The sequence below is a fragment of the Parasteatoda tepidariorum genome, chromosome 7 (genome assembly GCF_982258835.1).
Source record: "Parasteatoda tepidariorum strain Cologne lab strain chromosome 7, Ptep-v5.0, whole genome shotgun sequence".
NCBI classification, from domain to species: Eukaryota; Metazoa; Arthropoda; class Arachnida; order Araneae; family Theridiidae; genus Parasteatoda; species Parasteatoda tepidariorum.
The window spans coordinates 60,084,238-60,156,326 of NC_141761.1; the positions used below are offsets into that span (position 1 = coordinate 60,084,238).

Sequence of the window (72,089 nt, forward strand, 5' to 3'; positions counted from 1 at the left end):
ATATTCAACATGTATCAACATGCATCCAGATGTATCAACATATAGTTTTCCGTGTGATATTTTGTGTTCAAACATTATATGCGCAGAATATAGTTTTTTCTAGTAAACGCGAAATTTGAAAGAAATTTCAAGCGTAAAAAATTATTGCTGAAAATAGTCTCAAAACATTCATGGCATTTTGGATATTTTAAAACTAAGTTCTTTTTTGAAAAAAAAGAAAGGAAAAATCAAAAACGTTAAATCTAGTTACGTCATTTTCAACGTTGAATTATGATCGATGATATATCGGGCAGTAAATTACTTACGCATTTCAAGATATGTTAACGATATGATCTAAAAATCGTAGTTGATGATAACATAAATTGATTATGTAGCAATAAAATGTATGTTACATAACTGATGAAAATCAGGTTTATCAGTAATGAAACAAATGACGTTATTTGATAAGTATTGCTGCTTTTGGAGAAATCGAAATTTGAGCTACCAAATTCCTCAAAGGAATATGAACTCTCACAAGGACCATGTCATAATTTGCTGTTCAACTTAAGTAGGAATTAACTAATGTAAACTAGATGATAAAATTAGAACTAAGGAAATGGAAAGATTTACATTTACATTTTTACATTGTAACTTACATTTACTTACAGCGCAACAGAAAGTTTAGCAAAATTTTATTGGTGTTGCCTATGCATTTTTTTCGCATGTAATTAATTTTAGCAAGCGATTTCATAAATTAATATAAAATTAAAAATAGCTTTTCCGCTTGCAAAATAATTCTTTTCCCCAATTTAATATTATGTATAACGAAAATTCTTTGTATACGAGGAAATGTTCGCTTTTTTTTTATTCTCTTGATTGCGTTATTATTTCATTAGAAGTCGATTGTGTAAATGAATAACGAAAATTTGTAAGTTATACCTAATGTATAATTTTCAATGAAACACCTAATTATTACACATTTTTAATAAGAAATAAGGATATATAAATGTTTTCTCCTAAATATTGGAATGCATTAGATTTAATGGGTAACTTTTACAGGCAGCAGATGTTCATTTATTTAAATTTATTTTAAGAGAAATATAATGAAACTTAAGGAATTTAGGATGTCATTTTACTAGAAATATTAAAAAATTAAATTAATTACATAAATTTTTTTTTTATCATTTTGGCCTTTTTTTTTTGGAGTTATATTTTTAAACAGTATTTAATTAATAAATTTATATCAGTTATACAATATTTGCATACGATGAAATAATACATATAAAATGATTACGCTATAACGAGGATAATGAAATAATCAGAAAGTATAAATAATGAGTCTATTCACTGATATTATATGCAAATTTTATGACAAAAGTTTACAGTATTTCATCAAACACTTATGTTATCCCGTATCTTTACTATTCTGTCCAATAAAAGAGAATGTTTTAGTTAAACTGATTGTTCCATTTATAATTCGAAAGCATATATATTTTCTGTCACGTTTCAATTTAAATTTCAGAAATAAAGTCATCAAATACCTTCATAACTTATTGAAACCCGTTGAAACAGACATAATTTTTTTTCATCTCCAAGTTAATTACAAAACTGAAATGAAAACAACGGATGCTCTAATTTCCACAGCTATTACGGATACAGCTATAACTTTTATAAACAATTCAGACATGTTACAAAAAAGTGAGCTTTTCCTTATATAGATTTACGTTAGAAAACAGAGAAAACGATGTTGAAGTCAGATACTTCCCTGTTTTAATCAATTCTAAGGGTGCCTCGAAGAAATATTTCTTTCGTTTTAATTTCTTCCTCCATGGCTTACCAGACGGTAAGTATTTCCCTTAAAACAAAAAATATAATTAGGGTGTCTTCTCTAATTATTTTTTAGCATATAAGATATCATTTAATGATTCGAAGTATGTGTTTCGAACTACAAATTGCGAATAATCATTGGAATAAAGTGATCTTACGTTGACCTTTCAATGGAGAAGTTTGTGTGATTGACTACAGCAGAAAACAGAGATTTTTTACGCCTCGTTAACTTTTTCTTCGAGCGAGATATTGATCTTAATTTTGTGTTTGTTATACAATAATAGAAAATGATATACAAAGTGACCCACATACACAATTTTTTTATTGTTTATTTACTTTTTAAATGTATTTATTCTATGAAGGCAATTTTTATAGGTAGTTTTCGAATAGGAGATGGTTGTTGTAATTTGAACAAATTTTCACTTCTTACTTTTTCTTTTCATGTAGAAAGCAGTAACTTGGAAATTTTGAGGGAAACATATATAATTTTATTTATAGTGTCTACATAATTTTTGTGAATGAATACTTGTAAGGAAAATAAGTAAGAAACATTAGTCAAAGGTACATTGCGCGAAATAAAAAACGGAACACTCTGTTTCTAATGATCGGATCTTCACGTTCTACGACTCCATCGCAAGGGTTCAAGGAGGGAACCTCAAATACGCTAATTAATTGGTGAAGACGATATTTTAAGTTACGAAATCAAACACAAAAACGTACTCTCTCTGAATCAATATATTTTGTTTCAACGGATTTGCATTTCTAATCCTTAAAATATAAGAGGCAATCGCAATCTAGGAAATATAGTCCCAATAGTTTGTTCAGAAGAGCGGTCCAAAGATTGTACCCTCAATGTTATTTTACGCTAATTAATTTTACTTTTTGCGTATTTCACCATATCCCGAGAGCTTCTTAAGTGAATAGAAAGCTTTTTGCACACAGCTATAAAATTTGTTTGTCCAAGGATAATTCAATGCACAATATAACTTTTAGTAAACATTTATTATAATTTTTTTAATAATAGTCAAAAAATTTTTTTGAATTGTTAGGCATACAATTTCTTACATTATTTTAAAAAAATGCAATTTTAAATAGAAAACTACAAAATTTCAGCTGAATTGGTCAAATAGTTCCTCAAAAATAGTATTTTAAAGAAGTCACATTTTTACACTCTCATTCACGCTGCATTACAGAGTTGTTTAGCACAAAAAAATCTAGTATTTCTCATCTCTCACAATAGATGGCACGACTAGATACACTAATGAAGCCTCATTTGACAAAACATAACTCAACCGCATCCTAACTCCAAAGTCAATTTACGAACGAAGCAAAAAAGTAAAAATCACTAAGAATTAAAAAAAAAATAATTAGAAATTAGAAAAATTAATAACAGAAAAGTATAAACTCGTGACCAGTTCCCACGATTAAATTTGTATAAATAGTGCCTTTTAATTTTGCACTAAATTATTGCCAAAGCAAAAAATATCAATACAATAGCACCATTGTTGCCGATATAATCGTGTGCGTAGGCAACGAGATTATATCTTTTTGTTGTTGGTTTTATCTAAGTTGTCTAAATTCTCATTATTATTTTTTTAAAAATTATTATACATTTTTTCTTCTTTCTTGATTAAAAATCCCTTTTTTTTTCTTCCTTTTTTTACGCTTCTATTCTTCTTTTCTTAGCGATTTTATCTTATACTAGGAGGCTTCGCCCCCTGCTCGCTGGCGCTCGCCAACCCCCGGAACTGGCTGTTCACTTCGGATTGCTTCGCAATCCTATGCTCGCTTTTCTCGCTCATTGGATACGTTCTTAACGTCTAGCTTTTGTATACTTTTTTGAACACTGAAGTTCCGAAAACTTTTCACTGTAGAAAATTCTAAACCTGTACATTTCAATATTAATTTGAAATTGAAAACAGTTCGCATATTTTTCTTAATCACACTATTCTAAATTTCAGTTGTTGAGAAAAGTAACTGTTGTAAGTTTTGTTTTAAAGTCTTTCCCACCAGAGGGCTAAAACCATGTGTTGTAAAACAATATGAAATAGTACTGAACGCCGGATGTAAAGCATCGGCTTCGATAAAGATAATTTTGTGAGAATGCTTTTGATAATTCGGTGAGAATTCACCCGATTAGATAGATGATACTCACTACGTGCTCTTGCGCGCCGAAGCCTATCAATTAAAACGTATTAGTGTTTTATATAACATAGATTAGCCATATGATGCTCACTACTTGCTCTTGCGCGCCGAATCTCAATAAAAAATGAAAACTGTTGCCATCGCGAGAAAAGAAATATCATCGGTTTTATTGATACATACGTACGTATTAGCGTTTTATATAATACTAGGAGGCTCCGCCCCCTGCTCGCTAACGCTCGCCAACCCCCGAGAATTGCTACGCAATCCTATGTGGTTCACGCCGTGAACCATGGCTCGCTGCGCTCGCTCGCCAATGAACACAATGTTCTAGCGCAAAGACATAATATATTATCATCAAAGACATAGTATTTTATCATCAAAGACATAGTATTGTACTTATGTAGAAGAATTCTACCAATGTTCTTATTGGCTTTTAAAAAAGTATATTAGCTATTTAGATTGCACATGGTGAAAAAATCAAAACATTAGCTAAATAAGAAACATATTAGCAAAATAAATTATTAAATATTGCTTCACTAATATTCTGCATTTTAAAGCGTGAAAATTCAATGCATAAATAAACGCGAAATATAAAAAAATTCAATGCATTCAATACAAACACTTAAAACGTTTTTTAGACGTTTAGGTAGCTCCCAGTAGAAAAATATCAATTCAACAGCGGCCTTTTAAAGCATTCTCACTTCAATTAATTAGTTAATTCCTAATTGAGTTTAAATTAAATATTGTCATGTTTTTAGTGCATGAATCTGAATTGAACAACTGATAATGCTCACTCTGGTTATTGTTATCTGGTTGCTCACTACGAGCTCTTGCGCGCCGAATCCAATCCATTAAAAATGAAAACTGTTGTCAGCGCGAGAAAAGAAATATCATCGGTTTTATTGATACATACATACATACTTACGTACGTATTAGCGTTTTATATAATAACTAGGAGGCTCCGCCCCTGCTCGCTAACGCTCGCCAACCCCCGAGAATTGCTACGCAATCCTATGTGGTTCACGCCGTGAACCATGGCTCGCTGCGCTCGCTCGCCAATGAACACAATGTTCTAGCACAAAGACATAATATATTATCATCAAAGACATAGTATTTTATCATCAAAGACACAGTATTGTACTTATGTAGAAGAATTCTACCAATGTTCTTATTGGCTTTTAAAAAAGTATATTAGCTGTTTAGATTGTACATGGTGAAAAAATCAAAACATTAGCTAAATAAGAAACATATTAGCAAAATAAATTATCAAATATTGCTTCACTAATATTCTGCATTTTAAAGCGTGAAAATTCAATGCATAAATAAACGCGAAACATAAAAAAAATTCAATGCATTCAATGCAAACACTTAAACGTTTTTTAGACGTTTAGGTAGCTCCCAGTAGAAAAATATCAATTCAACAGCGGCCTTTTAAAGCATTCTCACTTCAATTAATTAATAAATTCCCAATTGAATTTAAATTAAATATTGTCATGTTTTTAGTGCGTGAATCTGAATTGAACAACCTGATAATGCTCACTCTGGTTATTGTTATCTGGTTGCTCACTACGTGCTCTTGCTCGCTGAATCCAATCCATTAAAAATGAAAACTGTTGCCAGCGCGAGAAAAGAAATATCATCAGTTTTATTGATACATACATACATACGTACGTATTAGCGTTTTATGTAATATAGATATAGATTATGGATTTCATGTACTTACACGCAGCTTACACGCAGTTAATAAAGTAACTTTCCTTCACTCTTTATTGACTCTATGTATATATATGTAATGAAAACGTTTATTAGATATCTTCTTAAATATGCATAGAATTTCCTAAAAAAATGTTTTTGTCATCTAATAAAATAATTTTAAAACTGCATTGCCTTCAAACAATTAATATTTTAGTATCAAAAAAGTTCAATTTATCACTAGATTATTTTACTAAAATAGACTAAATTCATTAAGAATAAATTATTCAATAAAACATTTAGGTGAGAGTGTGTGAAACATTTAAATATTCAACTTATATTTGAATTACGGCCACAGTAATATTGTTTTAATGTATTTTTTTCTTGAGAATTACAGATGGGAAAAGAGGTTAAAGGTAAGTTAGGTACGGAAATTCTCACTTAAATATTTTCCAATTGGAGTTAGCGTGGGAGAAACGTATATTTTCAATGGAAAAAAAGACAGTTTTGTGTTCTTCGAACCTTGTAATTGGCACTATTTGCTATACACTATTTCTTGCAGCAATTTTTTGTGTATTCCTATAAGATATTCTAAATATAAAATGCGTGAAAACTGAAAACATAAAATATATAATCTTCTTCAAAATATTTTTATGTACATTAAAAGTGAATTACTGTGTGCCATTCGGTTGACCATTAACTTTGAGTATTTAATGATTAGACATCTTTTATTTTTCAAGTAATAAAATTCTATCGTGCATCTGGATTCTAAATATATAATGTGAATGCATTATTCCACATAAAAAATATAAATATATTCTAAATATGAAATATAAATGTTTACTAAATAAAAATTACGAGCATGATCTAAATATAATATGTGGTGGTTGCATTTTAAAGATAAAAAATGATTGTATTCTAAATAAGAAACATAAATGTATACTTAATAAAAAATATGAACATATTCTAAATATAAAATATGCTTGTATTTTAAAAGTAAAAAGCGAATGTATTCTAAATATGAAACGTGAATATATTTTACTTACCAAATATAAATATATTTTAATCACAAAACGTGAATGTATTTTTAATATAAAATATGAATATATTTTAAACATAAGAAGTGATTAATTTAACTATAAAATACACTGCAAAAAATTCAGGATTCTATTACGGTAAAAAGTACCGGCATTTAAACGGCTAATAATTTTTACCGGAATATCCATTCCTACTGTAACATGTTACGGAACGAAAAATCTGATATACTGTAATTTTTACACTAATAATTACCGTAAAACCATTGAAGCACTCCAATTAAATAAATGTTATAGTTAGAACTACGGTACAATATTTAATGGTAAAAATGGATTTTACCGATGATGCATCGTAAGTACTGATACTTCATAACGTAATTTGATCCAAATTTTTTTTAAATGTTGTGGTCAAATTCTTAAAGTCAGATCAATAAAAATCAGTTCGATTTTGAACTCAATATTTGAAGAACTCTTTTCGGACATTCAGCCTGTACCATAAAATCTTCATAATAATTACCGTAAAATCACCAGATCAGTATAATTAAATAATAAATACTATTAATATAATAAATATTATTATTAATATAAAAATATTACTATTTAATAAATAAATATACTAAATTACGGTATAATATTTTACGGTAAAAATGCATTTTATGACAAAATAGATTTTATTGAGGATGCATCCAAAGTGCCGGTAATTTAAACCGGCACTAATAATTACATCCTGAATTTTTTTTATAATGTAAAGGTTCGAATTCTTAATATCAAATCAATAAAAATCAGTTGTGTTTTGAGCGCAATATTTGAAGAATATGGATTAAGGAAGTGGGAATAGTGAGTAGCGCTCAGTTGGAAAGTGATTTGTATTTATTATTATTATTTTTTCAATTCTCTCTGATTCAATTAATTTTTATAGAGATAATTTTGACTATAAATACATCGTATTTAATAATTTTGTCTGCTCATACATAGCATATCTATAATCTTGCATATGCATACACTGAAAAAAATTCCGGTTTTATTTCCGGTATAAAGTACCAGCACTTTTTATACATAATTTATTTTTATTGTAAAGTATTATACTGTAATTTTTACAGCAATATTTATTTATTTAGAGTGTTCAGTGATTTTACGGTAATTATTACTGTAAAAATTACGGTATATCAGATTTCTTTGTTCGGTTAAAATGGTAAAAAGTAATCGGTAAAAGTACAATCGGTAAAAAGTACCGACACCTCGAGTGCCTGTACTTTTACGGTTACATACTATACTTTAATTCGGAATTTTTTACAGCCCCCTAGAGTATTTTTTATGCAGTATTTCTAGTATTTTTCACAGTGTGCTCTACCTAATAGATATGGTGAAATTAACTTCATAAGTTTGCTTAATTAATAAATTATTTTGAAATTAATTTAAAACCAAAATTATTGTCTTGGTAGGCATTTCGTTTTTATTGCGTTTACCGGATCAATTAAGGTAAAAAGTATCGGCACTGAGTGAGTCTGTCCTTTGTACTGTAATTTGATCCGGAGTGTTTTACAGTGTACATTATTTGTACGTAATCTTGAGCTTAATGTAAATAGAGTAATTGTACGCTTTAAAATCTATACTCAAAATTTATAAATCTATATAAAACTGTTGATTCACAAACCCATGTGCTTTACCCCTCGAGAGGAACTTTTTATCATTTTTAGAATTTTGAAAACATTTTCTTGAATTTCAACAATAATGACGTATATTCACAAAAAATAAACAAAACGTTCCCTTAAGAGGTATACAATTTCAGTTTAAGAAGAAAAACCGTTAAAAATCAAGAGCTTTTGCTAATATCATTTCCTGATACCAAGCTGTAAGTATTAATAAGTGATTGTATTCATGCCAAAATGAAACCAAAGAGAAAGATGTTACCATAGCCTGAAGAAACAGATCGCGCCATTGTTTCAATGCTCGCATACAAATTCTATTACTTTCTCTCTGTAGTTTAAATGATTATCAGGAAGTCTTCATTGCCACCTAATTATTCTAAATTATAGCCTTCGGTATCTTGAAAAAAAAATTTCTGATGATGTTTCGTGTGAGATGCTTGTATTTTTAAGTGAAAATTTATGACTTTCCTTTTGAAATAAACTATCAGAATGAGGTAGCTATTTGCTTAAAGAATAAAGAAGAAAAAACAATCAGTTGCTGTTTTAAATGTATTTGATAGTTTCTTATAGTTTTTATTACGAGTAAATAAAATATCTTTCTTACATTAATAGAGATGTATAAAAATATAGAATATTCATTTTGTGAAGAAAGTCGTAAACCAAAAATACACTTATTACCGCATCTTAAAAATTCAACTCTGCTCTAATCGGCCGAATATAGAAATATACAATTTTTAAGAAGTCATTATAATTTCTTTATAACAGGCAATAAAACTATACAATGAAAGCAAAGTCTGGTAATGATAATGCAAAGAGAGCACTGGATTTCCCTTAATTTTTTTTCAGTAAAAATAAATAAATTTATTAAAAAAAACAAAGAAAGAAGATAAAAAAAGAAGAACCTGAAAACGTGAAAAAATATAAATAAATTCATTTCGTTACAAAGCCAGTCTAATCTTGAAAATAAATACTTTGAATAATGGCGTTGATCTTTCTTGATTTCAAAAAATTATAATTCCATTAGCAATTAATAGTAATGATTCCATTCGTAATTTATTAAGTTACTAAAATAACATAAAATGGAGATGAACATCTATGTTTATCACCTTTCTATGTTATTACACTGCTAAAATTTTCATTCTAAAATTACGATTAAAATAACCGGCAGCAGCTTCTCCATCTGATTAACTGTAAAGTTTACAGTAAAGAACACTTTTTACCTTTACGATTTTAATCATACAGCTTTTTAACCATTTATAACTAGCATGATTTCAAAATTGTAAAAAAGCTAGGATTTTGCTAAGCTGGATGTTGGTGCTAGGCTTTTCGTTAGATAATGGAAAATGAAGTTAGTTTGTGGTTGAGTTGTATTTTATCAAATGAACTGAATGTATTTTAATTAGTTAATCTGGTAGTTTCACCTATCGTAGTCCTGCAGTGGACTGTTCGTTAAGACACGGTTCCCAGCAAATCACCGAAGTCATGCATCACTGACTGCGGTCAGTGTGCGGGAGGGTGACCACTTGGATTAGTCTGCGCAGGGACCGAGGGTTTGCGGTAGGTATTGGTCCTCGTTAAACTGTTCTACCGTAAAGTGCTCGACTTCGCGTGCAGGTCGTCGGGCTACCGAAGCGGGGGTGCCATCCCCACTGCATAGGATCAAAATTGTGATGGCATGTCTTCGGATCATCCCCAAGGATGTTTCCCAGACCGTCGCCAATAGCCCATTGTGCAGCTCCAGTGCGACGTAAATGAACTACAACAGCAACAACTTCACCTATCGTAAGAGATTGGAAATACTAGACATTTGTGAGTTAAGCAGCTTTATGGTGCTGCCACCTATGTGTGAATAAGAGCATCGTATTATAATAGTTTAGGGTCACAAATCGGGGAGTGCACTGGAAACTCTTCATATGTTGAGGAAGCTTTGCGGTGTCCAAGCTGGGACTCAAACCCTCGTTCTGCCGTTCATGAGATTGGCAAATTAGCCCTTTCGGTTATAATATGTACCAAGCGGGAAGGAACAAAGCGGCTTCATAAGGTGGCTTTAGTTGGTGCGATAAAATTCTGCTTGTTTAACCGTATTAGGTGAAAGCAGCTAATAAATTGTTTTTCTCACAGTTAACAATTTGAATACCACCTTATTTATGGTTATGTGACTGTTTTGTTTGAATATGGTAAAATAACAATTAAATAAATTGTTATTTAACCAGTTATTTAAGTTAAAAATATGTATAACCAATTGTTATTTAAGTTAAAAATATTACATTTAGCATTTTAATAACTTATGATTTTTGAAATGCAGCATGAAACATTGGAATATTTTTTTTTCCAAACAATAATTTTTCAAACTTATTTGCAGTTACATGTAAAAGGAGCAGTAATTCATCCTTGAAATTTCTTTAATTTTCAAAATCAATTATTGAGTATGAATGATTGTTGTTATTGTTGTTCATTACGTCGCACTAGAGCTGCACAATGGGCTATTGGCGACAGTCTGGGAAACATCACTGAGGATGATCCGAAGACATGCCATCACAATTTTGATCTTCTGCAGAGGGGATGGCACCCCCGCGTCTGTAGCCCGACGACCTGCACGCGAAGTCGAGCACATTACGGTAGAACAGTTTAACGAGGACCAATACCGCACACCCTCGGTCCCTACGCAGGCTGATCCAAGTGGTCATCCACCCGCACACTGACCGTAGCCAGTGATGCTTGACTTCGGTGATCTGCTGGGAACCGTGTCTTAACGATCAGTCCACTGCGGGACGAATATGAATGAAATGAATATGAATATGAATGGAATGAATATATATGATTATGAATGAAAAAAATTTAGGCTACTTTTTTTGGATTTTATGTAAATTACAAATATAATTCCAATAATATAGCAGTTTTTTTTAAGTAGCTACTAGACTGTTGTTTATAATTAAAAAATACAAAAAAATATTTCTACTTCTCAGGAAAATATATAAAAGGGATTCCGGTGTCCCATCAGCTTTAAAGGGTTAAGTGATAAAAGAATAAAAAAGCTGCTCGCAAAATCTAACAATCTCTCAAAATAGCAACTACTATTCTTTTGAAGCATAACCTAGTTTTCACGTACATTTAGAATGAAAGATAATATTCTAATTTCAAAATTTTTTTTCTCCAAGACTTAATAAAATGATCTTATGATATGCATGATACCAATTAAATAATATAATGAACCAAAATATTTATTTGATTTAATCAACGATGCTCATCTTTAATAACATTTCTTTATTAAGTATTTCGTAACATAATAGACAACGCTGAAACATAATTGTAACCTTTGAAAAATATTTTTCTTTTATGACATAAATATTAACATATCTACGACTCATGGCTAAAAAAATTAACAGGAAAAAAAAAACATCATTATGACATGAAAAAAATAAACGAATTTGTAAAACATCGCTGATAAAAAACATTTCACGCAAAGGATTGTTTTTGTTCCTTGTTAAGGCACTATTTATAAGCTTTCATCAAGTAAAACAAATCTTTTTTATGATTAGAAATCAAATAAAATTATTTATTCTATTTTTGTTATATCCGATTATATAGCAAGACATAATCTTCTTACTCTTTCGGCTCGAACTAATAAAGTGGATAAAGTTAAATACAATAAACGATAGAAACTGATTATGGTTATTGATATTGAAATTACATATTGTGAATGGGATCAGTTATTGGACGCTTAATTATTTCGATGAAACTAAGACCTATATTTATAGGTTTATTGACAGTGAGTTGAGAAGGGATGAAAAGTGAATTGGTTGCGATTATTAATTTTAGTTGCTGATATATTTGTTATTTTTCTAAAAAGAAGTTCAAATTGATGCTTCTAATCTGGGCTGCGTCTTTCGTTGTATGAAATAAATCTTTTTAGTGAGTAATATGCTATTTTTTTTAATAACTGTCGTGATTTTGTGATCATTAATAATTGCTGATTGCTCATAGGCAGTTAGCAATCTCAACAATATTTGTGAAAATGGGAAAAAATATCAATAGAAAGAAAAACTACAGTTTCTTGATTTGTGATAACAAAATTTTTGAAATTTAAAAAAATTATTTCGAAGTTCACAAAAATTAAGAATTATTCATGGTTTAAATGAAAGTCACTCTATTAGGACAAATCTTACCAAATTGGCGGTTTTTTGTAAAAGTGTAAATATTTAAGCTATTTTCTATTTAAATTTAAAGACAGTTTAGCCTATTCTTTTGAACAACATACCATTGTTAGAATTTGTCGAATATTAGGCGATTCATAAGAGAAACTAATTATTTTTTTTAATATTTGCAAATTTCGCTATAGGCACATGGAACAGTATTTTTTATTGAAATTAAACTCTTAGAAATAACGAAGATACAACAACTTTTAGATTTACTTGCGTATGGATGCAGAAGGTTTGAGTACTATATAAAGACTAGTTTAGAAGGGAACGATTTAGGTTTGAGTTCCTCATTTTATTTTAAAGCATTTTTTTGTATTTTTTACTATAGGCACTCACGGGCAACATTTTATTGAAACTAAATTTACAAAAATGAGTAAGATACAACATCTTTTGGATTAGAGTGCGTATGGATGCTGTAGGTTTTCGTAAATTATATTAAACTTAACGAAATTGAAGACTTGTTTAGAAGAAAATGGTTACATATTAAGGCTGGTGATTAAAGGACTTCGTATATTTAATGTTAAATTTTTATTAAAAAAATGTGAAGAAGTTATTTGCATACATAAAAAATATTTTTTGAGAACATTATTTAATGTTTACGAATGACTATAACACGCAGGCTTGCAACAATGCTGATCTTATATATTATCTTATGTTTACGAATGAGTATAACACGCAGGCTTGCAACAATGCTGATCTTATATATTATCTTATGTTTACGAATGAGTATAACACGCAGGCTTGCAACCATGCTGATCTTATGTATTATCTTATGTTTACGAATGAGTATAACACGCAGGCTTACAACAATGCTGATCTTATATATTATCTTATGTTGACGAATGAGTATAACACGCAGGCTTGCAACAATGATGATCTTATGTATTATCTTATGTTTACGAATGAGTATAACACGCAGGCTTGCAACAATGCTGATCTTATATATTATCTTATGTTTACGAATGAGTATAACACGCAGGCTTGCAACAATGCTGATCTTATATATTATCTTATGTATCATTGTATCGTATTTATGTATCTTATGTATCAATGTAACTTGTGTCTTGCTTCAACTTAGAGGAAAATGTTCTCAAATGAGTGTACTGCGTATTACAAAGTGCTCATAACTAATATTAAGAATATATACAAAAAAGGGCAAAATTTTGGCTGGACTTTTTTTGATGTGAAATTTTTATTTTATTATTGCAGACTCGCCGACTCTTTCTTGTAACTATGCAGTGCTTTTTTTGTAACTATGTCACAACAAAACATAATTTAATGTTTATTATTGATGTTCAGAAAAGTATTTAAACACATCTGATGATGTGATACTGCCGTACTGAATAAAATTTAGAATATAAGTTTCATTTATATGTAATCTGAGGAAAATTCAATAGAAAAAATATAATAAAAAAACATTACAAGTAAAAAATATGAAAGAAATATTATTTTAATTTTAATCAAATTGTGGAGTAATTGAAGAGAAAATATTTATACATTAAACAGAACTTGATATGAAGAAAAGATGATTGTTTTTCGAGAAAAAGATATTTTGAATATACATGAAAAAAATCATACAAATTTTTTAAAAATTTAAAAAAAAAGTGTTAGTTTGAACCCTTTGTGAAATGTGAAGATAATTTCAAATTTTTTTTTATTGAGTTTTTAAATCAATTGGTTCTCCATTACGTCATCCTTTTAGTGATATAAAGAAAAAAAAAATTATTAAATATAGAAAAAAATGTTAGAAATAGAAAATGATACACCACCTGTCATCTCAATACTAATGAAAACGAATCTGGACTTTTATTTCTTTTGTTTTGGTTATAATAGATCCGAATAGGGTCAATAAATCATGACCTTTCGTAACTTTGTTCACTAATAATGGCTTTTGTGTTCAAAAAGTTACAGAATAAGAACAATACGTATGGTGTGAAAGTTTACTTTCTTCTTTTTGTTACTATTGAATCGTATTTTTAGAGGTGTTTTCGAATGCCATCAGCCATGAAAAAGTGTAAAGAAGAACACTTTCTTTTGTTTTTAAACGTTCTTTTCATATTTTTCGAGTTTATCAGTTATGGAATCAAAATGAGATATTACGCCAAATGCTGTGAGCTCAGTTTATACTAGAACAATTGAAACACGCGTTTAGAATAATGAAATAGGGAAAAGTCCGATGAAAATATGAAGAAGCGTTTATTTCTATAGTCTCAAGCTTCTAAAAACTGTACTTTACCTTTAAAGTAATTATGTAAATGCATGGAGAAGAAAAAACACAACATGCTATAAAAATATTATTAGAAAATTTAAATAAAAATAAGTAAATCCATAAAAGCTGATCAATAATGTATATTTAAACTATTGTTATTACTAAAATATAGACAAAAATAATCGCTTTTATAGTGTAGTTTTTGCATTTATGGAACGGTTCGTTGTCTTTGTTCTATAGATGCCAGAATATACAGACTTTTTCAGTTTAACACAAGTTTTACACTTTTGATTTCAGTTACACCCTCACATATTTATTCATTTGATCGGCTTTTTAATCATTTATTCACATATTCATTGACTCCCCTATTCATTTATTTCCTTGCTCATGCATTTATACTTTCAGTCATTCCCCACCTGATATTTTGACTAATTCATTTATTGATCACCCAAGATATTATTTGTTTATTAATTCCATCATCAATTTATTTATGAGTCATTTACATTATTAATGAATTAATATGCTAAATTTGGAGTAATTAATTAACTAATACATTTATAAGAACCATCGCTCATTATTTTATTTACGCATTATGAGATTTATACATTAATTTATTCCTTTGTTCAATCAGTCATTCATTTATTCATGTCCTAACCCAACTTATTCACGCACTCTTTCATTCTTCAACTTTTTATTAACTGACTAATTTTCTAACTTTGACTTCATGTTCTGTTAAACAAATTATGCTTTTAAAATTTAGTAGCATTTTCTCCTCTGTAATATCGTAAATGAAGAAATCATTTTGTAACCAGAAAAGAAAATCTATTATCAAGTAAATGAGATGATAGTTCATAAAACTACGGGCAGACTAGGTATGCACGTTTTTTGTTTGTGCACACTAGGTATGTATGTTATGTATCTATGCTTTTAATAAACGGCGGACCAGTTTACAAAAAACCTATTTTATTCAGAAGAAATTTATTTCTTATTCTACAGAAAAGCATTTCTGCAAAATCCGTCGAATTCATCACTAGTGTCTTGCAAGAAAACGTATATTTTCAGCAAACTTACAACTCAACCACACACGGTGAACAAAATTCTGCTAAAATTATCGTACTATATCGTAAACATATTTCTGATTTAAGAAAAAATAATACAATTCTTGCAATTAAACCACAATACACGGTATTTAATACATTCATATGGTGTTTACTAGGAATTCTGATTTTCTAAATTTTATTCTTATTATCACTCGTCTAAGATGTGATGGTAAAATTATCAAATTTTACCATAGTTACAAAATTTTATCGTATATTATGAAAGAAAATTTTATTGTTAATTTTAACAAAGACATTTCGAAAGTAATTCCGGTAAAATTTTTTAAGCTTTATGGTGTTCCCATAGTGTCACAAGCACGATAAAATTTACCAAATTATGGTAGTTTTCACCATGATTTTTTCTTAGTTCAAGGATATCACTTCTATTACAAGGACTGCAGTTATCAATTTCATTTCTATCTGTTTTCTATAAACAGTAACAAATTTTACAACCCAACAAAAATTCATCTCTATAAAACTGCTTGAATAAATTCCTCCAATGCATTTTTAACATACTACAAGAGTTACTTTTAAAGTCAGCAGGCATCAGCTTTTCATAATGCTCAATTTTATACAATTTAAAAAGAATTAACTAACAGTAATCGATTTTTTTCAATTCTACTGAAACTAATTCCTACAAAAATCAAATATTAATCTTAAAGGAATCGATTACTATGATCTTCTTGAAATCAATTTCTATAATTAGAAGAAAAAAAAAGATTTGTGATTATTTTTGAAATATTAACTTAAATCACTACTTGATTAAAAAAAAACTTCCTTGCCTTCAGAAATATGAGGTTGGGAAAAAAGTCGACAAGCTTCATGCGATCAAAATCGACGCCTATTCTCAAGACTTGCTAGACGTGAATGTCTGCATATTTTTCGAAGTCCGTCTGCATGTTTTTGAATCCCATCAGTATATTTTTTGGAACCAATGAAGTATTTTTAATCAAGTTATATTTCTCCGCTTCAGTTTTTCGGGATTTACATACGTTTCTTTTTTTATGCCTGTTTAGGCAGTTGGGGTGCGATTGTTCCTGTTTTTCAGTGGCGCCATCTATGGCCAGGAATTCGACTTCTGCCACGCCATTCACACAACCACAACCCGTTTATAGGGCGGGTCACATTAACACACAAAGGAGAAAGGACATAGAACATAGAGAGAGAGAAAGAAACATCCCTGCCTTGCCCGGGATTCGAACCCAGGACCTTTCTGATGCAAGGGCAGTTCCCTGTCCCCTACACAGGCCGGTCGGCTTTTCGTATGTTAAGTGTTTTGTTTACCATTTTTTTCATGAAATACTCTTTCAAATAAATACAAATTTATTATGTAGTTTTTCTTTCATTTTTTTTGCAACAAAACTCTCTACAGTAAATTTAGCTTAGCAGTAAATGTTTCAAATTAAGCCGGTTAACAAATGTTGAAAGCAGCAACAAAACTCAACGCTATACAATCTTATGGGAATCAATTACAATACTCATTCAAGAATCAATCTTTAAAACTCCACGAGAATCAATTATTATAATCCTACTAGAATTTATTTTTATATTTCAACAGCAGTGTTTCCCAAACTTATGACTTTTGCGTACCCTTTCTAAATTTTTCGTAACGCTGTGTACCACTAATAAAAAAATTAATGTATTTTTTACTATAAAAAAATTGCACAAAAGTTAAACATCACAACTGGCTGTTGATACCACTAATTATTAATTGTTAACTTTGCAAAAAATAGCCAATAGAAAAATACGTAACAGTAAATTTTCATGACTAGCTTTATTTTTAAATAAAATTTTTTGAAATTTTCGTTTGTTGCAAGATATTTCACATAAGAACGCATACCTCCGCTCAACTGTTTCCGTACCCTTGGGGGTACGCGTACCACACTTTGGGAAACACTGTTCAACAGGAATCAATTACTATAATTCCACAAGAATAAATTTTTATAATATGTAGCAAAGCATTTTTGTTTTATTTCTTAAAAAATTGTTTAAATAATGTTTTATCAACCATTTTTTTCTAGAAGTTATGACGTTAAAACTTTCAAATTGATTCATTCTTTTCCGTTTAATTTGATAAATATTTTTTGTTCTTTCTACAGGCACTTTTTTGAAAGTTTGACTTGACAATCAACATTTTAAATTGAACTATTAGCTTGTTTCACAAGTGTTGAAAATAGCCTGCTGGGTAGACATAATTGTAGTTTACCCAGACGAAAATATATAAATAAACTTCAGACAGGTTTGTAAACGCATATGTAAAAGCAATGTAAGAATTGAACCAGCAAAAAGGTCATAACTTGTTGATTGCTTGCATACTTTAGAAAATTTATTTATTTTTCTTCATCGTGACTCATAAATTTATTAAATCTCTTTCTCTTAGCTTTATTTTTTGTAATTTAATAAACGTGCTTTTGATTTTGCAAAAGTTATGAAGTTATAATAAGCTTAAGTTGCAAGTTATATTAAGCTTAAGTTCAGAACACCTAATTATTTTACAGTTAGTTGCCAAGCTTGTTTTCTGAACATACAATGTAAAAATGAGCTTAACTAAAGGGGTCAATCCTAACTACTTTAATCCTTATGGCTATACGGAAATAATAGGTAATTTTGCTACAGGCAAAACATTCTACAAACTACTTGATTTGTCAGTGTTAAATGTTGCAACTGGTCTGTGGCCAGTTGTAACATTTTATCACTGACCACTTTTATAAAAATTTAAAATTTTGATAGATTTAAAAAACTTTTAGTATTAATGAGACATTTTCTTTAAACCTTTCTCAACATTACAAGATTCAAAGTAATATTAAATATTACAAGGTTCAGAAGAAAAATGTTGAGAGTAAAAGGTAAAATAAAGTAATTTTCTGAATACTATAATTTTTTTTAATTCCATATTTATTTTTAAAGAAAAAATTACACTGTTATTCAAAGTCAACTGGCAAAAAAATAAATAAAAATACTTAAACATCAAATTTAGCATTTAATCGTCCGACACTGTAAAAAATTTAGGATCAAATTACTGTAGAAAGTACCGGCACTTTGGGTGAATCATTCATAAAATTCATTTCTACCGTAAAATATTATACCGTAATTTTTACAGTAATATTTATCAAATTAGAGTGAGACAGTGACTTCGCTGAAATTATTTCTGTAAAAATTATGGTATATCACATTTTTTACCTTAACATGTTTCTGTAATAATTGGATTTTACGGTAAAATGTACCAACTCCCTGAATGCCGAAACTTTTTACCGTAATTTGATCCGGAATTTTCTACAGTGTTAAATAACGGTCACCAGTGTTGATCGTTAATTTTGCCCTATTCTAATGACTACAATCAATTATAAATGTGTTAAAAATGGTGCAATCTTTCTTAATTCTCCACAATGGTAGAATTCGGGAGAATTAAGTTCCACAAATTTGAAATAAATCGTATCCTCAGAGACAATGTTCAAGAAGAGGTAAATAAAAGTTCACTCGATAATAAGATTTTCGATGGAGGGTAAAATAACTGGGGAAAAGATATTTAGAATAAATTTATTCATAATTGTCTTCGAGATCATGCATCAATAAAACAATAATACAAAAGAAACGCAAGTTTATTTTTGTGTTATAACTGAGGTTGGTGTACATGTAAAGTGTTAATATTTCTCAATGTTAATAATCATAATTTCTAAAATCCAACAGATGGCGCTCTGCGCAGTAATGTAAAAGGATGAAATAGTTATTCTGTAGAGTTTTTTTTTTTTTTTTAATAATAGAGTTCGTTTACTAAAATTAAAGTACTTATCTTCTTAAAAAGCCCGTGTCTGTTTTTAAATAACAGTATTTTTCTGTGAAATAAATGGTTTTACTTTTGCACACCCGCAGACCATTTTTTTAAAAAAATTAATAGACTTTCTTTACAGTGTAGTTCGTAAAAATCTAAAGTCCTCCTTTAATAGCTAGCTTTAAGCTTCACTGCCTAAGTATGGCTAAGTATGACAACCTAAGTATATCTGTTCAAAATTCCGAGTTCACTTGCCAAGCAATGAACCAACAACAAAGGTCACTTTATTCTCTTAGTTTGCAAGCATTAGCATACAATTATAAACTCTGAAACATCACTAAATATGCAAATCGAAGTTCTTCAAATAATATTCATTGATCAAATATCCTGTTCTTAAATTTTTTAGACCAAAGCAAATCATGTTTGAACAAAGACGATTTTTAATGAAATGAAAACAAAACTCAAGATGTTGTGCTTAAAATATGCATATTTAACAGCAGCTCACGCAATCATATTCTTCAGCATTACCTATATACTTTTTAAGACTCCGCACAATGATTTCGTGTATTCAAAATAGAACATAATTTTTTTTATTACCTCTTTATTTTGATTCGAAAAGGGCAGACGCATTTGAACATATTCCTTGAAGCATGAAGTACAGATCAGTCTTCTATTCAAATATCAATCAGTTCACTCTTTGGTTAAGATATCGCTTGCATTAAAACGATTTTATTTTTCACTTGTTATAAAATCGATCTTCACAATTACATTGATGGAAATGAATCTGAAATAGATGGATTAGTTTTTTGTAATGGAATCGAATTGATAAATAGAATCTGGATAGATATAAAAGGAGCGTTATTTTATGAGACTGTTTAATAAAGAACAATTGATATCTTATTTAAGTTCATTGTTCTCTGATAATTAAGTGACAAACTTTATCTAATATTTATGGTATTTGTTAGATTTTCATAAATTTTGCAGTTCTATATCAAACTTTGTAAATTAAACAAACTTTGATGACTTATGATCGAAAAAGAAGTTTTGAAGATTGATACATTCCAGTTTCATCAGATTTATTAGCAAGATTGTTTTGAAATCACCTTAACCATAAGCGTATATTATTTAAAAATAATATTTTTGAAATATTTAACAAATAATTACTTTTGTATTAGAAAACTTAAAAACATTATAAAAATAAAATATTTTCTTTTATTTCTCCCTTTCTTTTACCTATATCTATTTTAATGTTTTTCAGTTACTACGTACTGTCATATTCAAAACATAATCTGTCAAAGACAAATTTTTTGAAATCAGATAAACTAACTCAATATATAAGGGCTAAATAAAAACATGAACTAATTTTGAAAACGTAAAATTTTAGTTTTCACTCTATTTTTCAAAGAAAATATTTGTCTTTAACATAAATGTAAATTATTCAGAAGATGTGTATTCTGTACTGCAATTACTCGGTATTAACTTTTTAAAATTGAAGTTGTAATTAAGAGAGCTTATTTGTGTAGTTGTTATATAGTTGTAGTTTACGCCAGCGTTCGCAAAGTTTCACTTATCACTTTTTTAAATTTTAATTTAGAACAACCGAATTATATATATATTTTGGAAAATTATGGCAAAAGTTAATCGCAATGTGATAGTTAAATTATGAAAGCATTAAAAAAAGTCTTTGTATTTTATGAAACATAGTTTTCTTTAAATTAAAAGCACAATTAAAGCACAATTTTTAAGGATTTTTGTAGAAGATTTTCAAATCTGTGGTCGATAGAAAAAAGCGAATTTTCCTCACAGTGAAATATAACTGTAAATTCTCTAATTAAACCAATCACTTGATATGCCTAGCCTAAGGGGACAATGCTCTCGATCTCCCAGTGAGGTGACCCGGGTTCAAATTCAGACGTTGACTGATCTTTAAATACTTTGAGTTCGGCTCGCTCTGACCACAATGCTGACATAGTTATAATAAAGAGTTTTTTTTTTTTTTTGTTAAATTAACAAGGACTTTTGCTAAAATAACAGCAATTATTTACGCAAAAAATAGACGTTCGTTTTTAAATAAAAGTATGATTCTGTGAAATAAACGATTTTATTCTGGTACACCAGCTGACAGTTTTGTAAATTTAACATATTTTTTTTACAATCTTGAAGAATCAAATATTCAAAATGTGCACAGAATTTTCAATAAATTATAAACATTTTAAAACAACTTTCATTTGCATTTGTGCTTCAAAAACTATCTATATATCAGTTGCATAATATGGGCTTATCTATAAATATGGGCGTGACAGTCCTAACAGTTAACATTTTCTGCATGAACTTTAGAGCTGAAGTCATCGACAATATGGAAACTTGCCCACCATGATCCAGGATACATCCCGAAGTTTTCTATTTCAGTCAAGAGGCCCTGGTTTCAAAGAACTTAAACTTGCCGCACTGTAGGTGGTACAATCTGTCTTAGATGCCATGACTGTCGGAAAAATAGTGAAAGTCTGACAAAATTTTAATCTCATCAGTCGTGAAATGTGGGTCAGCACCGCATATAGTCTCCTCTAAAGGAACCATCAACTAAAAACATTGTTATTCAGTAGAGCTGCTCAATTATGCATTTAAAAATACTGCAAAATTTTGGGAGTAAAGTTGGCTTAGATTTTGGAATGAATAACGCACAGATAAGCATTATGAAGTAAATGGTTTTTGATACATATCTTTGTATTTGATTTTGTTTAAAGGTTATTTATCTCTTAGTGCTAAAATATGAACAAATTAGTGAACATAGCTCAATCGAATGTCTTGCAAGAAAACTATTTTAAGTGCTAGAAATTTTTGCCACTGATGTTGGTTTATATTTTTGAACTGAATGTAAGTAGTTAAGAGCATTAAGCGAATAATCTTATAAACATATTTTTTTAAATTTTATGGTTTTTGGTAGTCTAATTATTTTTAAGTGCTAGAAAAGGAAAATTGTGCATATAGGGGTCAAAAAAGAGCTAGTGGACATACGGCTAGAGTGAGTATCTTAAATAACTTTCTCATTTATCAGTCATATTTCGTCTGTGAGATACCGTAGATTGGCAACATTGATGTACTATACTTTAATGCTCAGTTGCATTATCAGACTATGAATACTTTAGTAAAATTTTGCAAAAGAAGATTTTCAAGGTGCAAAAGTAACTTTCAAATTTTCCCTTTACCTTTTATTATCATACTAGTGGGCTGCGCCCCCTGCTCGCTGACGCTCGCCAACCCCGAAAATTGCTACGCAATCTTATATGGTTTGCTTCGCGAACCAAGCTCGCTTCGCTCGCTACTAACTTAGGTACATTGCAAATGCACAAAATGCTAAGAATTCAAAACAATTATTCAAATCCATATAACAACTTTTTTTAAAAAAAAATTACATCTTTTTAGTAAATACTAATTCATTAAAATAAATTTGAATTCAAATAAAGACTCATTGACTGAGACTCATTTTTCAGTGAATAACTAATAACAATAATAAAACAAATAAATTCGTGACATAAATCAAAAATCGTCAAATAATTTCGTAATATATAAATTCGTGAAAAAAAAAGCGCTTTCGACAAAATACTAAAATAGAGATCTATCGACAAAGACTACTCACTTCTGCCTAGCTTAATAGTATGAGATTGCCGCAGCTGAATTGTTATTTCAGTTTCCGTTTAGAAAAGCGCTATATGTTGAGCCACCTCAGGTGGATTCGGCATGTGACATTTTTAACGGTAATCATTGGCCGATTTTCTAGCGTTGCCATTCGGGGAGTTGTAATGAGGCTTTTTTTGTCGCCGTGTAAGAGAAATATATATATAGATTTTAGGAATTTCAACAAAATGAGACAATGTGTTATAAATAATACGGTTTTATTTACCTATTTTGATATTAACTTTTGCTCTGTATACTTTCATTTAACTAGCATTAGGCATAAACAAACACATGTCTCCGTGGGACTAGAGTAAAAACACGGTAGTGGAGCTAGTACGGACGTATCCACATCCTACCTCCTGTAGAAGAAATATAAATTGGTTTCAAATGTAGCACATTTGATGTTATTTATTTTATAAATTAGAAGGATTTTGTAGAACAACATACAATTAGTGATTTCATTATCAAGTAAAGAATTTAGCTCGAAACCTTTATACTAATTCACTCTTATTTTAATTTTACATTTTATAACCGTCGTTGAGCAGCCGACTCGATTTTTTGGTTTTACGACTACTAATGTGCAACTCCGTAGACTTGTAATTTTGTACCAATCCAGAAGACAAGATAACTCCTGGATCAGTACCCTCAGAAGTAAGATTTGTTATGGGAACATGGAGTACTTTGTGACTCGACAGATTTAACGTGCATCAGTCACCATTTACTACACGGGGATTCTTCGGCCGGAGAAAACGAACACACGGCCTCTTGGACATGGCCCAGTGTCCCACCAACCAGGCTATCCCGGCCGTTAATTCATTCTTTGAAGGATTTAAAAAAAATTAAAGAAGTTTTATCAAGTTTGTTAAGGAAATATAATTCAATATAGATGAACTAAAAAGGAATTTTTGCCATACATTTTTATTTTATAACCGTCGTTGAACAACCAACCAAATTCTTTGGATTTACGACTAGTAATGCTCAACTCCGTAACATTGTAATTTAGAACACAATCCCGAAGACAAGGGAACTTCTGGATCAAGTATTGGGAGAAATTTGCCTTCGTGGAGGAATTTTTGATTGTAAGTGGCACTTTAAAGCATTTATTGGGCAAAATATTTGTCTATATTTATTTGCCAAAGATCTAGAGTAATCTAAATTTGGACTATGACCTCACAAAAACGGTCATTAAAAGAAAAATATTAAAAATCTGATATACAGTAATATTTACTGCAAAACCGCTGAAACACTGCAATTGAATACACATTACTGTAAAAATTACTCTATAAAACTTTACGGTGAGAATATATGTTACGGTAAAATGAATTTTACGGATGATGCACCTAGAATGCCAGTCTTTATCGTCGTTTTTATCGTCGTTTTATCCGGGACTTTTTGCAGCGTAGAAACGAAATACAACATAACAAGACATGATTTTGCTTATAAACTATTTTCAAAACAATTTATAAATTAAGCAAACTGACAGATTTAGTTTCAACATATCTATTAGATAGAGTCGTGCATAAAATTAAAAAAAAAGTTAGCAATTATCCTTACATTTTAATAATTATCTAAATTTCATTATCTAAATACATTTTAATAATTATCTAAATTTCATTATCTAAATACATTTTAATAATTATCTAAATTAGAGTACATTTTAATAATTATCTAAATTTCGACTATGACCTCACAAAAACGATCATTAAAAGAAAAATATTTAAAATCTGATATACATTAATATTTACTGCAAAAACGCTGAATCACTGTAATTGTATAAATATCACTGTGAAAATTACTGCATAAAACTTCATTAATTAAACTTATGTATGTTTACGGTAAAAGGAATTTTACGGATGATACACCTAGGATGCCAGTACTTTTCATCGTCGTTTAGTCCGGAACTTTTTGTAGCATAGAAACAAAATACATAACAAGACATGATTTTGCTTATAAACTATTTTCAAAACAATTTATAAATTAAGCAAACTTACAAATTTAGTTTCAACATATCTATTAGATAGTTTAGTGCATAAAATAAAAATAAGAAGTTGGCAATTATCCCTAAAATATTAGGACAAAACAGAGTCACGTTTAAAAACGAGATCAATAACAAACTTTAATAATTAATTCGTTTATTTACATCAAATCATGAAAGAGATGAAACATCTAGAATATATCAATAACCGACCTCAACCTTTGAAGGTGAAGGCAACTGTAGTAGTATACATTTTAAAGTATCCTAAATTCTTTCTACAATTGGATAATATCGTTTTCGATCATCCCTTTTGCTTTCTACACGAACCTGACTTACTTTTAAGCCAATGCACTGCTGAAATTGAATATTCAGAACGAATAAAAAAGATGAATACAATTTAATGGCCGTTCAATTGTTTTTGTTGGTCATTAGATAGGACCCACATTAAAGAGTTAAAATGTTTCGTCCGTTACTTGGCGGGGTCATTTTACTTGGCAACCCTCTTCTCTAGGTTACTGGATTAGCCAGTTGTTGCCACTGAAATTATATGAACTTATTTTGAGATGAAAAAGATCAACAGGGAGTCTTAAAGGATGAGTTGATGTGCCACTTTTGGAAACAGTAGATCAGTTTTTTTCCGCTTCCTTAGATTTCGACACTTAACACTTTCTGTCCGGCTTTTGTTCGTAATTTAGAGTTTTGCGAACGCTCTTGGAATGATATATTTCTGAGCTCCGTCTCTTGTTTAGTGGTTTAATTCATCTTGTTGCACCCAGGATTTTAAAGATGACGTATCTAAATTTTGTGAGTTATTTTATCTTATAATTCTTTTTACACAATAAAAATATTTGAAATTTTAAAATAAATATATATTTTTTGTAGAAAATCAAAATTTGAATATTGAAAGAGTTTTTAAGATTTTAGGCTTGTTTTTCGAATTTATTTCTAAATTATTTATAATAGTAACTATGTATATCATTGAAACTAGCAAAAAGGCTAGTTTCAACGATATGTCAGCAATATTTATATAGTAATTTACCTTTACATTGTAATTTATATTTACATTATTCTAGTTAACATTTTTATACTTAAAATGTATGAAAATCAGAAATTCTAAAAAATAGATTTATGATTTTTTTTTTAGAAAAATTAAGTCACTTATCTAAAGATTTACACAAGCATGTAATTTATTAAAAATGAGGAATAATTGATAAATGGTGCTTTTGGTTATTTTTTCCTCATAGTATCATTTTTATGTACTCTGAAAATGCAAAGAAAATTTAATTTTTCCTCATGATAAATGAATGATGGAAGTATGCATTTGACATAATATAATGTTAAGTCTTACCGTGCCTAAAAATTTCATTTCGCTTCGAAAAATAATGTGATATATTAAATAAATTATACCTTAGATAAAAATATTTGTTACACTTATACTTTGAAATAAACTTTTTATGGATATTTCCGAATTACTTTCAAAATAGTTAAAACTACTGTAGTATCAAAACTTTTTGATTGAACGGTTTGAAATGTTTAACATTTTTATTATCATTAACTTCTTAAATAGAAAATTGAAAATATGTATATTGTATACAAATTTAAAGTTTGCTTTCACAGTATTTTTCAAAATCACTTTATGACTAAAATTTTTATCCAAAATTGCAAAATATGTGGCAAGCATCTTCTGAAGAATATTTTTTTTATACATTTTATGATAAATGAAATAGTAGAAAGGAAGAAAGAAAAATTCTCAAAGCTTGCCTTTATGCAAAAAAAATTTAACACAAATTCATCACACATATCAAATACTGATTTTCAAATGTAAAATTCATTTTCAAAAAGAAAAAAAAATGCATGAAACAATTGAATATTATTCAGAAAAAAAATTATTCTCATGAAGCAATTTAAAAATGTCAAATATGATGCTTAAAAACAAACTAATATTTAAGCAAATAAAATTATTGAAGCAAATTTAATATCTTTAGTAAATATTGTAACGTTTAATGAAAATCACTATATATCGTTTTATGAGTATGTTATGGGTAATATTATCAAACGTAAAATTATAATATAAGTAAATATAAATTTATTAATTATATTTTATTAAAATTAAAAATATAGTTCAATTTTCTGAAATCAAATTTTTTATTTCAATCTCCCGCTTAAGGAAGAAAATTTTACATATTTGATAAAAGGAAATAAAAAAACTCAATTTGAGCCCATTGTTGAATAAATATTACATTCAAAGATCAAAGTACTATTTCTGTAAAATAAACGTTTCAATTTTTAATACAAAAGAAAATTATAATATTCATTTGGCTGAATAGTATAATAAATATTTAGTCTAAATTCCAACATGTCGCATTTAAAAACAAAATTGATAAATTATAGTGGTATCTTTCAAAGGTTCATTAAGCTAATTCATATATATATTTCGTTAAAAAAATTAAAATATGCAGTATTGAGCTATAAAAACTTTTTTAATTCACAAATTCTCTAATATACTCTGTTTCTTAAATCACTATAATTTCACAAACTTACAAGATCTTGAAAAGCAAACACTCAAGAACTGTGTTTAAAATCTCTGTTTTACTTTTTGAAACAGAAACTAAATTATATATTTATACTTAAAATATTTTAAAATCAGAAATTCTAGGAAATTTTTGCTTTTGCTTTTTAGAAAATTTAAATTATTCATTTAAATATTTACACATGCATTTATTTTTTTAAAAATTATAAGCAATTGATGAGTGATGGTTCTCGTTTTTATCCCTTATAGTATTATGTATATATATGTGTACTATGAATGAATACGAATATCTATGTACTAATAAAAGGAGAAAATATAATTTTTTTCTTTTAATAACAGAATAATGGAACTATACATTTGGTATAATATTATGTTAGGTCTTACCATAAATGAAGATTTTATTTTATTTTACGAAATAATATGGTACAATAACTGAATAATATGATACAATAATTCTCTAATAAAAAAATTAATTCATTTCTTATTCAGTGAGAAAGAATTAAAAAAATTAAGATTTTGCGTCTGACCATGATTGTAAGAATTTTTAGATGGCACTGAATGCATTAAAATAATTTAATTTGCACTTTAAATGCTCTTTTTCGTATTTTATTTCATCTTCTTAATTCAACTGATTGATTTTACTTTACACCATGAACTCATAAAATATAACTCCCACTGACCGGTTTTATTTGTTTAGTATTCATAACAATGATTATTTTTAAATATGATTGATGTTTATTTCAAAAACTTGAACTTGAAATCCACTTGACGCGCTCTCGTGAATTTATCACAGTGCGCACGTAATAAATAAATTTATCATAATGTATTCAAAATGGGTAACGTTTTATTTATGGACTATCTTGACTCGCTTTTAGTGTTAGAAATAGAATTTTATTAAATCCAAAGCAATATTTCATGAAAATAAACTGTTTGCTGTTATATTACATTAATTTTGTGAAATTAAGTTCAATGATGAAAGCACTAGAAATTTGAGGGTACTCATGGTATTAGAATAGAATTTATATTTTATTTTTAAAAGAAATTTTATTTAACTGTTTTAGAGAAACCAAATCTTACTAATTTATTTAATTTGCTGAATCAAATCTGAGGAATTTTTATTTAAATACAAAGTAAAAAATTTCTGATACAATTACGGTATAAAGTACCAGCATTTCGAGTGTATCATCCCATAAAATCTATGTCATCCATTTTTACTGTAATTTTTACAGTAATATGTATTTGGTTTGAGTGGCTAAGTGGTTTTACGGTAATTATTCCTGTAAAAATGATGATATACAGATTTTTTGTTCTGTAAATTGTTCCGATAAAAATGGATTTTATGGTAAAGAGTAATGTTGAGTGCCGATACATTTTTTCTGTAAATTGATCCGGATTTTTTATGTTACATTTATTTTCATACCGTAAAAAAATTATCTCTTTCATATTTATTATCTCTTTCATGGAAAATATCTCAATGGCATTTTAATCACATTCAATTTTAACAACATTTAGTTTAAAAATTTTTCAGCCCAATAATCTGAAATTTATTTAGTTTGAAAATAGTTTTTTTCCAACCTGTTTAAACAGATAAACGATATAAAAAAATAATAAATTTATAAAGATATTAATTTTTAAAGGTAATGACACAAAACGAAAACAAGTAAAATTCTTTGTTTCAGATACGTTTCTTTATTATGAAAAGCTTCCGCTGTGTCAACAACTCTAATATAGAAAGTATATACGTAAAATTGTCGAAATAAATCAAAGAAGCAAATATATTTTGAGAAAAATTTGTTATTAATGAACAAAATAAAGAAATATTTATTTATTTCCTGCATTATCCATCATAAGAATAATTTTATTACTTTGTGTAGAGGAAAAATAACAATACTGAGAATTGGAACTAACAATTGCCTATATTAGCTTAGCAAAACATAGAATCAGATACAAGGTTTTAATGCTAAGTTTTTCTTTAGAAACGTTACATTACATTTAAAATTAATTAAAATATTTTATGATAAAATTCAATAAAATTTCAATTTATTCTATATGAAAGTTATTTTTTAATATATAATAAGGTTATTTTGGATTCAATAAACAAAATAAAGAAATTCCGTTTTAAGTATTATTAAAATTCAAATCTATCATTTCATCTTGGTAGAGGACATGCAAAAAATATTTAACAACTATTGATACAATAACAAAAATCTAATAATTTGACAATAATTATTATTCATTTACTAAACAAATGTATGCGTTTATTTTAAAGGATGTGTTATAAGGATAAATTTTTGAGAGAGTTTCGATGTATAGAGAAATTTACTATTTTTAAATGTAGCGTTTTTAATTTGACAAGAAGTTTTTAATTTTTACAGTGGTCGCTTTTACAACCAATTTCTTAGTAAATTTAAATTTTATTTTTTTTCTTCTGACTATCAGAATTATTTACATTTGATTTTACACTGAAAGTCTTAACGTAGTTGTCTGCATATTTTAATTTACAATAACAATTTAAATAATTTTTTAGTAACTATATAATTTTCTTTAAATTCATTTTGAAATTTAAAGAAAGAACTGCTTGTTCTGCTAATGAGCATACTCATAACATGATTAAAAAAATTATTTTATAGATTAAATCATTTGTAACTAAGTTAAATAGAAGGAGAACCTCTTATTATACTGATTTTAAAGATTAGAAATGTAAATCTCTTGCAACATTTATTTAAAAAAGTACAATTTCGCAGACGTAATTATTATTTTATGATATTATCTATGTATAGCTAGATAAAATCAGCATCCTTTTTTTATATTAAAAGATTAATCTAAGTTTTTACTTGTTCTATTGTTCTATTATTGTAATTAATTTGGACATAAACGTGGTTTAAAATGCGTGTGCACGAGTTTTGTTTTGGAAGTGTTGAATTAATTTAAGCACATACTTGTAACTTATCAATTTAATTTATTCAACTTGTCTTGAGTTGAATTCAAAGTAGCTTATAAAAGAGAATTTGTGCCACTAAACGTGCGTATACTATATATCTTACTATTGTTAATATTGTAGGACATTTGTCTTGTAGCGTGCTAAATAACTTCTTCAACTTTTATCTATTATTTTGCTTAATTTGAGTCCTGTTATAAGTATTATTGTTTATGAAAATGCTTAATAAACTCTCTTTTCATACATGAACATACATCTTATTTCATACATCATATTTCATACATCATATTTCATACATCAGTCTTGTTTAATTTAAAAATCAACTAAGAAGTTAATTTTACTTAGAAGTATTGGGGCTTACACCTTATAATAAACTCATTTATGACAATGCATGGTTGTCTGTGTTTAAATATTTATATTACTTTTATTTTAAAATCTTAATTGATGATGAATATAGCAGTTTATTTACAAATAGAACTTGCATTGCAATTAAAGCTTATTTTTAGCGTTTATAAACTTGCTTTTTTTTATCTGATTGTAGTTAAATAATTACAATAAGATGAATATCATCTAATACTATAAGAGATTACTAACATTCCAATGACTGAAAAAAAGGAACAAAAATCAAATTTATTTCATAATTAAATGCATTTTATTCAAGGCTTTGGTCGGGAAACCGTGGTTCTTTGCCTCGTGGAGTGTGGCTTTTCCACAAAATAACAAATTTATATTTTAAGTTTTTGATTTAAAAACTAAAAATTCTGATATTTTGACATTAAATTTAATTTTTACGTTATATGGTGTATCAAGTTAAAATTACCACTGTACTGATTCTAGTAAAATCTTTACTGGTGTATTGCTAACTGGTTGTTCGTTGTACTGATTTCAGCACAATTATACCTAAAATAATATCCGATTCGATTTTGTTCCTGCCTTGATGCGACACACTCGTTTTTATGACCAAGGTTCCCCTACCTTTCATCAAGTTTAATTTCACCTGCTTTTTTATTTTAATTGAGCTTTGACGCGATGTATTAAGTTATTTGCCGTTATGGAGTGAAAAAAAGATAAAGTGTTGAGAACTGCAAAAGGTATGTTACGATGGGTTGGACATATAGAGAGATAAGACGAAAGGAAATACACGAAATGAGCATGCAAGACAAATATGAAACGAAGAGTTGGAAGAGAATCGAATTGAAAAATGAGTACAGAAGACAAATATGAAAGGAAGAGTTGGAAGAGAATTATCCTCCGTGAACGTACTTCAATGAATTGCGAAAAAGACAGCATAAGAGTACTATAAATAAGTGAATAAGGATATACCTTCCTATATAAGTTTAAAAAATCTTTCTATTTTGAGAGATTTCAATCGTTGAAATGTTGATAATTGGCTACTGTTGAAAATTAGTTGAATTGTTGATAATTGGCCAGCCACTGCAGTGATCAATGATGAATAAGATGAATGTTGTTTTTGTTTTTCCTGTTCTCACAAAAAAAAACTTTTTTGCAAGCACACTGGCGAAAAATGTATGGTTAAAAACTATAGCAAATGGCAAAAGTGACCATATTTCTGGCTCTATGAGAACATCAAAAATCTCAGTAATTTTTACCGAAACTTTTTGGTAATCATTTTTGAAAAATTAAAAATATAATATAATTTTATAACATATGATGAAATTCGGTAAATGCGGTGAGATATGGAAATTTTATCATAATACATTTAGAGCTCAGCATAAAAACCATTTATTCGGTTAATTTATTTTTCAATTTTGTAAAGTAGTAAAAAGAATTATAATTTCGAAAATCAGAATATTCGGTAAACTATTACTATATTAATGGAAAAATTACCAAAATGAATGGTTTAAACACCGCATATTTTAATTCTATTAACCAAAATTACGATTTTTCTTTACTAGAATCGTCATTACCATATAGTACGGTAATTGTTTTCCGTCCATGATACCTCTTGAATAACCGAAAGAGATCCATTCAAATTTCCATTGCGATACAATTTTTTGTATTTAGCCAATTTAGGTAGGAATAAATGTATAATTAAATAAGTTATTATAAATGTATAATAATTGATGAAATCGGAATTGTTTTACGTTTTTAAATCAAAAAATCGAAATTTATTGATTACAAATTTTCAGAAACTTTAATTTATTTCCTTAAAAATTTTAAAATTCAAATGTTTTAAAAAATTTTTAAAATTTTTCGAATTTTAACCTTTTTTCTCATAGTTCTTTTATTATCTTATAGTTATTTTCGAATAACAATGTTGCTTCTTATTCTGCTGTTTTAGTTACTTTCATAAGTTTTAAGCTGTAATGAAACATTTGCCAATTTATTTTTTCTTTATGAGTCCTTCCATGGTAATAATTAAAAAAAATCTAATAAAAAATAATTATTCGTATAGAAAGCTGTTTTAATTTTTAGTACAGTTTTCTACTTTTACGAGTAAAGATTTTTTCGCTTTAATCAATTTAAATTGTTTTGAGGAAATGATACGTAATAATGACTTTCATCACAAATTTTAAACAGCATAAAAATGTGAACCCATTATGAAAATAAGTTTACCCTGACATTCCAACAAACAAAACTGAGCATTTCAATAAAAGTTTTAATACACTGTAAAAAAGAGTAGTTGCCACTATTTTTGGTGTTGAGACATACTAAAATTTTTTACAGTGTAATATAGTTACATTTTGTATTAACTTTTTCACCAATATAGTTTTTTTAGAATTTATTTATTCAGTTTTCTCTCTGTTTGCTTATTGAGAACTTATACTTTCACAAGCATTAGAACTAATTTAATAGCTTCATTGAAAAAACATTTCGTTTAAAAAACAAGCAAGTTTATACTTATATAGTATATTTATATAGTTTTTAACTATATTAGTTCTTTAAAACCATTGTTCTTTTGCCAATTTTACATAATTTTTGCTTGAAAACTACACTTTAGTACCTAATATGAATTGGTAACTAAAATGTAAAATTAGTACATATGCATTCTCGATTACTGTTATAAATACATTTTTAAGTGAAAAACTGTTTCTCTTAGGGAAAAAATTATGTAAAATTGACTAAACATTAATCGTTTGAAAAAATTGGTTCGAATATATTATTAAAAATGCGTTTGTTTTTTAAATGTAAAGTTTTTACAATGGAGTCATGAAATTGATTCAAATGCACATTAAAAGAAGCCTTCTGTCATCGAACAAGAGCACAAAAAATGAATAAATAAATAAAGCTGTAACGGTGAAAAAATAATTACAAAATTATACTATATGCACTGTAAAAATTTTGATTTATCTCAATACCAAAAATGGCGGCAATTACTTTTTTACTGTATATTCCGATGAGCAAAAGTTGGAAAATGATGCACTATCTTCGTGTAATTACATAAACCTTCTGACAAAATTAAAAACTGCTTTTTATTCAAAACATGATGAATTTGTTTATTCCTTTCATAATAAACTTCCTTTTTCTTCAAATCTGAAAGCATATTTTCTATTAACGAGTTGTATTATAAAAAAAAGAAACGATTTTTATTTATAAAAATAAAAGAAAGTTATTTTTCGTCATGACATATAATTAATTAACTTAACCTACAAACCAAACCTTACAATTTCAAGAAACACTAAATCAAAACAAACTAAATAATTATTTTCCTATATCATCTCCTATCTTAATAAATATTGACCACACATAAATCAAGAAATGGAATTGTAGTCATTGTTGATCCAGGCACGAATGTCACACATTCTTTCATTCCAAAGACTATTTTTTTTCTTTCTAAGCAACTCGCACGAATTTCAATTCTTTGTTGTCTGATTCTCGAACAAATAACAGATGATAGACAACACAAAAATTGTTTTTCATTTACAAGATAACATTATTAGTTCGTTCAATTGCACCGCCTCAGTATAGAAACAAAGATGATAACACCTTTGTAGAACAATATGCGCGTGCTATTCGCCCAACACGCCTATTCTTTAAGAAACAGGGAAGATATAATAGAAGCAGAGAACTCATCAAATTTCATTCTTTGCCGTAGGTTTTTCGTGGTTTAGAAAACAAAAATAGAACCAGGAAATATCAGTTGTGTTTGAATTAGTTAAATTCTTTTCTTAGAAAAAAAAATGAGGAGAAAATGGGGATTTAGTGCAAATATTACAGAGATTGTCGACATATCTGAGGCAAAAACGAAATAATTGAATTTTCAAGTTGAGGAAATAATTAATTTCAGAAAACTTGAAATATTATATGTCTGTTTTAAAAAAATGATTACATTAACTTACAAAAATTTAAAAAAAAAATGTGACAGTCTTGATGGCTTGAAACTTCTAGACCATGAGCATCAGTTTCCAACTTTTAAGTTAAATTTCGGATTTGTCTCTCGAAATATTAAAATGAAATCTCTTTTTAAACTGCAATTCAATAATTGTATTCTGCTTTATCGGTCTCAACCTCATTTTTTTAAATAAATAAATTGCGTAACTAAGGTAAAGTGCCATTGGCCGGCATTCTTACATTATTTTTCCTTTTAATTTAAGAATCAACCGGTCAGTAGGGTCTTACCCGGTATTTCCTACAGTGGCTTTTTTCAAATCAAAATTGTAAGAAATTCGTAGCCAGCGACGAGCAAAACAAAATATCGTTACTTCTGAAAGAAATGATCAAATATACTAATGTAAAACTAAAATTAATACAAAGTGTAGCAAACTCGAAGTGCCGGAAAGCTTTTAAATGTATTTTGTAATTAGAAAAGGATTATCTTTATTTCCGATTTTCAAATTCTGAAATTAGAAATAAGTTATACCTGGTGTATGCACCAACATTCATCCTCTATACCTGTAAAAGATATGAAACTGTCCACTCCTATAGAGATTCTGCTTGGAAATGAAGGGCTATCGTTGCAGGCTTGTTGTTATATATTAAGTATAAAACATGACGTCTGTACTTAAGTGTGAGTCACCAAAGTTCCTTAGAATATATAAACTATATCAATTTATTTAAAGATATTAATTGTTAATTGTGCTTAAGAATAATTAATTGTTAAGCACATTGTAAATCAAAAAAATGTGTACTTAGTTTATGAATCAAGTCATTCTTTAATCTAGTTATTTAGTTCTCACACCCATTTATTATTTATTTTTCAAATTCCTTTATTATTTAGTTCATGAATTCAAATAAAATTTAGCTTTTCAATCCATTTGTTATTTAGTTTATCAATAACGTTATTATTTATTTCATCAACCCAATTACTATTTGTATTTATAAACTCAGTTATTACTTAATTTATCAATCTAATTCTTATTTTGTTCATCAATCCGTAAATGATTTCTACTATTATTCACTACTTCGATAGTATTTTCTGTATGAAATGTTTATTCATTTGTATATCCATTGATTTTTTTCTCTTATAAAAACGATATTTTGTTGTGTTTTACCCAATCATGAATGTTTAATAAACTACATCAAATTCAAAATGGTTCATAAAACCAAGATACTATTCCAGTCGGGTTCATTTTATTCCACATCAAAAAATGTCAGAAAAAATTCAAATACGAAATCATATTTATTAAAAGAAATCTAAATGCAACTATATTAAATCCTTAATAACTGCTGGGAAATTGCAAATATAATCAAAGATGACGATCTATTGATTGGATTTAAGAAAAAATGTGGGACTGATTGCACATCAAAGTTGGGAATATAGAGAGATTTTAAATTTGCATAAAAAGGATTTATATCTTATGGAATAAAAGGATTTATATCGTATGGAATAAAAGGATTTATATCCTACCTTTATATTTATATTCCATCTTTTTTACCATTTGACTTCCCTTAAAACAAATTAAGAAAATAAATAAAAGCAACTATCGATCTAAAACAATTAGAATATTTGAGCATTTAGAGTTTCATTCCAAGTATTGCGCTAAGATAAATCTCGAAACAGCCGCTGATGAATGATGCATTCTTTTGTGGTGTTCATTATTTAATCAGGCGTGGCTAAAACAAACAAACAAGCGTGAGGAACTCTCAGGAACTTAAAACTTATCAGATGAAAACAGCGGTATTCAAAAATAAGTAGATGATATGAATGCTATAGTTGGAACATAAAAGGTTAATAGATTTATGAAAATCCTGAACATTCCTATTACCATTCATTTCTATTCAAACAGCATCACATAATAACGCAGTTTGCATATTTTGAAAAACCATTTGTGCCATTTTCGAGTGGGAAAAAAATTCATGCTTGTTTGCTTGTATTAGTAGGGCAAGCGGTAGACTTTCAAATCCATTTTTTCGTGAGCTTATTTTTCTAAAAAAAGAGAATATAGTTTTTAAAAAAGGAACATCACTGTGATGATATTAAGTTTTATTTTATTATTTGCTTACTGAATACTTGTTCTTCGTACAGAGTAAACACTGCGCAATCACACATGCAATGGAAAAGCATATGAGACAGTTAAAATATTTTTATTATTTATTACATATTATTATTTGTTGCCCTTTTCGGTGATTTTATGTCACTAGATTAAGTATAACATGTTTTCAGAAGTTCTCGTCAAAACAATTTTTAAAATTCACTCAATATTACTTTGCAATAAAAATGTTATTCCTCACAGGCAACTCATGATAATCACAATTTACTCCAGTGGAACAATTCCATAATTTAATTTGTTTTGCTTCGATTACCGTTTATTCCGTTTCCGTTCGATTATCGTTTCAGATAACTTTAAAAGTACTGATTCCTGGATGTCGACTTTCAAATGTTATTCACAATTCTTACCTAAGCATATTTGATGATTTGATATAACGAATAAAAATAAATAACTGTTAAAAAGAGTGCTATAAAATATCACTGCAACTCCTTTTTTTTGATTAAATAGAATGGTAAGCTAGCAAACATTACTGAAGTTGGTTGGTTGGTGTCGTATCCTCTATTGAATCATATTTCATGGTGTGCTTGAATAGTTTCTGTTACTTCTATGGCATTAAGAGAATACAAATCCTCTTCTGTGGGGTAGATTAAGAGGTGAAGGCCTGCAGCGACTGCAGGGCAGTTAAAAACATGATATGGTGTCAGTTCCACATTAAGACAGTTGCCACAGTTTTGATATTTTCTAGTCCCATCTGTAGAAATTTTCATGTTTTTATGATGTTTTGTTCTTAGTCTGATGAGAGTAGTGGCTGTCTTCCCATCGATGTCAAGATTAGTTATTTGATCTTACTGACGTTTTTTCTCTGTATTAAAAAATCGTCAGACCCCCTGCCGCTTGCTGTTTCAGATAGAGTTTGTCTAAAGTAAGAACTCCTCTAGTCATACGTCTGGACCGGTAGGTCACTATGGTAACGAGGTATGACTATTTCAAATACAGTAGTGGGGTCGATGTTTAGGATAAGTTTCGGCACAGATCGGCAAAAGAAAGGTAATCTTTTTCTTCGGTCATCTGTGTTTGCCCTAGAGTGAAGATTAGCTACCCTTTCTTAAATGCGCTATTCTTGTTTCCATAGCACCCGTTCTCAGATTTTGTGGTGGGGGGAGTTTTTACCGTAGACAAACTATACTGAACTTTACGTCGTTGCACTTTGTTTTGCGTCTCAAAAACTATTAGACTTAGAAACTTGAAATTACGAAGATGCGTCGAAAAATCTAGAAGTATTGCTATTAAAAATAATAGCAATCTACAAATCGAGAATTATTAACCTTTAAAAATGGCATGTGGTCCACTCTACTGAGTTTGCACTCTGAAAGGGTCATATTTATTTATGAACTTATCACGAGTTTTTCGCAAATTTTCAATTTTTTTAAAAACTTTTTGCGAAATCTTTTTCGCATTATGTTTTGCTGAGCAAGAACTATTAAGTCTTAAAAATTTGAAATTACGATAGTGAGTCGAATAATAGAGTACAGGGAGTAGGAAAGATTAAAAAAAATGGCGTTTCATATTAAGTTCAATAGTTAATGACTATTAAACTTGCTGTAAAAAAATAACATGCAATCGATGTGCTACCCAGAGGGAGAGAAGTTTGGCATGCTGAAAGAGCCAGCTCCATTCGTTAACCTAACACAAGTTTTTATTTTTTTTTAGACTGCAAGTTTGTTTAAAAGTTATCGGGATTTTAGGTGCTTTTTTTCATGAGGATTTTTCTCAGTTTTTTTCTTTAAATATTGACTATTTATATTAGAAGAAAAATTTATTTTCATCTCTTAAGATCTTTATTTTATAAGCTTCTGCTTGATTTGATATCAAACGTAACTAATGAGAGAGATTACATGTTGTCAGATTTACTCCTTAACATTTAAAATATTTTGAAAAATAAAAATAAAGCATTAGAGATTTTAGGAAAAATGAAACATTAGAGCAAAGATAGATAAAGAAAACGTTCCCTATTTAAACTGTTATAAGACTCATTAACGAGTAAAATTGCTTATTCATTCTTTTATTGGGTCATACAATCCGCATTTCTTTCATTAAATTCTTTTTTAAATAGGGATGTTTATTTTTCAGATCCTGGTAATCGTTCATTTCATTACAATTAACATATTGACAAAATGCTTTTATATAAACCTACAATGATTGTTTGCTTTATAAAAATAATGCTCGTTATTTTTGTGGAAAATATTGACATTAATTAAAAAAACAAAAAACAATGCTGAATTTGCAGCAATTACGTGGGTTGGTGAGCGAGGCAAGCCTTAGATGAAGTAACTCTAGCCTTTTAAATAACTAAAAAAAATAATAAATTGTAGAAAGAAAGAGGAAAAGAAAGGAAAGGAAGAAAAACTAAGTTGTAATCAAGTCTTTCGTAAAAATTAACATTAATGTTTCGTACATTCGTCCCGAACTTACTAATTAAAATTTGAGAATGATTTTTTGGACCATGTGCTAAAATTGCCATGAACCGCATGTTTAAATTTAAGAACTCCAACCAACGAGTTTTGAAAATACAAGTGTGACACACAGGGACACATGCGCAAACCCTATTTTATTATTATATTTTTATTATTTTATGCTAACAAAAAATTCTAGAAATTTAAAATAATTAAAAAGTACACAATTAACTGCCTTTTTTCATATGGGTAGAAATTATGTTTTAATTTCTTATTCACAAAGGATGACACTAAATTTGTCCTCATATTACATCTATCTATCTATCTAACTATATATATATATATATATATATATATATATATATATATATATATATAAATTGCATGTAAGAAATTTCGTAGAAATGAATATATGATCCCTGATTTAAACGTAGGTATGATTTTTAAAAATACGAACGTAATTAAACACTGAATGATTAAGACAGAATAGAATTTATTTTTACTCACCATATGTCTACTTAATTTTCTTATAATACTTGAGAGACTTATTGCAATATTTATTCCGCTGATGACCTACAAAAACAAGGTGTTGTTCATCTTTAAATGTTGCATGCTATTTTCATCCCTTTCACTATTTAGATTTAAGGTGAGGTATTGTTAAATTCTTAATCGGATCCCTGATCACGATTTTTATCATTCTTGTTTTTGAACTCAATGACAGGTAATGCATCACACGTAAATAACGCTGACTCTATCGTTTAGCGCTTTTTTTTTCAAGATCATTGTAAAAAATGAGTTTTTTCTTTTAAATTTTTATTTAGATATAAACTTTGTATCAACTTGTTTGAAAGCTTTACAACAATGTAGTAGTTTTAAAAGGAAATGAATATTAACCTCTAGTGTTTTGATATCTGTTTAAGTTTCTATTCAACTTGTGGATGATTATCTATTGTAGATGTTTCCACATGAGATGATAAATTTTAATAAAAATTGAAGAAATTAATGCGATTGTTTATGGGGAAAAATAATAATTGTACTTTTCTTTTTAAATAGAGTTAAAACAAGTTTCAAACGTATAAGAATAAATAGTTGTTTTCTTTACAATTTCTTGTACTTCTTCTTTCGTTCTTAAAAAGACACAGATAAAAATATATTAAAAATATGTTTATTGAAATATTAGGCCCCAACTACTATTATTTTGGATCCAAGGTGTCCAACCAACAGGAATTCTTTGACGTATCTTTGCAATACATTCAGTAAATTGTAATATTATACAATACGCTTACATAATAAAATGAAATCATTAACGGTTAGTTAATAATTGAACTAACTCATTTTAAATATGCATTTTAGCTGAAAATGAATATATTATGGCTATTATTATCATATATGTAAAGCAATGATAATAATAGCAATGTAAAGCAATGATAATAGTAGCAATGTAAAGCAATGATAATAATATATATAATAAAAATATTTTAATATCACCGCAAAATGAGTTAAAAATAAAATGAGTTGTAACAGAAACGTTCTTCCTTAGCTGTCGTAATATATTGAATCTGACGGAAGATGTGGTCGTCGTTGCCTTAAGCTAAAACATCAGAATCAGAATTTTTCCTTGAAGATATGGTTTCCTTTTAACTATTTATGCTATGTTAAATCTTCTTTTAAATAAGGAAATGCGTCTTTCTTTCTAACAAAGATGGAGTAAGATGGATAATAAAGATGGAATCTGTTTTATTATTCATTTGATGAAAATGAGACACTTTAATTGATATTATTTGATTTGCTATGGAACCTAGGTATAGAATTGCCGCTACAATTGTTTACCGTTTCTATATTTTTACTATTTCAATATTTTAATTTTTACATTAATTCTATTAGTTCTGGTGCATCCAAAAGTATCGAAACTAATTTCCCTTTTTATAATGATGAAATTGCTTTAGCTCTAAACAATATATTTTCGCAGGACTATTTTCAGGACTATATCACTGTATTTCTCCCGTATTGTGGTTTTATTACGGAATGATAAAATTAAAAATTAATTTTTTTTTACTACAGCAGTTTTCTAATATTAAAAGTTATCTAATTTCATTCTTTTTTCTTGTGTGTGTTTGTTTTCTAAACGCATCGTGCTAAAAAATTCACGCTGTGAATTAACATACAAAATTATAAGTTATAAGAAATTATAAGTTATAAGAAATTATAAGTTATAAGAAATTATGAAGGTGTAAATAAAAATGTGATAGAATTTTTTTACTAAGTTTCTGCTGTTTCCAGAGCAAACTGCTTGCACCCTTCCATTTCGATGGAAATTTTTTTTATTTTTAAAAAAGAATGAATTTGAATAAGAGGAAAATGAGATAAAGAAGTAGAAATGAATAAAATAATCAAAAATTCATACGTTTTTCGATTACCTCTTCCCCATATTTTGAGTGAAAAGAATCAAAATCCGCCGAAAGAAAGGAATGTTTCATCAAAGAAAGTTGTGTCTGATTTCGTATTTTAAAATACCGTCTGCCTTAATTAGTGTATTTAAGGTTAGGTCCGCAAAACACTGTGTGTCAACACCAAAAGTGCTTCAATAATTATTATGATTATCATAAAAATGTGTGTGATACGATTATAAAAAAATCTTTGTGAGAATTCTTTTCATGCTGTACAATCATCATGAAAATCAACCGTGAATATTACCGGTAAAGAATTTTTAGCTTAAAGCTTCCTTACAAACATTTTTAATAAGCATTTGTTCTTGCTAAATTTTTATTAATAAGTTTTCTTTTGTGGAATGTTGAAATATTTTCGTCGAAATTTGGATTACTTTCCGATTATCAAGTGATGTCTGATGACAACGGAAAATTTCCAGTTTTCTTCAAGCAGAATTTATGGTGGAATCATCGTAAAGGGAATTTATCATCAATCAGACTGCCGACCACTTTCCGCATATTTTGAACACTTAAATTTCTGATGCATGCTCATTGATGCATGGCAGTGCAATTTTAAATCGTTTTGACTACTACAGAAGTTTAACGCTATATTATCGCAAAAAAATCAATCGTTAATCAAAATTCCAACCTCTTCCCGACTAACTAGAATGCTCAAATTTTAACTGGATCTCTTAACTGGCTGACAACATTAGTTTCTATAGCTTTCTGACCTATACAACAGAGCCTATTTCCAAATATAATCAATCGTTAATTGTAATTTTGATTACTTTCCGGGTGGCTAAAGTATTCAAATTTCAAATTTAGCTCTATGCCTAATGACAATGCACAATACAATTTATTCCTAAATATCGCAACCAAATTTTTTCTAACTTCGACCTCCTTTTGATGTAAACGAACTAATATACAAAAACTAAAAAGAAAAAAGTAATAATGAAATTACATCAAATTCTTAAAAACCTTTTACAAGTGGACTTTAAAGGTAAAATAATTCTATTTCATTATAACAAAAATGAAAAACGTAGGACGCGTCACCTTATTAACAAAGTCTTATCACCACCGAAAATCCCCCTACGTCTTACGAAAGTGATGATCTCTACGTTTTTCATTTCAGTTGTGACAGAAGATAGTTATTTTCACCTTTTACTTTATTTGAAAAATGTGGCTCTTAAATTTTATTTTTTATTTTATTACATTGAAAAAAAGGAATCAAGACGTTAATACACTTTTGAACGTTAATTAATTAACTAATACACATTTAATTTGTATTGTTTAAGCAACTACGTTAAAAATATTATTTGATAATTGTTTATAAATTTTCCTGGTAGAAACAATTGTGAATCCTTTGACTGACCAATAAGAAATAGCACCCAAGAAAAAAAATGACCTTATTTTTTTAATATTTAAATATATCATAACTAATCATAACTGTTTCATTGTCTGTCTCGTATTGTAAAATGAAACTAGAAAACAATACATAATATTAAGCAAAAAATCAAATATTTGTTTTATTTGTCAGTGTTGCATGAAATTTATGCAAATTTATTCAGCGCGATAAATATTTTGTCGTGTACCTTACCAGTATGACTAGCTATTATAAATGACTTCCTTTAAAAGACGGAAAGCATTTAGTATGCTGGTCATTGTTTTCTCATCGGGGTGTTTATTTTTTTATAAAAGAAATTCTTTATGTATTTTGTCTTCTCATAACAGGCGCCCACTCCGTTTAAATGGTGTCTTTGTGAAAAATGTAATTTGTCTCATCCCCTATGACAAAAGCTTTCTATTCTTTCACCCAGCGCCATTTTTAGCGTTTTTTGGGGTCAGTCGAACATTTATTAAGAATGGAATAAATTATAAACAATACCATCTGTCTGTTACATAAGATGGAATTTTGCAATCGAACATACAATCTAAAAAATAGCATTAATAATTAAATTTTTTAAAGACTTAAGGCTCTAAGCTCGTAATATTAAATAGTTGTGAAACTTGCTATTAATAATGTCTATAATATTAAAATGCTCAAAAAATAATTATTAATATTATTAAATTACTATAAAAATTTATATTAATAATGTTAAAGTAATATAAAACTTGCCATTTATGCAATTTACTATTAATGTCATTAATGCATTAATATATATGAATATAATATTTAAATATTACAAAATTAAACTTGCTAATAATGTCCATATATATTGTTAAAGTGCTATATGGTTTGCCGATAATACTATCTCTAATGTTTAAATATTTTCTAACTTTTTGAAATATTTTGAATAGGAAGTGAGTATTAAAATTTGTTTTCGAATTAGGGATGAACAGTATAAAAATTCTATTTTTCTTCTTTCAGTTCTTTTTAAGAATATTTAATTTGACTAAATATAAATTTTTTTTAATCCGATTAATTGGTGAAGCATTACAAGTATTTGGCAGTTCAAATAATTTTGATTTTCCCCTTAATTTGATTATTTTAAGAAAAAATTATTATCTTGGTTGATTTGTTAGTAAATAAATAGTTTTAGGCAGAAGTTTGAATTAGCAGATGCATGGTGTTTTGCATAAGAGTAAAAATATTTTGCTCTTATAAAACCAATTGATAGTATTATTATTAATCTTTTCAGACTATTTTATTGCCTGATGCATATAGTGCAACGTAAAAAAGAACGGAACATGTCATTGATTGATGATTTTGATTTAATAATCTGATTTTTACATATTAGAAAGTTATCGTAATGGCTTCAAGGACAAATCTTAAATATTCTTTTTTAGACACTGAAATAATTACGGAATTAGGGACAAAATGTACTTTTTTCAAATGAATATAACCCTAAAAATATGAAAAATCACTGCAATTTGAAAATATATTCTACTACCACGTTTTGAAGGTTAAGAAACTGATGTTGTTGGAATAAAAAAAAAAGACACGTTTACTTCGAAAAATTAATTTTTCTTCTCTTTCGTTTTTAGACACGCTAAAAACCCATTTTAGGGAATTAAAATTATTACCAAAATTATGCCAGTAAAAAAATTACATTTGGTTATCCTTTGTTTTAAAACTTTAAGCTAAATTTTCCAATTTTCTCAACAAAAAAATTTCGAATATCTTAGGAGCCAGAAACTTATATTCAGTTTCTTAATCTTTTCCCTTTTGTCCAATACTTTAAAAGTATTCTTTTTTACTTCATAGAATTATCAGTAGTATATTTGTTAATATCGTTAAAAATCATTTTAGAATTGTCTAGTTAATAAATAACTAATAAATGGTGTTTTTAAAATAGTTTGTTAAAGAATTAAATTCTTCAAAGTGTGTAAGAAACGCATTATGTCAAATTATTACTTTGTGACAATGACCTATTTAAAAATACATGCATACAAAGTAGTAGTTTTTTTTCTTCTTCTGTAGTTAAATAAAGCCAAGACATCATAAAGTTTAATTTCCTCTGATAGCAAAAGCAAAACGTAAGAGATACATTTCCTCAAACCAGTTTAATAAAATCTGCACGCTTTTGCATCAGCTTAAACGCTTTGCTCATTTGCTATGCATAAAATTGATCAGACTAAGCTAAAAGCAGGACAAATCACGTGCCCGTAATAGCGTCTTGTAGGAAACCAGGTATGTATACGAATCTTCCCACCGCAGGTAACGGAGCATCTGCGTTTCCTTTTTTGTTAGTTCTGTGATTTACGTTCCATACCCTACAGGTGTGTCCGATTGACTTTTATGAACCTTCTTCAAGAGGAAAAAGGAAGTTATTCGAGAAGCTTCTATGATTTTAACCGCTTCTTCCACAAATTAAAATTATTGGTTTTGTGTTGGAGGCAGAATTGGGGAGTTAGCGTGGGTTTAAAATAGATGGCCTACACTCAGGTTGCTATTGATATCCGCCGATTTTTTATTTGTAGCAAAAAACTAAAGAAAAAAAGGTTACGGTCGGAAATGTTTTCAGATTTGTGTCTCGTAATTAAGAGTTTTTAAACTTCGAAAATTGTAAAAAATATGATATTCTAGGTGATTTATGAATTTTAATATTCCAATGTATGGCCTCGAAATATAGATATTTCCGATAGATTAAAATATTTCTGCAATTAAAATAATTTGGCAATTTTTTTATTGATTGGTAATGCTCGTTACACGATGATATTGTTATCTCTATTAACGGGAGTTCAATATTAAAGTAAGCAGATAAATAAATACTATAATATTCGCATTCAATTTTACTTTTATCATCCAGCTCTACCGCTAATATTCATTAAATATATTCTAGTAAAACGAACACTGTGCTGAGTGTCTTTTATGAGGAATAGATTTAATATAATAATATATGTACTTACCACCACAAGACTTCTGTAGTTTATTTTTTTATTTGACTTATTGTATGAGTCAAATAAGCAATAATTAAAGAATATGTTATTATATATACACCCTTGTGCAAATTAATTGAAACAAACTTTTTTTTCCGTGTTTTTTGAAGAAGATGTTTTGGGGTTGTTTCGGTTACAATGGGGTTGGACATTTGCAGCCTATTGACGGTATGATGCGTTCTGAGCAGTAAATTAATATTCTGGGTAAAAAAGTTGTTCCAGAGTTGAAGAAACGATACTCTGATGGAACAGGGATTTTTCAACAGGATTTAGCTCCTTGGCATACGTCCAAAATTGTCAAGAAATTCATGTCTGAGAATCAAATTGAGACATTGGAATGGCCAGGGAACTCTCCGGATATCAACCCAATTGAGAATCTCTGGGCCATATGCAAGAATTACCTATGAAATATGGACTGTACAACTATGGAGAAGCTAATCACGGCGTTAATTCATGTGTGGTACAAGGGCACAAATATTATAAATGACTGTAAAAAATTAGTGGAATCCATGCCGAATCGTGTCCAAATGTTAATAAAGTGTCGTGGAGATCATGTTATGTACTAAAAATTTTTGAGTTTGTATAAATTTAAATAAAATAGCATTTTCTCTTAGTTTTCTGAATTTATTGAGTTTGTTTCAATTAATTTTCACAAGGGTGTATATATATATATATATATATATATATATATATATATATATATATATATATATATATAATTTTTTGCGCTTTTTTTCTAAGACTAAAATCTACAAAATATTTTTATGTTCATGCCTGCCCGGGCTGAATATTAGTTAATTAGTTAATATACATATCAGCTAAACAAAAATATTAGCAGTTGCCTCTCGTTCTATTTTCAAGCAAAACCGAAAGGTTAATATTTATAAATATCATCACTACTTCAAAAAATAAGTAAACAGCCTTCAAAAATGCTAGAAATAGGCTGAAATTAATATATTTAGTTCGAAAATATTTCTCATTAAGACTTCAATATGAGTCCTTTGCAAAATGAGCTGAAAAGTACTTTAAATTATAAAGTTCTCCTCTTTTCATATGAGAAATTTATTTCAGAAGTGGAATTACTTTAAAAATATCAGAGTATTTTTATATCCGCTTCAAAACCCATTACAATATTTAATTATCCTATGGACACATTCGTTGTCATCCATTTCCTTTTTTACTTGGACTTTTGTAAAACTAATTATACAATTTTATTTCAGGCAATCTGGATCTATGCTCTATTGCTGTGGAACGTAGTATATTCAGATGATGCATTGAAAAACCATCGGCTAGAAAAAAGGCAAGATGACAGCTTTTTATTCTTTGGTGGATGGCGGCCAGTGAGGTCAGGTGCTTCCTACTACCATGGCTCCCCAACTGGACGATATCACGATATCCTGTCGGCACTACCTACCAGCTTCGATGCCACTTCTCGATATTACTCACATGCTTTGCCATCGACGTATCACAAAGATATTTATAGCTACTATCCGAGACCAGCGATTAAGACAACACCCAAGAAGAACATACCAGTCTATATGGAAAGATTGAGACCTCAAAAACCGAAGCAACAGCAAAATTATGGAGGAGGAGGAGGGTCAGGAGGTTATGGGCCTCAAATTATAGATTTACCACAAATTGATTTGAAGCAAATACAGAACCTTCACGATCTTATACAACGCGCTAAAGATATTCCTATTCCAAATCTAAATATACCATTTGAAAGTGGCAAACCTGTGGAGTTGGTGGAGTTATCTGTTCACCCCTTTTCTCAAGGTGGTCAGTCCTATGGTGGAAAAAGCTCCCAAGGTTACAGCAGGCATAGGAATTCACAGAATAGGGGAAGAAAATCTAATTATGGGCGAATTCCCCAAAGCCGTATTCCATATCAGCCATCACTTCATTACGAGTTGATTTCTCTTCCTAAAAGTAGCCCGATAATTCCACAAATAATTCCTAAAGAAATTTCTGTAGGTCAAATAGCTCCTATTCTACCTTCTGTTGGGGATGTTTTAAATTTGAAAAACATACAAGTTGTTGAAGTTCCAGTGCCATCAGGCTTATACGGTGGTAAAAATAGCCACTCAACTCCGTATAGAGCAGCTAGTCTACCTCAACCTGTGCAATATGCAAGTTCACCGAAAAATGTTGAAATTGGTTATCCTGATCTTGCTCAATACGCTTATCAAACAGAACAGCATTCAAAGAGTTCAGTGGGGCATAAACCGAAATCTGTTGCTTCAGAACCCGTCATTGAGGCTGAATTGATAAAATTGAGCGAAGAAGATCTTAAAGATTTGCTGCCTAATTTGCACGTTTTGGACAAAGTGCCTCACGATCTTTTGAAATATTTGCAAATAGGTGATTTAGACAAAATTAAAGACGCGATTCAACATATTATTGCCCCTCAAGAAGGACATGGACAAGTATCATCCAGCAATTACCAGTCTGCTGGTTCTTATTCCCAATCTGATGGCTACAGTGAAGAAGATAAGTACGGTGGTGTTTCAGCGCACTCTCCAAAAGGTACAGAAACATACAAATTGAAATCAGGGGGATATCAAATTTCAGAACAAGTAGGAAACCAAGTAGAACATAATGCAGCTGGGTATGAAATAGAAAATTCTAAAAGCAGTGGTGGATACTACGAGCAATCTGATTATCAAAATGGTGATGGTCGATCGGCTGTGTATGAACAGCAAGGCGGTTATGACGACAACGCTTACCAACACCAATCATCAAGCTATCAAACATCAAGTCAAGAATATTCCAAGGATGGTGGAAACCAAGAAGGGCAAAAATTTATCCAGGTAGTGTCACCACCTGATAAAAATGGTTACAGAAGAGAACCAGTTTTAGCAGTCGAGATTCAGCATGGACAAACTATTGAAGAAGCAATTAAGTCTTTGGATCACGAAACGTTGAAAAAGTTAGGAGCCCATGGTAAAAATGGTTTAGAGATCGAAGTCGTAGAAGTTCCGGTAGACGAATATGCTCAAGAGTCGAAGAAAAGAGAAACTGTAGTGTCTAGTAAAAACAGTACACTGATATTTAAAAAGAAAGTTCTAGATAAAAAGTCTTAGCTTCAAAAAGTGGAAGCAATTGGGATATGAAAGTATTTAATTACTCTGTGTTTCTGATGTGACTAAAAAACAATAGATCAAATAGATTGTTTAATGTAAATGGTAATTTGTTTGCCAAGCAATGAACTCTCATGACCGTATCGAAATGAAAATTGAGTTATGAAATAACTTTTTAAAGAACAATGATTTTTTACTCATTTTCATTTAAAACGTACATAAAAAGTAAGACATTAATATACGTGTTTCATGTTGAAATTGTTTACTGTACTGTTTTTAAGCACTTATAAAAGGAACTATCGACTTCTAAGAAACCAAATAACTCTTATACTTCCTGAATTGTTTTAAATCAACTCTTAAGAACAGTACAGTCAGGTGTTTGAAGAATAAGAAATCGCGTTTATTTAAGGATAGTTCGGGATAGATTTTTTTTAAAAAAAGAAGCATTGTTTAGAGATTTACTACCGGAAAATTACGACTAATGTAAACGTAACGTCTGAAAAAAAATTACTTAAGTATTTTAAAAAGTAAAAAGGGGTAATATTATATGAAAAAAAAATAATAAACTAGGCGTTTCCAAACTGCAAATCTAGGGTTAAACCTATATGAAACCAAAATAGACAATTTGTTTTAATCACATTTTAGTATTTAGGAATTTAAAAAACATAGAAAGCAAAATTTAAAAACAAATATGTTCCCCAGTGACGGTATTTCAGTAAGTACTCGTAAACTATGCACTGAATTGTTTATGTATACTATATATATTTTAAACTAAATTTGAAAATATTGAAAAATTAGATCATAAATGCTTTTCCCTTTCAAAAAAGTGTGTCTTTTCTTCATTTTGTCATTTTAGGCCATCTTCATTATCAGCATTCAAGGGACTGACTAGATGTCGACTAAACTAATTTTACGAAATTTTAAGATTTCATATCAATTGAAAAAGAAAAATAGTTTATTATTCACTTGAATTTTTTATTATTTTATGCGTGGAGAACGGTTTTAAACGTGGTTATTTCATGATAGTCAATCGAATTATTTTTCTTTGCCCTTCAGTTTATTATTTGGCTTGAGCAGTTTTATTTTTTTTTTAAAAAAAAAAACATTGGTGCTCTTGTTAAGATTCCTTTTTCTGCAAGTATTCTGACAACTGTGATTTTTCCCTCCTTCAAATTATGATTATTAAAATCGATAAAACCGAATTCATTTATCGATATTTTTCGAAAATATTAATAAGAAAGAAACAATTGAAAATGTGTATTCACTTTATGAGAAATAACAGCAAGTAACAGCTATAATAAGCAAAAGAAAATTTGACTAAAATTATTTTTAACTGTCAAGAAGAACCGAGCCAAGATAAATGCGCATTACGACTAAACAAATCCCTTCTTCGAATGCTCTATGCAGTCTTTGAAAAATAGCATGATCCTTGTATTTTATGTTTATTTCACTATGTAATGACTTGATGATTGTGATATTTATTAATTTCCATCTAAATATTTTTGTTTCAGATTTTTTTTATCTTTTGAAAAATCAAATGCCATCAGTTCATTTAATTAAATGCTTTTATCACATAATCGTATGTTTTTTTTTTGCAATTCATTATTAAACGTTAAACATTATTTAATTAATTTTCTTAAACGCTTATTTGAAATTTAACTACTATAGGACTATTATTGTTGACCTATTTTTTTCCTAAATTTTAGTATTATTTGAGCTTTTTAGCAAATTCTTTTTCATTTGTTTTAAAATAGAATTTTTGTATGAAAAAAAGATGAAATAAATAAACTATTTTGTATTTTTTTTAGAAACAATATTTGTCTTATCCTGGCTAAAATGTTATTCAGGTGAAATAATATCACTTTGATTGTAAATAATTTTGTAAATATTTGTATAATAAAAAATACTTTTTGTTTACTTTTCGCCTTATTATTGTATATTGAAATAGGGTTTTGGTAAATATTTGGTAATGATTTGGTGATGTGTTAAAATGCTTTACTGATATTCGATAAAAGACAACCACAAATAGCTTTCTAAGAAATGTTCCTCTGAAATTCTTATCTAAATGCAAAGGACTTTAAAATGTTTTAGTATCTATAAAACACCTATTTTCATACGGATAAAATTTTTTTAAATTCTGCTAAAAAATTTAATGGTCAAATTAATTACACTCTCAGAAGTAAGACTCTCCCTTTTGATGATTCAGCAATCCTTCAGCTATATTTTGTTAATGTTGAGAGTTATTTCATCACGAAATCTTGTGATTTGTGGCGAAATGGAAACTCTCAAATGCATGACGGAAATATTTCCTCAACTTGAAATCTCATCGTAGTGCATTGTCCACGAAACTAGGATGAATCGAAATGAGGATGAGACCATCGAAAATAAAATGCAATGTAAACCGACAGTTCTGTATGGTGGTCAAGAAGTTGTCTTTCTTGAGTTATTAATGTGACATTGACCCAGCTATATGTTTTCCACTATAAAATGATTGTTAGGATACATTGGGCGCTGCAAATGTTTTATTTATTTATTCATTTTTTGGAAGAAAATATAAGGTTGAAATATTTCTTTACTATTGACGAAATTCATTTCCTTGCAGATGTTACGATAGTTATTTCGTCAATTTGACGAAATGTTGGCTCGGAGTATATAACAAGAAACGATATCGTCAGAAACGAAGAAAGTTTCGTGAAATTTTAGTTTCCATTTTTTATAGTGCATTTGATCTAGCGTATAAAAGAGGTATAAGAGAGTAAAAAGTTCAACGGATTTTGATTTCTCCTGAAAATATTTTTACTGTTGCATTAGTTGCATATAGCACTGCAGTTTTAGGAAAAAAATTATAGTTTCTTCTAAGATGGTAAAGAAATTATCGAAAATTATCGGCGCAATTTCATATTAATTTTTAATTTTCTTAAGTTTTTTTTTTTTTTAAAGAATTTACTCTAATAAAAAATCAATTTTAGGAGCTGCATTGTAATGAAATTACATCTCATAGTTGGATTTTGCTTCATTTCTTTGTAAAAAATTGGTCTTAAGGTTAATTTTGGCGAATTACTGTTATCTATTTGATTAGGATTAAAATTTTTTAATTTTGCCCGTCCAATTCACAATTTTTCAAAAGTTAAACTAAACTCAGTGACGAGACTATCCATAAGGGACCAAGACCTGCTATGGTCATCCGAGTTTATTTGACCTTGGGATCGGGGTACAGGGGGGCATATTCCTGTTAGATTATCAGTGTTTTGCTTTGAGCTTGGATCGTGTAAACAAGCATCCAAGAACTTGGTCCAACTTCTTGGACGATAGTAGAGCATGTTCTACTTTCCATCCAAGATTTTTTTCCCTTAACCAATCAGCGTCTTAGGTTTCGTGACGTCAACAAGCTGGCAGCAAATTATGTCATTTTGTTGTGGGTTTTCATAGATTTTCGTCCAATTAAATTGATCTGTTGAGGTTTATTTGTGTTATTACGATTTTATTTGAATTTATTTAGTAATTTTAAGCTTATGTAAGCATTATTTTATAATGTTGAATATGAACAATGCGCATGCGCAAGTTTTTCTTTCAACGAATCAGCGACATTCAAGAACTTGGATAGCGTCAACGAATCATCCAATTTCTTGGACAGAGAAATCCGTCCAATTTCTCGGATTCAAGAAATTGGACCGTGTAAACAGGCCTTTATTTTATCGACCCACTGCAGGAACTAAAGGCTGAGTCAATTTTGCCCAGTTTGAGGATAAAACCTTAAACTTGTGGCACAAGAGCGTGAAGCTCTACCACTCAGCAACCGGGCATTTTTCTTAATTGCTACAAGCATAAAAAGCGAATTTTAGACTGAATTGCATTTCTACAAATGGAGACAAGTGGAGCTAAAATTTTTCTTTAATTTCCTAGGCGAATACTTTAGTTTACTTTTCTCTGATGAATACTTACGGAGCAGTATCAAAATACAAGGACACAATATAAGGACACAATTTTCAAAAATTAATTTTGTAAATTGTGTCCTTAATTTTCGAATCATTTTTTGTTGTTGATACAGTTGAAAAATTAGAAGACTTTTGGAAATCATCTTTCAATAACAAACCAAAGTCGCGAGCATTACCAATTATTTTGCTTAATACTCTATAATTAGAATAATTTGAGCAATGCTTCAGCTTACTTCTATTAGTTACTTTTCAATAATTTTTTATTTTCTTCTACACAATTAAAAAAAAAAAACAGAGCATGGAAAGTAAGAACAATTCTTGAATTTGGTCTGAACTAATAAATTTGTTACTCCCTTAATAACTTTATTTTCTTTTTTAAAGTACTTGGTTGTATTTGGCTGTATTTGTTATGAGATTTATAGAAGTTATTAGTTAAATATAAAGCGAAACATAAAAACACTTATTGAAATGAAAATTATATTAATTTACATATACGTAGATAATAGAAAATGTTTGTGTATTGTACGATTTTCATCCAACGTAACATCCAACCCTTTCCTGATCATCCAATTTTCATCCAACCCTTCTGCCAACGTAAATTACTTTTAATGTGAAAAATTTTTCTGAGTCCCTTTGAGTTGAGATTAACGAGGTTTGACTGTATATCCAAATTAAACTTATCTTCAATAGAAATTTCATCAACTTCTTGATTAAGATAAGGTGATCAAGTTTCAATTAGAATTTAATGTATGACGACCATACAATTTTAGATGGAATAAATTAAAGATTTTATCTTCATATTAACACCAAACAGAACTCATGATCAATCGAAACACTTTCCGATCAGGTAGAGGTATTTGTAACTGCACCATTGTGTTATTTAACTATAAAGTAAACACCAAACAGAACTCATGATCAATCGAAACACTTTCCGATCAGGTAGAGGTATTTGTAACTGCACCATTGTGTTATTTAACTATAAAGTAAACACCAAACAGAACTCATGATCAATCGAATAAACACTTTCCGATCAGGTAGAGGTATTTGTAACTGCACCATTGTGTTATTTAACTATAAAGTAAACACCAAACAGAACTCATGATCAATCGAAACACTTTCCGATCAGGTAGAGGTATTTGTAACTGCACCATTGTGTTATTTAACTATAAAGTAAACACCAAACAGAACTCATGATCAATCGAAACACTTTCCGATCAGGTAGAGATATTTGTAACTGCACCATTGTGTTATTTAACTATAAAGTAAACACCAAACAGAACTCATGATCAATCGAAACACTTTCCGATCAGGTAGAGGTATTTGTAACTGCACCATTGTGTTATTTAACTATAAAGTAAACACCAAACAGAACTCATGATCAATCGAAACACTTTCCGATCAGGTAGAGGTATTTGTAACTGCACCATTGTGTTATTTAACTATAAAGTAAATTTTAATCGTTTCCTGACTCCTGCAAGCATAATTTATCATCACATCCTCAAATAAAAAGTTTAGACAATAAAAATTTAGACCACTTTCCGATTCCGATAAAATGATCTGGAAGTTTTCATGTTTAATGACAAAATAAGTTTCAGTAGTTTCCTGACCGCTATAGAAGAATTTATTCATTATTATGGTCAATTAGGAAATTACTGCTAATTGGGCAATTATTGCATATTACGGCTAAATATGAATCACCAATTGAAATTCCAACCACTTTCAGGCTAGTTTGATTGTTCAGTTTTCAATTAAATGTTTGTTGTAACAACAATTGTTTCTTGAATGCTGCAAAAAAAAAAAAAATTCCCTTCTATCACCTAATAGACCACTTTTGACCACTCTTTGATTAGCTACATTGCTTACATTTTAGTTGGTGCGCTGCATCAATATAAATACCAATTGTTTTTTAAATGGCACAAGCAAAATATTATATCATTTGTCACAAATCGAAGTTTTGAGAGCTTCCTTTTCAATAAGTAAGATTAGAGACAAATAACTAAAGCGAAGAAAATAATAGAATACAGTGCTCAAGATAATAAAATGAATCACTTTGAATAACTTTTGATCTAATGGTCAGATTTTCATTTACTAGAAATCAATCTTAATGGTTGGAGAGGGTAACTTCAAGTATGTTAATTAGTTAGTACAGACAATGTTTAACGTAACGAAATCAAGCAACAAAAAAATGTACTTTTTCTCTGAATAAATTACACGGACAGGAGGCGTATTATCTACAAAAACAACTGAAACAGTAAAACTCAATTAATAAAAAATACTCGTTTGATTTTTCCTCGTTTCAATTATGATGTTTCAACTATTACAGATTAAGATTTTAATTAAGTTACCTTATATATCTATATGCAATATCCCAAGGAGTGCTAAAGTTTATTTAAAATAAAGCGAAGTTAGTCCAGAAGAGTAACATTCCTTAATGTTTTATCTTCTTTTCTTTCGTGAGAACTGGACTGAGAAGGAGACAGATCTTTTAAGGTCCTACTGAATTAGGCAGCACAGAGAGCATCTGCCTTTCTGTTTTTCATAAGTTACGCAAATTTTTCGGAGACTACCTCTGAATTTTAAACTAACTATGATTTAATCCAAGTTTGAACTTTCTTTGATACATTCCTTGCATGCAGTTTACTCGAGTCAAATAGATAGACTCTGGGGGTATATATATATACCCCCAGCCATATATATATATATATATATATATATATATATATATATATATATATATATATATATATATATATATATATATATATATATATATGTAATTACAAAAAAACACGAAGAAAATTAAGAAAAACAATAAGTTTCATTTATTGCGCATAAGCTGCAAGTAAACAGAACTTATTAGATATGTTCAAAATGAAGATAAAACAAAGGAAAATTACAGAAATATGGAAAAAAAAGGGGGGGGGGAGAAAAACAAAAAAAAAAGAATAAAATAACAAACAACTGGGAGGGAAAAAAAAAATTTTTTAAAAAATCCGGAAAAATAAAAGATATAATCTTTCATCAGCCCCCTTTTTTACGGATATAATCGTGTGGGCTGATGACAAGGGTATATCTTTTATTTTCCGGATTTTTAAAAAAAAATTTATTCTTTTTTTTCCTCCTAGTTGTTTGTTATTTATTTTTTTTATTATTATTTTTCTTTCCCCCCTTTTTTTCATATTCAAATTGTAGAGAAAACATGGAAAAAAATTACAGAACAATGAAAAAAAAAAGGGGGGGGGGAGGAAAAATAATAGTAGAAATAAGAATAATAAGAAACCGGAAAAAAAGTTCGAGAAAAAGGAAAAAAGATAATAAAAAATTAATAAAAAGCTGGAAAATAAAAAATATATTTTCATCATCGCTCACGATTATATCCGTAAAAAGGAGTGCTTACTAATTACGCTACACCCGGGTAACAATGTGAAGCATAAGCATATGTACTCAAAAAGTACATAGAAACACTGCCTCACTTATTTAAATATGAATATCAGATGCATTAATAAGTACAGGTACAAATTTGTACTTTTAATATAGTACAAAATCCTTATAACTTCCAACTTTAAGAGAAATTAAATCAAGAAAGTTTCTATGCAAAAATTATTGGTTTGTTGTGGGGTGAAATTCATTTGTTTTTCTTTTCTTTTTTCTAAATCACGTCTCCAAGGAAATCAGAGAATACAAACAACAGCGTCACTCGTCTGTACAGTGAAATATCGTCTGTACTTATTAAGTATCATATTTGAGGTCATCCCCTTGAGTCATTGCGTCCTAAAACGTGAAAATGCGATCATTAGATCAAAAGTCATTCTGGGTTGTCCGTTTTTTTTGCTCACTGTACATAAATTTAATAAATAAGAATGAAATTATAATAGAGGCAACCTATTACAATATAATATTAAAATGCAATGTAATATTAAAAATATTACATATTTACTGAAATATATTTTTTGAATGGAATCGAATTTTATAATTGTGTGCGGAGGTTTTTGAATTTGCTTGGAAAGTTCTTGAGATATGGCGAAATACACAAAAAATAAAATAACATTAGGGGGTCCAAACTTTTGATCGCTCTCCTGACGAAACTATTGGGACCATATTTCCTAGATAGCAGCTACCCCCTATATTTTGGGAGTCAAAAATCCAGATCCGTCGGAAAAAAAGGTATGTATTTTCGAAGAAAGTAGGCTTTTTGTGTCTAATTTCGTAACTTTAAAAATCCTCTGCACCAATTAATTAGTATATTTGAGGTCACTCACTCAAAAGTTATTCAGAGTGGTCGGTTCTTCTTTTTTTTGTGGAAGGTGGGTGATACGTTATCAGTTAATCCGATTTTTAATGGTAGGTTTTCAGAAGTTGTTGCTATGCCAACCATTGAATAGATTCTATACTAATAGTTGCTTATAAGTCTGCGTGCATAAAAAAATGATGGGGTTTATTATAATAAAATTCTGGAATTAATGGGTGTTAATGATAATGCTTTTCCTGGTAAGTGTTTTGTGTGCTGCACGTAGAACAATTTCCTAGGTGAAATCGCAAAAAGCTCAAACTCTGTGTAGTTTTAGTTAATCTTTCAATTATAGCTTTTCAATTTATAGCTTTGAGCCGAGTTGGCTCAGGGGATGGTGTGTTCGCCTCCCAATGATGTTAACCGGGTTCGAATCCCAGGGATGATTGGTGAAGTCTGCACAAGGCTCGCACCTACCACAGTGTTGATGCGAAATATCCTCAGTGGTAGACGGATCATGGGTTAGAGTCCCCTTACCGTCAAGCTAACCGAGAGATGTTTTCCTCTCCATGTAACGCAAATGCAGGTTAGTTCCAGCAAAATGTCCTCCGCGAAGACAAATTTCTCCTAATACTTAATCCAGGAGTTCCCTTGTCTTCTGGATTGAGTTCAACAATACAAGGCTACGAAACATTAGTAGTCGTATACCCAACATTGAGCCGGCTGTTCAATGACGGTGATAAAATAAAAAATAAAATTTACAGCTTTAATTTATGATAATTTAAACAGATTTACGTTTAACGAGACTCTGATTTAACTAGTGAGTTGCCTCTGTTAACCTGTTAAGGTTAAAAGTGTTCGTTAGTATTTTTTATTTTTTCTGATAGTACTGTTTTAGTAGAAATAAACTTTTGGGAAAATATTTGTTCGGGTGCTAAGCCTGCTCTGAATTAACAAGTCCCGCAGAGGACTGATCGTTAAAACACGGTTCCCAGCAGATCACCGAAGTCAAGCATCACTGGCTACGGTCAGTGTGCCACTTGGATCAGTCTGCGTAGGGACCGAGGGTGTGCGGTATTGGTCCTCGTTAAACTATGCTACCGTAAAGTGCTTGACTTCGCGCGCAGGTCGCCGGACTGCCGAAACGGGGGTGCCATCCCCTCCGCAGAGGATCAAAATTGTGATGGCATGTCTTTGGATTATCCTCAGGGATGTTTCCCAGACCATCGCCAATAGCCCATTGTGCAGCTCTAGTGCGACGCAAATTAACAACAACAACAACTGAATTAACAAGTGAATTATCTCAGTTGCTACGTTCGTAATTATAGAGTTAGTCGGTATTTTTACTTTTCGGGAAATATTCTGCAAGTAAAAATGAATTGAACGGATTATTCAGGTAAATTATTTACTCGGGGTAAAAATGAATTGAGCGAATTATTTAGGTAAATTATTAACTCTGGTTTAACGATCACCTTGATTTAACAAACGGATTATCTCGATTCATATATTCTCCTTCTAAAAGGGTTTGATAGTATCATTGTTATTTTTTCAAACATTATTGTTCCAGTAAAAATAATTATCAGAAATACTTCGGTAAAATATTAACTCAGGTTTAACGAGTCCCCTGATTTACGATCAATTGTTTTCTGTTCCTACATTATACTGAAAAACGAGTTGGACTGTATTTATAATTTTTCGAACAGTATTGGACCAGCAAAAATAAAATACTGAGAAATATTTCAGAAAAATATCTACAAAAGCTTAAAGAACAATCTGATTTAATGAACGATTTTTTTGGGGGGGGTTTTAAGTACTCGTTATAAGCAAGTTCAACTTATTTTATATTTTTCAAACTGCATTACCAACAGAAAACCAGCGTGCGAAGTTTTTTTTTTAATAAAAATTGTCCAACTATAGCATTATGCAAAATTTGAAAAATAATTTTGACGTATTTCCATAGAAAATATAAATTTAAGGTTGCCTATCTATGTTCATTAATTAAAGTGAATCTTTAATAAACTTTACTTTCCGCCTAAGCTCGGAAAAAACTTTTTAGCTAATTTACACGACTTAAATAAAGTTATATTTAGCGCAAAGTGCCTTTTTAATTCTAACAGGTTTTATTATTAGCAAACGTATGCAAATATCACAACCTAACCCATAATTAAAATAATTGGGAACAAAACATAAAGTCTTTCATTCCAATCCCTTTTTTAAAAAAAAAAAATGAAAAAAAGAAATACGCTATTCAAAATACTTAGTTCATGAAAAGAAAATTTAGGTTACATATGCTCGTTTCGCTAACAATATTCTCGTTAAAAAATGAATTCCTCAACTCCCCTTTTTTTTGTAGATTAACAAACCTGCTACGCTTTATCATCTGAAAAAATAAATGTGGAATTGTATTTAGATTATTTCTTTTTTTTATAAAAAATTATTTTCGTTATAAAGATGATTAAAAATTCTATAGCAAAATAGATCTGGTAAGAAAAGTAGAATAGGATTATTCAAATCATTATATCAAAAGATATATCCAACTAATACTAAAGAAAGATATCCTTATTTTATATCTACATAAATGCATTTACAATCCGATTAGGGTAAAAGATACAGCACGATTTTAAAGACTTTTAAATAGGATTGGTATCTTTTTTTCTCCGAATTGCTTCAACAAAAAGTGGAAAGTGTGGTGAAGAAAAAAGATGTTATTGTTAAAAGATATTTATAAGCAGGCAAGAAAGAAAAAAAAATTTTTTAAGTTCTTTATCTTGCGTGAGTAAATGTTTCAGAGTAACACAGATGCTATATGGTTTATTTTTGTTAGCTAGAAAATTAGATATGCCAAAATGGGATGAAAAAAATAACACGCATTTATTATTGTTTGAAATATTATTTTCATACAAATATTATTTTCATACAAATATAATTTTTAATAATAATAATTATATTGGCTGCTTACCTTAAAATATAATTATTTATCAGAATATAAATAATTATAGTACTTATAATAAATGCTCTACTTTTAATTTTAAAAAAAAATTGCCTTAATCCTTATATTTTGGTGTTATTATTTGGTTAAATTTAAAATTGCGTGTTTTTAAGCTTTTTTTTACTAAATTTATAGTTTTTTTATTTATTTAAAATTTAAAATTGTTCCCGAATTATATGCTTACTTATTTAAAATGGTTGAAAAATAACTTTAGATATTTACCTCTGATTTTTATCTGATACAAAAATAAATAAAAAATGAATTGAAAAATTTCTTTAATTTTTTTTGAGCAAAAAATAAATAGATTAATTACAAAACATTATTCTATAATCTATAATCTTATGTAAACTGAATAAAAGCCCAATAGATAATTTATTTAGTAATGTTAAAAATAGGTTTAAAATCTGAATTCTGTCACACATTAGAGCTATTTCGCGATATTATGACATATGATTAGCTATTTCGCGTATCATCCCACATCTCTACGTGTGTATTTTCTACGCAGCACTGTTATCAATATTGGTTCTCTATTGAGCTTGACTAGAACAAACGTACGCAACCATGCCGGATGCAGCGTGAAAATGCAAAATCTCTCAATGGCTGTCATCCAAAATCTCCAGCCACCATTAGAAACATTTAGAAAATCAACTCCCTAACTAACTTTACAGTTTTTCTCATTGTCTAAATTTTAAAATTGTTGACGAATTATATGCTTACCTATTTAAAATTGTTGGAAAATTACATTAAATGTTTACCTCAGATTTTTATCTGCTACAAAAATAAATAAATAAAAATAATAAATTTAACTTTTTTTTGCTCAAGAAATAAGTAGTTTAATTATAAAAAAATTCTATAATTAACTATTTTTACGCAAACTAAATAAAAGCCAAACATATATTTTATTTGTAATGTTGGAACGAGGTTTAAAAATTTGCATTCTGTCGCACATTAGAGATGATTAGCTATTTCAAGTAGCATCCCGCATCCTTACAGGCGTATTTTCTGCGCAGAACTCCTATCAATCTTGGTTACCTATTGAGTTTGCTTAAAACAAACGTACGCAACCGTGCCGAAATCCGGATGAAAATGCAAAATCTCTCTATCGCTGTTGCCCAAAACTTCCACCCACCATTAAAAACATTTAGAAAATTTACCATTCGGCTAGTATGGTTATAGTAATGCTATAGCTAGTGATTTTATTTGGAATATTACTCCTCATGGCAATTCTGCTAGGTATATTACGGCTAGCATAAAAATTAATGTTTATATGATTATTTGATATTCTGAGCTTAATTGAAATCCGATTGGTTGCTTTTAAAGAAATGCTGAATAAGTCTTTGAAATATTATTATTTTAGGTAAAAAAAAGTCGATATAATTAAAAATTACTTATTTTTATACAATTGAACTTAACCAGTTTATTATAAATTACATTCATAAAATTATTAAAATACACAAATGTGGTGAAATCAAGCAAGGTTACGAATCTGAAAATCTTAAATAGCTTTAAATTTCAAACTCAAATTTGCCCATACTGATTTGTACTCTATTTTGAAATAAAGTATGTTTGTGCCAATTAATTTGTGCTAACTTGCAATTAAATTGAAGAAAGAAGTAGAGATACTGATTTTGCTAGCAAAATAAATTTTTTCCTTTAACTTAAAACAATAGCATCTGCTTTGATTTAAAAAATGTCTCAAATACCATTTAAATTTCATTTGCTATGAAGATAATAATAAATATAAATTGATAGCTTAAATAATAAATACAAAATAATAAATATAAAATTTTTGCAAATTGGATTTTATATACACTTTATTCAAATTAAAGTAACATAAAAATATATTTAAACAAAAGTTAAGTTTTTTTCAGTATAAATATGAAGTTTTCAACAGTCTGAAATTTCAGTGTCATACTTTTATTTAGCATAATTAACGTAACATAATATTATATATATCACAAAAATTACAATATTAGCTGTTCCTATATTTGAAAGAAAAATTATTCATTAAAAATACGAACAAAACATACATTCCAACCTATCAAATATAAAACTGTTTTTTGCTTCTTTTTTTTAAAATTTTTTTAAGCAAATCTAAATGTTTTACTTTCGTGTGCACCGCTAAAAGTTAACAATTATGACAGTATAATCACATATTTAAAAGAAAATGGAATACATGATACAGAATGTACAATTCTAATAATACCTATAAAGGAAATTGTGAATAAGACTTAAAAAAAAAATTTCGTGAAAGTAGTGGAGTAACGATTTTAACGTCGAAATTTCATTTTGAAGGAAAAACCTATCTTAATCCTATAGCAACGAAAATAGCATAAAAATACTCTGTGCTCGTAATCTTCTCAATACATAGAATAAGTAAAATACATTGATATATGCAAAAACAAAAAATATCGGATTAGTGTTTTATGATGGCTTATACAATTTTACTTTTAAAATAAAAATGATAACAATAAAGAAAAGCAAGTGAAAATAAACACACGTCGGGAAAATATACGATAAATAATTTGTCTGAGAGGACACGTTACGTAACTATTACACGACTGTTAAGTAGCTATTACCCTGTAACTACCACACGACTGTTACGTAACTATCTAATTTGGTAATTAGGATAAGAACTGACTAAAATCATGAATATCACAGCGGGTGAAAGTCAAGTAAGCTAGAAATAATGCAGGCGATAAGAGAAATCGAAATTCCAGGATTCAAAAATTATGAACTTAAAAACACTAACTCTATTTTTTAACGGTACTCAATTGCATTTGACTTTTACGACCAGGAAATGCACAATATCAGTTTTATTTTAGTTCACATGTTGAATATTTTTTCGTCATGTGTTATCACACACAATTTCATCTAAATCCAGTTATTAATAATTAATTTCGTAAACGACCGTTGCCGGATTCATTGTTCATTACCAAAACCCGGTTTCTTTTTCCATCATAATTTCAGCATCATAATTGTAAACTTACAGTTAAGTAAAAGTTTAGAGAGTCATGCAAGATTGTCTTTAGTTTAGTTAACGCCTACCTCACAACACCAAAAATCTTACAAGTAGTAGTTGTAGTGGTAGTAGTTTTTACAAGTAGTTGTAGATTTTACAAGTAGTAGTAGAGTTCTCGTAGTGGATTAGCGTAAGACAGTTGAGTTCTTGTAGTAGTAAAAGACATAACACAGTAAAGTTCCTTGCAGACGGCACAAAACCATTCGAAGTGAATCACGATGGATTCAGCAAATTATGCTGCAAAGAAAGGGTGGAGGCTTACTTCAGAAAACTCCATAAATCCAGAAGCTATGCAAATTTCTATTAACATCTGCTCCATATATATCTCTCAAGATGCTAATGTATCTTGACACTACCAATCAAAATGTTAGTTTACAACTAGCTATATTTATACCGCAATGTTGATGTATCATAGAAAAACAAATCCTCGCCTTTATTCCAGAGAACTGGTAAGAGCTTTTCGTGCCATCTGGCTGGTGAAATGTATTTCAATTAATGAAATATATGATTTGCTAATTTATGCAACTCTCATACCGATTGTAAGTATTGAGTTTCTAAAACTTGCAACTTGATCTATGGAACTTGAAAAGTGATAGTAAAAATAATGTAGCATCTGCCAAGAAAGATACCATAAATACTTCAACTAATAGGACAGAAAACTTCCACAATGTTCTCAAAATGCTTCCTTAGTCAATTGTAATTAGTTTTTGTATTAATTTATCTATATCAAATTTCCAAAGTACTACTTTCATTCGTAATGTCTTATTACTATTCGATTTTTTGTATTTCTCAATAGTGTCAGAGTTATCTAGATCAATATTAGTAGCTTATAGACTTACATCACTTTTTGTTAAAGTGGAGACTACAAATTTCATTCTTCATTTACGTTTATATACTTTTCATAGCGAATGACAGAATATCATGCATGACGTAAACAGATGATGCGTTTTTGCGGTATACACTAATTTAAATAAGAGTGTAATCTGTAGTAAAGTGTAATCTATATTATTTTGAAATCAACTTTTATCTTTTTTCTTGGGATAATTATTTCAATATACTTGAAAGTAGGTATTTGAAATTAAAAACTAAAACTTCGTTTCTTATTTTTGAGACTATTGCGTCGGCGGACTATATTGCTTGATGATCTTAGTTTCTTCCCTCGTTGGGTAAGTTGCTTTACGAACTAAAAGCACTAAGAGCAATGCATCTGAGGGATTTGATTTTTTATCCACTGGTCTTTCATCGTTGGCATCTCCTTTTAAAGCATCTAATTGCTCTGATTCGTTAGTTCGATTATCATCTTCAACTTTTGCATCATAGTACCTATAATTTTGATTATCACCAGACATTGGAAAATTTTTATTTTGAGGAGTGATGTTATATATAGGTTTTATGAATGAAAACTGAGGTTTCTGAATATGTTCTGCAAGTTTACTGTACATTGAATCGAATGAATTATACACTTCTGTCTGTGGTTCTTCTGTTGAAGAGAAACCGAATTGACCTTTTCCGTTTGAGAATTCATTCTCAGATTCTGCATGATGGGCCGTGTTTTGATCCCACTGAGTATTTTCAACAACGGATTCATTTTGTGGTAAAACATGGTTGACAAAGCTTATTTCTGGTTTGTTTGCGTTCTCATTATTATAATCCACTGTTGTCTTCTTATTTAAATCCGGATCATTAAATGGAACATTTTGCATCCAAGAAATGTAATAAGCATCGTTACTTTTTTCACCAACTGAGGATCCTTTATTTACAGCTTGATCAGAATATAAATTAATTGGTAAAACTCCCTCCGCTTTAGGCTCATCGATGTAACCTCTTTGGGACTGTTGTTGTGACGTTGTATTGTAAAAGAAACTCGAATGAGGTTTAGTGGTTTGATACAAATTTTGTTCAGGAATAATTGATTCTTTTTCCAAGCTATGTGCTTTATCAATGAAATCATTTTCAAAAGATTTTATGGTATTATTCTTTATAAAATTATAAGAACCAGTTATTTCGTCGGGGAAGTAAACATATCCAGGGTTTCTAGAAAAATCATTGGGCTTAAAGCTTTTTAAATTTAAAATCGAATGATGTTGGACGTGGTTTCTGTAAGAATCATCAGGTTGTTTTTCAATGTCCAGGTATCTTGCTGGTGTTTCATAAGAGTTAGAATTCATTATAGGTTTTCGATGAAATAAGCTTTCACTGGAACTTTTAAAAATCGAAACTTCTCGATTGTGTGTCTTAGGCAAAATATAATTTAATGTGTTAATTTTGGGCTTTTCCCTAGTATTCATATGGGTTAATTGAAATAAAGAAATATCGTTGTTAGTTGGCCTTGGTAGAGTGTTTTTATCTCGAATGCCCTCGTTTGTTTTTATATTTTGCACGTTTATTGAAGCCGCGCTGTAAGGTATGTATACATTATTTAAAGTATTAGAAGCATTTTTATTTCTCTCATTTTCAGTTTTATGATTCTGAAATGTGCCTGAATTATTACTAAACAAGTTATTTGTTGGAATGAAGATAGCGGTTACAGGTATGTACACTCGACTTAAGTTTTCTTTATCAGATAAATGGTTCCTTTGGAGTGAAGAATCTACAGTACCAGTATATGCATGCCTGACAGCATTGTGGCTGTATTGCCTTGCATTGACTCCATGTTGTTTTTCTTCTTCAGGGGTATAGTTACTGTTTCCAGATTGATCATTCATTTCACCATTGGTCTGTTGAAAATGTCGTTGCAAATTATCATCGTGATTTGAATATTTGTCTTGCTCTCTGGGGAAACTTGGATATTTATTCTTTATATCTGTGTCTTTAAAATGTTGGTCTGGAAATAGATTTGGAACAAAATAATTGTTAATGAAACTGCTTTTATTTATCGATTTACTCTTTCTGTCTCCGGAATTTTCAACATGCAAAGGAACTCCATTTCTACTAATTGGCCTCCAATTATAATTTGTTGTTTTAGGTAAAAAGTCAGCTATTAGTGTTGAATCTTGTGGACTAGGTAAGACTGGGTGATCTGTATCTGTAATAGTTAGCTGCCGTGGTCCTCCAGCAAAAGAACTAGAATTTAAACTATCTGTTTTGACATGACTTATGAGAGAATCACGTTTTATATGATTTGTTTTATGAGATCTAGGCAATGTTATAAGAATCAAAGGAACTTTTTCTGATTGGGATTCCGTTAAAGTTTCAGAATAAATAGAAGGCTCAGGTGTATTTTTAGGATACCAAACATTAAGATTCATATTGCCAGGTACAGACATATTGGCATCGTCATTTTTTCCAGAATGAGAAAATTCATTAGATAAATTTCTCCAGGCAGCATTAGAATAATGTTTGACACGCTTTCCAGGTTTCAATGTTTCAGCAGCCTTATTATTATTTTGAAGAAATGTCCAACTAGATGGAATAAACATTTCTGAGGAAACATTTCGTTTATCAGAATAAAGTTGACTGAAATATGGCAAACGTAACTCAGAAGTTGTTAACTTGGAACTGTTATTCTGTACTAAATCCCGCTCATTTCCTTCAGGATGGGTACGGTTGAAACCCGGAGATGACTCTAATTGAATCCTGCCATTCCTTAGCTCAAATCTTCTGTAGGTTTTCTGTTTTAACAGAGCATCACCAAAAATTGACGAAATGAGATAAGTCAACGTTAACGCAGTCAAGAAACAAAACAATTGTGGTACCTGAAAATAAAAAGTATACGCAGCAATTAGGAAAAAAATTACATTTACTAAAAGAAAACTATTCTCTAAATTATAAAAATAGAAATTTGTTTTATTATATAATATCAGTTAAGTATTTTGTTATTCAATTAAAGATAATTTCAAATAACTCTCATGGCAGTAAAGTAATTTTTAATGCTGATCATATCACTCTTTTTATATTAATAACCCGCGTTTTAATTGATTTTAATGCAGTTAATGCGTTTATCGATATTATTTACAACATAAACAAATTTTACGTGGATTTATGAAAACATGAGAAATTAATAACACAATAATATTCTCATAATCATATATATTTATAATATATTAAAATAAAGGCTAAAACAATAAAATAAAAATGTAGTTATTTTGCGAAAATATATATATTTTTATCATATTTCTTCTTTTAATAGAATATGGTTTACGTGTGCTCTACGGGATGAATGGTGCTCAGTTCACTAGGTTTTATTGTACACATAATGCATGTATAATTAGAATGTATTATAATTTTCATGAATTATATAATTTTCAATACAGAGATGGGAACTGGCTCTGGACTACTGATATATATTTTCTAGTGTTAGTATTTTAATCCGTGATTCTTGGTTAGTTAATTCGATTTATAGGGGTATTACTCACCACCATTTCTAAATAATACAAAGGCTTATGTGTATCACTACTTTGTTACGGTTAAGCCATGTTGAGCCTCTTAAGGAGTTGACAAAATTATTCTAAATCTGCAAATGTTTTCTATAGTTCCCAACCAATTTTTGAAATATTTTGTAGAATCCGGAGCAGTTGGCATTTTCGCACAGATTAAAATTTACGTACAATCTTCAATATTTGAAATTGGAAAAATTGCAGCTTTACTCGAGTGCAAAGGTAAATTATTATTTTTTTTCTTTCCTATGCTTGTTTAGGCAGAGGTGGTGCGATTGTTCTTGTTTTTTAGTGGCGCCATCTATGGCCAAGAATTCGACTTCTGCCACACCATTCACACAACCACAAACCCGCTTATAGGATGGGTTCTATTCAAAAACATTCACACACGCAAAGGAGAAAGGACATAGAACACACAGAGAGAAAGAAACATCCATGCCTTGCCCGGGATTCGAACCCAGAACCCTTCTGATGCAAGGTCAGTTCCCTGCCCCCTACACAGGCCAGTCGGCTGCAAAGGTAAATATTATCAGTCAAAACAAGAATTAAAAATAAAAGTAAAAATAAACTGCATTAACTCAGAAAAAATTCTTAATTGATTTGCAAATGCCAACAGGGAAAAAAATTAAAATGTACTTTCTATTTCGCTTGCTTAGATCAAAAAAGCTTTTATCCGATAACTTAAAAATAGTCCATTCAAGAAACAAAGTCACGAAATTACTTTTCTATAAGACCTGCATGATTCAGTTATTTCTAATGATGCTTCGTAAATGGGTAGTTCGAAACTTTTATCCTCAGTTATTAATTAGAATATCATTTAGCCCATATATTACCCGGAAGCAGTCATATATTATTATTCTGAAAATACAAAACGTGATGACTACGAGGCATTTGTAATAATTTTGTTCGTTCAATTTATTCATTGTCTATATGACTAAGAAACTGAAATAACATGAAAAATTTGTTTTTATACAAATCTGCTGAGTGTGGTGTAACAAATCTTTTTCTGAACAACCTTAGTAAATTTTTTTATGCAATAAAGACAAAAATATTTATCTTAGTTTGAAAAGTAACCTTTTTTCATAAAAATAAATAGCTGAAAAAGGCGATTAACATTAAAATAATATATATTTTACTGAAAATAACTTTCCTTAAGCAGTTGATATGTAGAACATTTTTATTTGCTTTGTGCAAATGTGTTGTTACGGGTTTGCTTAATACTGTATAGAACAATGAATGTTTAGATTAATAATATAAACTGAAGCTTTTCTAATTGGAAATTAAAATTTAAAAAGTTTAAATTAAAATTGCATGATAACTTTATATTGAAATACGCCAAATATTAAGCAAGCAACAAAACAATTATCAATTAGTTTACTAAGTTACTGCATTGTACTACATTGCTAGTACATTGTTTTGATATATATATATATATATATATATATATATATATATATATATATATATATATATATATATATATATATATATATATATATATATATTGAATATATATAGATTAATATTTATATAAATTGACCAGTTTTCAACCAGTTATGTGTGCATCTTGTAAATATATTTATTCACGAGCAAAAATTCTTCTAAAAAACTCTTTTTCTTAACGTCTAAAAAAAGCCAATGAAAAACAACGCAACAACGTAAAAAGTAATTAGTAACAAAATGTATCAATATAAACTATGAAATTTTAATGAAAAGATTGCATAGGTAGATTTTATCTCTTTGAAACATAGAAATTTAAGTTTAAAATAATTTTTTACAAATTTCTGCATTTCTGCAATTTTAATGAAAAGATTGCATAGGTAGATTTTATCTCTTAGAAACATACAAATTTAAGTGTAAAATAATTTTTTACAAATTTCTGCATTTCTGCAATTTTAATGAAAAGATTGCATAGGTAGATTTTATCTCTTAGAAACATACAAATTTAAGTGTAAAATAATTTTTTACAAATTTCTGCATTTCTGCAATTTTAATGAAAAGATTGCATAGGTAGATTTTATCTCTTAGAAACATACAAATTTAAGTGTAAAATAATTTTTTACAAATTTCTGCATTTCTGCAATTTTAATGAAAAGATTGCATAGGTAGATTTTATCTCTTAGAAACATACAAATTTAAGTTTAAAATAATTTTTTACAAATTTCTGCATTTCTGCAATTTTAATGAAAAGATTGCATAGGTAGATTTTATCTCTTAGAAACATACAAATTTAAGTTTAAAATAATTTTTTACAAATTTCTGCATTTCTGCAATTTTAATGAAAAGATTGCATAGGTAGATTTTATCTCTTAGAAACATACAAATTTAAGTGTAAAATAATTTTTTACAAACTTCTGCATTTATAATTCAAGAAAAAAAATATTTATTGCATAAGCCGAGACAATCTCACTTCAGTTAAAACAAATATGTTATCATAAATTATGAACCAGTACAAATATTTTCTTTCTCTAGCGAATAAACAGCCATCAGGAATTCTCATTTAAAAATGGCACACACATTTGGAAGTACCGTATCACATACGATGAGATGAAGTCATCTCCAAACGATAATTGAAATCAATTGTTTGCTTTTACCCTCGAAACCAAAATAATTAATTGAAATAATGACTACATTCAACGTTTTGCCTTTCTTTCCCGAGAGTTTCCTGCTTCGTAATTAATCGCCACCCTTTATATAAAACGGATTTAATCAAACCATTACTAAGATCTCAAACTAGTTCTTTAAATTGATATTTTTTGTTCTTTTCCAGCTAACCTACATTAACTTATCGAAGACAGTGAACTTTCCGGTGTTGGCGCATCTTCAACGATTCCAACTCGCCAGAAAATTGCGCCTAAACAATGCAGAATGCTAAATTTAGCAATGATGACACAAAAATTTTATTTTATAAAAATTACTCTTTCTTGAGATGATTCGATTGCTCTTTTATGAGGAAGTGATTAATAACTAGATAAGAGCTAACTTTCGATTTTAAATCTTAGGATGAATATCACAGTTCTGTGAGAGTTTTTTTTTCATTGATGTTAATCGCTTCATCGAAAATAGTTCAAGTCGATTGCTTTATATAACGAGTCTTCAGTAAGGTCATTTTCTTATCAAATGCTCAGAATATTTTATAATTTACAGTTTTAATATTCTAATTTTTTTGTATATGCGTTGATTATTTTCAAAGTGTTTAATTGGCACTAACAGTTTAAAAATAATGGTATTGGCATTTATTTTTTTTAAAAAACGAACAAAAGTTTAAAAAAATTAAAAGCTCTGTGGATCAACTATTTTTAGAAATTTTTTAAGCCTTTTTTTTATTAATTTTTAAGACAACATTTTCACCATAATCTAGGTGCATATACAGCAATACAAAACTATGTACTTATTTTTGATTGCACTATTTAAAAAGATGCAACACTTTGAAATAAAGTATAATATATCATTTTAAAGTCTAACGCGAGCATAAAGTATTTAACGTCAAAAATTTAAATGTTCTGTGGAGCAAACGCTTTTAATAAACTTTTTAAATGAAATTTTCTCCTATACGGACAATTTTCCATAACAAAAAAACATTATTTAATCATTTAAATTAGCCTTTTTAGAAAAAAATTGGTACTTAGAAATATAGAAGTAAAATACAAAGCCCCATTTTACAGTTTTAAACGAGTAAAGAATTTTTTACTAAAAAACGATAACGTTCCACAATGAGGATGATCTTTACAGTTTCCATTGTATCATAACACATTATGGTACTTTTTTTTAATAAAAAGAAGAAAAACATAACATATTAAGCATTTTTCAAAAACTTATTTTAAACTGCTGTTCTTTGGAAAAAAATCGCACATCAGAATCAAAGTGTATGACGTAGCATTTTAGAGTTTTACAAGAGTACGTTTAATGATGCAGATTTAAAATTGTTTTAGTGATCATCGTATCAATGTGTATTAAACCACTTTTAGGCTAAATTATACGCTTATTCTAGACTGTTAATTTTTAGAAAAATTTACAGTTTAAAAGCGAAGTTTGAGGTACCATCTTAATGTTCCCCAAGCGAAAAATCAAAGATTTTGCGAGATAAATC

The 72,089-nt window shown here is 28.9% G+C and overlaps 2 protein-coding genes and 1 long non-coding RNA gene across 5 annotated transcripts in view; 1 reads left to right on the forward strand and 2 right to left on the reverse strand.

Moving 5' to 3' along the window:
* Positions 1-988: 988 nt before the first annotated feature.
* On the reverse strand, positions 989-36,701 carry LOC107448800 (uncharacterized). Its single transcript, XR_001584696.4, has 3 exons — positions 36,528-36,701; positions 20,198-20,384; positions 989-1,834 (listed from the first exon to the last, which is right to left on the reverse strand). It is a non-coding gene; the product is annotated as an uncharacterized LOC107448800 (long non-coding RNA).
* On the forward strand, positions 25,661-51,292 carry LOC107448799 (uncharacterized). The gene is made up of 2 exons (XM_016064140.5): positions 25,661-26,054; positions 47,590-51,292. The coding sequence occupies exons 1-2, from the start codon at positions 26,037-26,039 to the stop codon at positions 49,450-49,452; spliced, it is 1,881 nt and encodes a 626-aa protein (XP_015919626.2). The 5' UTR covers positions 25,661-26,036; the 3' UTR covers positions 49,453-51,292.
* A 13,352-nt stretch (positions 51,293-64,644) lies between these two features.
* The window catches only part of LOC107448792 (uncharacterized), a 101,676-nt gene continuing 94,231 nt past the window's right edge, over positions 64,645-72,089 (reverse strand). For all 3 annotated transcript variants that reach the window (XM_071183398.2, XM_016064129.4, XM_016064128.4), the window contains exon 4: positions 64,645-67,318. In XM_071183398.2, the coding sequence (XP_071039499.2) occupies positions 64,736-67,318 (2,583 nt within the window). In that variant the 3' untranslated portion in view covers positions 64,645-64,735. The remainder of the gene's footprint in view (positions 67,319-72,089) is intronic.